The 70,690-nt window shown below is 45.2% G+C and overlaps 1 protein-coding gene and 1 long non-coding RNA gene across 4 annotated transcripts; one reads left to right on the top strand and one right to left on the bottom strand.

Annotated features, from left to right (window-relative positions):
- Positions 1 to 15,024: 15,024 nt before the first annotated feature.
- Positions 15,025 to 49,980, top strand: BMP2 (bone morphogenetic protein 2). 3 transcript variants are annotated; one of them, XR_008430291.1, is made up of 7 exons: positions 15,025 to 15,462; positions 16,222 to 16,580; positions 18,842 to 19,079; positions 22,974 to 23,125; positions 34,008 to 34,055; positions 34,191 to 34,260; positions 49,349 to 49,980. XR_008430291.1 is itself a non-coding variant. In XM_053939690.1 (3 exons), the coding sequence occupies exons 2-3, from the start codon at positions 16,229 to 16,231 to the stop codon at positions 19,684 to 19,686; spliced, it is 1,197 nt and encodes a 398-aa protein (XP_053795665.1). In that variant the 5' UTR covers positions 15,025 to 15,462; positions 16,222 to 16,228; the 3' UTR covers positions 19,687 to 20,866. The 3 variants fall into 3 exon arrangements, 1 of the variants encoding a protein (XP_053795665.1); XR_008430292.1 differs by lacking the exons at positions 34,191 to 34,260; positions 49,349 to 49,980 and adding an exon at positions 34,475 to 34,515; XM_053939690.1 differs by lacking the exons at positions 22,974 to 23,125; positions 34,008 to 34,055; positions 34,191 to 34,260; positions 49,349 to 49,980 and having other exon boundaries at positions 18,842 to 20,866.
- On the bottom strand, positions 20,567 to 21,789 carry LOC128786441 (uncharacterized). The gene is made up of 3 exons (XR_008430293.1): positions 21,677 to 21,789; positions 21,476 to 21,587; positions 20,567 to 20,642 (listed from the first exon to the last, which is right to left on the bottom strand). It is a non-coding gene; the product is annotated as an uncharacterized LOC128786441 (long non-coding RNA).
- Positions 49,981 to 70,690: the final 20,710 nt, after the last annotated feature.

The raw sequence follows: 70,690 nt of genomic DNA, 5'->3' as shown, positions 1-70,690 counted from the left end.
AGCATAGCATGGAGCTCAGGGAACTTCCACTCTTCCCCTGCTGGGGCACAGGGCAAAGGATGCCTACTTTGGAGTCACACACATCATCTGCTGCTTCCAGGTATTGCAGCAACACAGGCAGAGCTCTTTCCAGATCTTTGCTTTGCCTTTGGTGGGGCATAAGTCAATCAGATGCAGAATATTTCAAATGAAACTTTTTCAAGGCTCCTTGAACCATTGTGTCTGATGGAACTTTGTTTCCATGGAGAGCCTTTTGACTAGGAGCAGTTTTCATCATCAAACCTCTGGGGTAGGCCCAAATTTCAGAACAGATGAGCCACAAGCCAGTTATAAACAAAACAGCAAACAAGGTTTTTTTGGCAGACCATTGTATAAAGCCCTGGGTATGGGTCAAAGGCTTTGAAGGTTTGTTTTAAATATAGTTTTGTCAAACATTCCTGTTACAACATATAGACTTCTATCATCTGGACACAAGTTCAGCAGAACAGATTTTAGAGGGACAAAATGTCCTAAACTGACCTAAAATTGTTTTACTCTGCATAAACATGTCATAATTTTTAAAGAACTTAGGCTCTTTTATGGACAGAAACTTGGAATGTCTTCCCTCAGACAATACAAAGATTCCCTTTGTGAGCTCTCATGAGTCAGGAAATATGACATCTTAGACTTATCACTCTTGTGAGACTGAATATTGCAACTTCTATTGCTCAGAAGGTTGTAATTTTGCAGAGGTGTTACCCATTGAGGAAGAAAACCTGAATCACTGTCACCTGGACTTATGTCTAGAGAGATGTCCTGGAGGAGGTCCCTAGGACGAATATTGACAAATGTTTCCCTACTTTGTTTGCCAGAAAGAGGATGGAAAATATCTTGACAAGTGGATATGAAGAGCTTTGCAAAACTGCTCTAAAAATGAGTTGCAAGACCAAGCAACAATCCCTGTATTGAACCCATGACTGTTCAGAGCAGCAGAAGAAACCTTCTTCCATGTCATCCCAATATGAAAGAAGGGGTGCCTGGACAGGTTAAAAAATCAGCTGTTTCCCAGACCTTCCTATAAAACTGATCCTAGAGAGAGGAGAAGAAGTTAGAAAGTAAAATAAAATATATCTAAGAAGCTATTTGGCACACAGCGTAATAGCTTAAGTGAGAGGACAAGAGCCCTCACACCCTTGCAAGTCCTCTGGGAAAAGCTGGAGCAAACAAACTCTGGCTCCTGGCCCAACCTGCTGCAGGTACATTTGACCCTCTTGTCCAAGCTGTATTTCATTAGTGTATCTCAAGGAGGATGGGCTGTTAAATGATTCAAGCTGGATAAGATTTGCTGCAATGGAAAACTTGTGTGCCTCTGTGCCTCTCCAGTTGAAAAACCCTTTGCAAAAATAGATTAGCAAGCCATCATTGTGAGCTGGACTGTTAACCTAAGAGTAGAAAATACAATGGGGTTTGAAACTGCATTTTAATTTGTCATGCTGCTGAATAATTTATCCTACATCTCACCATATATTGAAATTAAAACCTGAAGTATGACATACAGTAAATAATTCAGATTGGCTCTTTCATCGAGTGTGAACCAGGTTATTGATACTTCATTTTAGTGAGATAGACATCCAAGTCAGCTCCTGCTGGGCTCTCTAATTTTGCTTGTGTTGGTACCAGTGAAAAAATTTAGGGCTACAAAGGCAGTCAGAGGGCTGGGCAGAGTTGGGGTTATTCAGCCTGTTGCAGCCTTTCAATACTTAAAGTGGGCTTATAAGAGACATGGGGACAGATTTTTTTAGTGATAAGATAATGGTTTTAAACTAAAGGACAGTAGATTTAGATTAGATATAAGGGAGAAGTTTTTTATGATGAGGGGGTGAAACACTGGCACAGATTGCCCAGAGGGGTGGCAGGTGCTCCATCCCTGGACACATTCAAGGTGAGGTTGATGAGGCTCTGAGCAACCTGATCCAATTGAAAATGTCCCTGCTCATTGCAGGGGGTCTGGACTAAACGACCTTCAAAGGTCCCTTCCAACACAAATTATGCTGTGATTCTGTGAAATCCTCCTTTAGGCAGTCCATGAACTCCCTCTGTACTCTTTCATTTCTCCTAATAAAATGACAGGAAGGAAAACTTCCTGTAGCCTGAGAAGCAAGGACAAATGAGCTGATCTGAGGGTGCACCCTCACAAATACTTTAGGAGCAGCCACATGACCTTGAGGAGCAAGCTGGAGGTATTGATCTAAACCAACTCACCTCCAGCACCCATCTTAGACGTGTGCATTGCAGGGGGCAGCAGAAGCCAGGGCAGCAGCTTTGTGCGGTTGGCAGGTTGGTGGCACGTGCTTGCAAGTTGGCAAACACAAACAGATGGTTACAGCACAACTGTTTACACTATTTGAGATCGAAATCTTAACAGCTAATTAGTATCTCATTAGGGTTCTACTTACATAGCTAATGAAGGTAATTTATGAGGAAAGAAAACATTTGAGACTCCCCAGCACAGTCAATTGACTTGAACTGTGGTGGAGCAGACAGCCAACTGCATTTAGAAGCTCCTTTTTTCCTGGATAAAAGGAACAACAAAAAGACATTAATCCATGGGAAAATGTGACTTAAACCTCCATGTGCCTCAATTCCCACAAAGCAGAAGCAATGAGTTCTCCATTCTGTACCCACTATTTAGGGTACTGACTTCTTCTAAGCAGGCAAAAGCAAAAGGCATGGTTTGTTTTTGTTTGTTTGTTTGTTTGTTTATTTGAATCAATCTCAGAAAAAGAAGAGGGGTCATCAGACATGCTGGATATATGGGCATTGGTCCTGTTTAGCCCGTTTCAGAGGAGGTCTCTGTTTGCTATGGAAGGTAATCAAGGGTTTAGTGCAGAGCAGTTTGAATTTGTCATTCCCAAGTTGAGGGAAATATTTGTTTCTTTAGTGAAAAATTAGTTTCTCTACTTCTTTAAAGAAGTAGAAGTATCCAGAGCAGTGCTTTGGGTGGCTGTGCTTACCTGCCTTGGCATTCCAGTTCTTTCTTTGCAGAACTTTGCAGAACTGCTTATAAAAGACAATCTTTTATAAGTAAGAGAAAGGATACACTTGTTTCTCATCAAAAGCAAATATTGACATTTCCTGCCTGCTAAACCTTTTGTTCTTGAACCATTGTTAAGGAAAAATATTTACAAAGTTAGGAGACAGTTTAAAGCTAGAACCTGCATGGGGATCATGGGAGACTATCTTTGAGGAAAAGATCCTGATGTTTTGTCATGTTCAATCTGGGATGAGTCCCAGTACAGTATCCCAAGATACTGTAACAACTGATTTTAGCAAGGAGTAGGTCTTCAGCTAGGTTAAGTACTCACAGTTTCAGCCGAGCTTTACAAGTTCACTGGATTTAGGCTTCCTATTCCTCTCCAAGACTTCAAATGGGAATACTAAAAAGCTGCAAACCAAAGCTGAGCTAAAGCAAAAACTGTTCTGTGTCACACTGTTCATATTCAGACCCAAAAGAAGCTATACAAAAATGTGAACCTGTAATTATAATCTGATTGTAATTAGGAACAAATTGCACTCTAGAGATTAAATCACTGGTAGAGGCTGTAGAGAACTTTTTTTGTAGACCTTTGGGTGGGCACGGGAGATTATTTAATAATGATTTAATAATAATGAATTATCTAAATTATCTAATAATGAATTATCTAAATATTCCTCACTAATAACTCCTTGATCACTCCTGGTCTTCCTGAGAATCTATGTGGTGAGATTCTGAAATTTGTGCTTTGCTGGTTTTTCCTCCCTTTGTCACTTATGGTGTGGTGGAAGCTCTGGATTCTCATGCTGTTGCTGATCCAATTGGTGCAGATGACATGGGCAGCATTCCCAGGGAGACCGGGTCACCCAGGAAATCAGCTTGGGAAAATCACTCCTCTTTTTTCATACATCCTTGTTGCTCCTTCCCCCATTCCTGTGTGTCTATCTCTCCCACACTAAAAAGAAAAAGAGGATGAAAAAAAGGAAAAAAAGCTTTGAAGGCTTAAATATACTTGAGCTTTTGTTGCCCTTTTTTTTAATATAGAAAAGCTTATGTTCACTCCAAATGGCAATTATTTGAATCTAACTGGAATAATTTTATGTAGCTCCAAACTCATTGCTTGAGCTCAATAATAAATGAACTTAAAAATATTTTTGTTACTAAAAGAATTGTAGTTGTGCAGGCCATATCATCAATCACGATTTCCTTTTGTGGGCCTAATGTGAACCTCATTTGATTTTGAGCAAAAAGTTAGCTGAAACATTAGCTCCTGTAACTTCAGCTATGGCAGGGAAGGGAACGTGGCTCCTATAGACTTTTAAATCCTAGTTTTCAAGGTAAAGATATTAACTGAGATTTACTTGTTAAATTAATTTACATTGCATTTAAAGGAAAGAATATATTTGTAATGTAGGAGTTCCAACCTTGATCAGGACCCCACTGAGCAAAGCGCTGTGCACATGCTCCAAGAAGGTTTTACTTTTCAGACAAACCAACTCTTTGAACCTGTTTGTGGCAGCAGTTTTGGCAGAAGAGATGGAGCAGGGCTGGGAAGGAGGTATCTGCTGGGAGGGATGGTGTCAGTTTGTGCATTGATCAGCTACATTTTTTGGGACTCTGTTCATGGCAGCCAGGCTGGCTTCAGGAAGTTCCTGTGCTGAACAGATGCAGCAAGGAAGGAAGGGTCCTTCATCTCTGGAATAAATTAGCCATGGGAAATGCCAAACCTGAGTCCAAACAAGGGGTTATCAAACTGCAGTATGAATGGGAGAAGTGGCTTTGCTGTGGTTGTGCAGAAACCCTGACACTTCCTGCCCAATTTATGGCTCGATAGTGAAGGAATAAAACATGATTGAGGTTTGACTGAATAATTGTCTCTAGAACAGATTTTAGGACCATATGTTCGTCTGGGTACCTGAATAAAAATATCTTCATATCCATCACTGAGCTTTTTTATAAAAGGAAAACAAAACTGCCCAAAGAGGTATTGGTCACACATCCTCATCTGGTAGCAGCACTTTCTGCCAAACATCCCTGCTCTTCTCCCTCTCCCTGGAGCTGCTTCCGCCTTTCACCTGCCAGCAGAGCAGCACGTACAATTGCTCCCTAACCCAGAGAAAATAGTTAGAGTCAGCTGAAATGTCTGGAGAAGTTTCATCCTAACTTGGAGAGACCTGAGGTAGGGAATGGTTGAGTGTGAGAAGTGGAGGAGGCCCTCAGTGGGGATGTGGGAGGAAAAGGTGATCCCTTTCCTTGCTCCCTGCAACCAAGACAGGGTTTATGGCTGTGGAGTGACACCCTGATGAAGAGAATGCCAGTCAAAGCGGGGTGCCAGTTTGGACCAGCTTGTGGATCAAACACGATGCAGAACTCTGTTGTGGTATTTGCCAGAGGTGTGCTAGTGCAGAGCTCCACTGATCCTGGCAAACCTGTGCACAGTTTATGGCAAACACCCCTCTGTGGGAATGGCTGAGCACTGGGGGTTTGGGAGTCCTCTCACCTCATACCCCCCAGCCCCTCTGGGTCTTCAGGAACCCTCTCACCTCCCCACAGCTCTGGCTCCCTGGGATCCCACCTCAGCCTGCCCCAGAGCTGCTCTCTGGATCACCACAGCTCTGCTTTCAAGTGGTTTCCCCTCTGGGCACTTTAAATGCTCCCTTATCAACAGCTCCTGTGAAGATAAAAGTGAGCTCAGCACTGGGTGAAATCCCCAGCAGCTGACTGAAGTGGTGACAGCCTTAACCCAGGTCCTGCATCCTCTGGGTAGGCAGAGGTGGGCATGGCCTTTGGAATACCTGCACAAGTCCACACTGCAGTGCCTGGGAACACATCCAAAGCCAGTGATCATGGGGCTGTCAGGACACCCCCGGTGTGCCTTTGGGCCAGGCCAGGAAGCTCTCTCCCGGGGTGGTTTCTTACTGTCTAACCTCCCTGGGACCATCCCAAGCAGCACTTTGCATGCAGCCATCCTACTGAGGAAGCCAGCAGTGAAGCAGGCTTTTCTATGCCAGCTGGCCTCCATGCCCAGGAATGTTCCCAGGCACTCTGGATTTACTAGTAGAGATGTAGCCTCAGAGGAAGAGATACAAACAGAACTGTGGGTTTAGTTTGCTCCCATGGAATTTGGCCCTGGGCTTTGGTATAAGAGGGTTTTGCTTGTCTGAAAATGGAGTGGGCTCGCAAGGAACATGGAGCTGTGGGAAGAGAAGGAAGCATGGAACAAGGTACACTTCTGTCAGGGCTCTGAGATGGAGCAGTGATATGACAGATCACTTTGGTATTGCTGCACCTGCATTTCTGTTTAATGCCCTAAGGTGGGTATAATTAGTGTTTTCCACACAAGTGAAGGAAAAGTTGCAGTTTCAGTAACCTGGGAAGAAACTAGAGGCACTCTGTCCCCTGAATCCCCATTTCTGGCTGGAAATCCTTGCCTTCCTTCAGCACAGCAGGGTGGCTGCAACCCTCCAAGCTGCAGGGGCCAAGCTCCAATTGCCCACTGGCTTAGCAAGGGTGAGACAGAGATTCCCTTCAGGGGGTCATACAGTTGGCTTGGAAGGGACCTTAAAGATCATCCAGCTCCAACCCCTGCCATGGACAGGGACATGTCCCACTAAACCAGGCTGATCCAAGCCCCATCCAGCCTGGCCTTGAACACTTCCCCACAGTTAACTTGGGGTTTTCTTTTCCCCCTTAAGATGGGATTTGTTGCTGCAGTTTCTTCCACTTTTAGGATGGGAAATATTAAAATAAGAGAGAAGCTCTAAAGACTCCTCATTCAGGGGAGTTATGTATCCTTTTCTGGTTTTATTACATTGTTTATATAAAAGTATTGGTATTAGAAATGCTTTTATCAGTAGCAGGACTAATTAAGAGGTTGCCAGGAGAAGTTATTCCCCTCTTGAAAAACATTGGAAAATACTATTTTTCTGAATACAATGGTGATAGTCCTGCTAACTTGCTACTCTACTTAAAAATGTTAAAAGTTCAAAAGCTTAAAAATTTAAATGATGTCCATGTGGCAGCTCAGGAGCCTCCTTTCCACATGGGGTTTTGGGAAAACCACAGAGCAAATGGCATTCAGCTGGGATAGCAGTGATTTCATTTAATCTTAACAAGAATAAATCTTTGTTTTATCATATAAGTAGATATTCCTTTGGAGAGTTCATAGAAAAGCTTTTTCATAGTTTTAGACCTGGAAAATTGAGCTTGTTTTATCTGAACATGTTCAATATTGTAAATGAATGAAGGGAAGAAAGGAAAAAATAATATTGACATGTTATTTCAGTGGTGTATTTTTTAAATCTATCACAGTTCCTTAAAATTAATGTCTGACATTTTAGAAGTTGCTTAGGGGAAAAAAAAAGATATACAAAATAGTCTACTTTATTAAGTTTATTTTGTAAGGAAACTGTTTTCCCACCAGCTGCAGAAATGAATGTCACATTCGATTGCACAACCTGGATTTTCTATTTTCCACTGGTATGGAGAGAGCAGCCCTGATTTTCCAAGGATTTATTCACAAACTTGAGTTACAGGTCGTCAGGATTCTTCCTAGGCTGTGTTAGCATCTGAACCAGGACTTATATTTTGTTTAAAATTATTTAAGGTATTAATTTGGAGCTTGTGGTGGTCTTACTTCTTTCCTGATTCAAGTGCTGGCTGCCCTTTCTAACAGAGAGGGGCAGGAGGAACTTTGGGGTCGTTCCTTTTTTGTAACCCATTGGCTGTCAGGGCGTGTGCAGCAGTTTGGGATGTACAAAGGGAAGAAGAAAGCAAGGGAGACAGTCAAAGGTAGTAATTTCAAAAGAAATGACGTTTATTCCATGCTTCCCCAGCTCGTTTGTTTGTTAACTATTTTGATTTATTTGAAAGGGGTTTATTCCACAGCTGACTAAAGGAATGTATACAATATTTAGTACACCCACCTGAAGTGGATGTGAATGTTTACTGAGCCTCTAAACCTGAATACTGGAGAGGAAACAGAAAATGTAAAGAAGGGCAAATATACAGTAACACAACACCAAGGCTGCCTAAGTCCAGGAAGATAAAGCAGAATTGATGGGAATAATGGAATTAGTAATTGGACAATGCTGTACATCATGGATGTTTTATGGCACTGCTTTTCCAGACTAATCCTGAACAGACTGATGGATGTGCTTACTTTAATGAGCATATAAATTGAGAGGAGATAGGCCACTGCAAATATCAGAAAAAAGCAGGAAGCTAAGGTATGGTGAGAGAGGGCAGTTAAAGGTATTAAGGAATATAAAGGTTGGCCCAGGCTTTCCCAAAGTGCTGTGCAGATTGGCTGCACAATGCCCATCCTGCAGTGGGGCCTGGAAAAAAGCAAAGGGAAGAGATGATGGCACAGCAAATGAGGGAATTCAGTGTGTCCCTCTCCTATGGAGACTGATCCAGGTTGGGAACAAATCTGTATGTGGATACCCTGACTGGTACCTTTATTATCCTAAACAAGGCTGTAAAAACCCCTCTCTCTTCTGTGTAGACTCTTACCACATCAGAGGCTTTCCTCTGCAGTTGAATGGGATTATCATATTCCTGCTAGGATTTATGGGTTGCAGTAAGACCTGTGGACAAGGCACTGCAGGAATTTGTCAGGAAACTATTGGGTAATAGGTTTGGTATCAGGCTTTTAAAAAATATCTCCATGAGCTGAGTACTGAACATTTCACTTGAAGTTTAGGGATTTTAACCCAAAGACTGTGTCTAACCTGCTTATGCATTGTTGAAAATCTGAGAGTGACCTTCACAGGTCTTTGGGCTCCTGTGTACCTCTCAGTAAAAATAGCCTTTTTCTGGTCTCTTGCCCCTTCTTTCCTTCTGTAAAATGGAGACAGTGGATATTCCTCCCCTTGGAGAGGAATGTGGAGGCTGACTATGACTCTGGACTCTGACTATGACTCTATAACTTTAAGGTTACAGACATTCTGAGGATAAACAGTACCTTGAAGCAGTTGAATGTGTGCTGCTAATAATTAGTCCCTACAATCTGGAATGTGCTGGTGCAGACAAGAGCCTGGGAACAGTCAAAGGATGCTGTTCTCCTAAGGCCCCTCCCAGCCAGTAGATTCTGTAGCACAAGCAAACAGGCTCCCAAACAGAAGTTCCATGGTGATGTCTGAATGGGCACCTGTGCCCATCGGAGCCCCTCTGGGGTCTGGGAACAAGGGATGGGATTGAAAGCAGCTCGCAAAGGGCTTTGCTGCCAGCGCGAAGCAGGTGCAGCAGCTGATCACTTGTGCCCAGCACATGCCACTGATCAGGCACAAATCTTCACTATTGCTCTCTGGAGTTCTGCCTACTCCTAAGAGGATATTTAAAAACTGGAATGATAATGACTTGAGCAAACATGATTCTACAGCAGAAAATAAAATTGTGAGCATTCACTATCAAAGGCAAAGAAGTGTTAGAGAACAAGAATGCCCAATGATGCAATGTTTTTCGTCCTGCAACTGAGCACAGAAAACCTTTTCATATGCCCTAAATCTGCAGCTACAATAAAGCCTTCATACAGACAATCTGCTTAAACAGAACGTCACGCTTGCCTTTATTTTATTTTAATTGCAAAACATTATCCAGTTTCACTGCTAAAATATGCACTTCTTAAGGCAATATGCGTAACTTTATTTTATCCTCCATTTTGCTTGACGTCATCTCTGCAGTGATGAAATTATAAGCTCTTGAAGTGGACCATCTATGACGCAGCCATTTCCCTTTCTTGTGGGAGAACACCCTCACTTCATTGTCTTCCTAACAAGATTTATATAATTAAAAAATCCCACTTTGCTCCAAATCTTCTGACCAGAAGAGTTGGCATCCCTGTCTCTTCATTGATTAAACATGTAAGCCTGTACCACCAAAGAAGTAGGAACTTTGCCACTGTCTTTGAGGCAAGATTGAGCGCTGGGATCCCAGATATTTGAGATTATTATTGGTATTAACCTAATATTTAACCCCAAGCAATTGCAGTGACTAACTCTTAGTGTCTTTACTTTAAGGTCTTGCAGGAACTTACAAGTGAGGGTCAGCATGATCATCCCATTTCCACGGTGGGAAAACCAAGGCACTGTAGAAAGTAAAAGGACACTCCTATTGCTGGGAAGAGAACTGAGATCTTCTGAATCAGCTGAGGGCCTACTGAATTGCCCTAGTCTGTGACTATGCCCACTGCATTTAATTAAATATGCATCAGTGGTGGCAGTGCCTCAGAATCTGTCCAGTGATGGTTTGGTTGTTCTCCAGACTGTACCAAGGTGTTGTGGCATTTTCACCTCTTCATGATAAAAGCCACAGGTCAAATGCTGGATTTTGAAATCTGGAACTTTGCAGCATCAAAGGAAAAGACATTAAAAAAAAAAAAAAAAAAAAAAGGTTATCATATTAGCCTCCCCTTTTTCTCTTTCACCAGTAATTTTATTACAAATTGTAGAAATTTGTCTTGCAGTTTCAAAGCTGCACAGCTGATTGCTGCAGCCTGTATTTGCAGATGTAACAGAGCTGGGAGCAACTGCTATTCTTCACTAGCAGTGGAGACATACTGGAAATTGAGAAAATCCTGGGTCTGCATTGTATTTCCTGATAAATTCCAATTTCCCTGCCACTATGATGGAAAGCAAGCTGAGATTTGATGAATGAAATTGAGACTCACTGTGAAACAGAGCAACAGCTTTGAAGAGCTGCCAGATTTCAGCAAAGGTGAATAAAAAAGAAATAGACATTTCTGAATAAGCTGCCTTTCCTCTCTTCAAAAACAAATCACTTTCTTGTAAATTATCTTCTCAGGTGAGAATCCATCCTTCACAGAACAGGAGACAGGCTGTGCAGCAGAGCCAGTTGATAGATGTTAAAAGACAAGCCACCAAAAGGCAAACGTGTCTTTGGAAAACAGTATTAAGTAATATTTTAAAGAATGGCCACACATCATATTCACACAAATGCCAACAGGAAGCACAGCTCAGGAAAAGAAAAGCTTTCAGATAATCTCTACCCATTATGATGGCAAAACCTCAACATCACTAACACATCTTAACTCATTTTCGCCCGTCGACCTGCTCACATTTGATGCTGTACCATGTATATGTTTCATACTTCAGCACAGACTTTTATCAAGAGGTTTATTCACTGAAATGTACAAAATCCATAAAATAACTCACTACCATTAATATTTCATATCTGACATACTTATCATATCCAGGGGACAGTGGCCTAAAGTGGGAATTCTCAAAAATGCTCTGCATAGGTCACATGGGGCTGCTGGTGCCAGTAGTAAAATGTTGAGTATCACTGTGCACGGAGTGATGGGAGTGTTTCTGCAGGCTTGTGTCTCTAACTAGACCAGAATTTAGGCCATTTTGTTAAGGATTGCAAGCTGTGGTCACAGACCGCAGGGAGCCTTTCTCATCTAGGTCTTCCAGCTGAAGTCTCCTGCCCACAGCCACCAGCAGTGCTGGTTGCAGTGTAAACAAGTTGGAAAAAAAGACACTACATTGTTGCAGTGTATAAATGTGATTTTGTACCGGACTTGTAAGAAAAAATTCTGAGGGAAGAAAATATTTTCTTCTTTCCTGTCTACCCTGAAAAAAGGACTCTCGCCTTGTTGTAAAACATGTCCTTATTTGGATACTTTTCCACCCCTTTACTAAGAAAACCCAACAACACCTGAAGTTGATAACTATCAGCTGTGTTTGAGTCTAGCAAGGAACACCTGGATCTGAAACATTAGCAGCAGGTGCCACTAATTGAGTCCTTGCTGGCTAAACACCTCCCAAAAAAAAAAAGAAAAAAAAAAAAAAAAAAAAAAAAAAGAGTGCATGTGGTAAAGAAGAAAGAAATGAATTAGTGTAGTTTGGTGGGGGAGAAGTGAAATTTCACAAAGGAGATTAACAAATATGCACAGTCAGCTTTACTAACACAGATCTTTTCAGTGTAAATGGTAGTTTCTCTCTCTGGCAGGGCTTGGGCTGAAGAGCAGGATTGCTCTTGAAATAACTCTGTAAAATGCAATGACACTGTGGGAGCCCACCTGGATGAGGCTGGGTATTTAGCTGATGAACCATTCAACTTCTCATTTTCACAGAGCTTGTAAGGAATTTCAGCTGCAGGAAATGCAGGGGTTGAGCTTTAGTTTCTTTATCTCAAGTGCGCTGCTGCTAGGAGTGGGAAGGGGACAAGGGCTCGTTTGTGGAGCTGAGAGTCTGGGTGGGCACATCCAGGTGTGTTTGCCTCAAATTCATTATACCTAAATACACCTGTCTCTAATTCTCTCTGTAATCATGAAGATGCTTCTCAGCTGGTGAGCTCAGGTGTGCTGATGCTGGGGTGGAGCAGGCCTGAACACAAGGCAGAATTTAGTCGGTTTTTGTGCTGACTATTGTCAGGAGATGCAGACCACAACCAAACCTTCAGGGATAATGCTTTTTAACCTTTTCCTCCATATTCCAGGATACTGCCTCAATGGAGCTGGACCTGCCTTGGTGAGAAATCTTTCTGTGGGGAAGGTGGGGGGCCATGGCTGAGGTTCTGGTGTGGGTGGGTGCCAGTGCACTCAGTGAACATGTTATCAGTGTTTCAGTGTTCCTTTTTGAGGCCTCAAGGAAACAGATGGGAAGGCAGAGTTGCTGCCCCAGCAGCTCCAGATCAAAATAGATTGAGACGTGACAAAGTATAAGGGCAAGGTGTTTTATGGCCAAGAGAAGTGTCTGAGAGCTTATTTATACTTAAAATCAGAGAGGGGCAAGCCTACAAGACCCTATTGATATCAGATCAGAGTGTGCAGGCCTTTAGAGCAACCACAAACACCTTTTCTCCCTTCTAAGGCTCATTATCCTAATATAGGGAGCTCCTGGAGATAACGCTGTGCTGGGCATACAGTAGAGCCTATGCTCCAGGTACAGGGAGAAAGTGTTGAGGCAAGAAATGACTTTTTACTGGCATGACCCACTAAGATTGAACTGGAATGACAATTAGAAGTTGAAGTGCTCATTTAATGTCAGTGATGTGTAAACTATGTTGCCATTGTTATTTTAGTGCTGATTTACATAATTGGCATACCCTGAAGTCATGCTGCATGAACTTTCAGTTCATGCTAAAGACTTGCAGGAAGTCATAAAATTAAACATTATCTGTGCTGGAATGCAAGGGAGAAGAACTCAACTTTTGAGGGATTTCACCTTGCTTGATGTCCCTCTCCCACTGTGTGCACGGCAGCGAATGAAAATTGGGTTAGCGAGTGTTGGGAGCTGTTGGCATGAAGGAGCTTTAGCAGCTCTTTAATTACACTGGTGCAGTTCTGGGGTGGTTTGTTTTGCTGGTATGTACTTCCCTGGGTGAGCTCCTCATCCTGCAGGGATGTTTCACAGGAATGGCTAGAGTTGTTATAGGGAAGCCAAGGGAATAAGGTCCACAGGAGGAATTCCTGTCTCAAATTGGTGTTCTTCCTACACTAAGTTATAAGATGGAGGGAAAAGTCTGCTCCCAAAGGAGGAGCTGGTAGTAGAGCTGTCTCAGTTGTTATTGCTTTAAGTCCTCCTCTGCAGTAATTCAAGGTGTCACAGGCTGGCTGTGTCTTTTGCAAATGAAGTCCCTGAGAGATATTGGGAAGAGGAGGTAGAGCACTTGCCTTGCCGGGAAGGCACCAGGACCCTGGCTAATGATGGTGTGCTGATGGCTTTGGCTTTGATGAGGACCCTAAATTGCTAGGTATCGCATACCTATGTAAGGGCCTGGCCCTACCGCAGAGCCCAACAGACAAACAAGAGATAGGGCAAAGGACACAGCCCTGCTTGCGAGTTATTCGTTGTATCAGGAGATTTGCCAGCGTCAGGAAAGGGATCGAGGGATGCAGCTGGGATTGGGAGCACAATCGCGCTGGGCATGGACTCGCTTTCTCCACCCGTGCCACCGCTGTCCTGATCCATGGGCGATGCCACGAGCTGTTGAGGCTGCATCCCGGGGAGCACCGGCGTGGGCACGGGTGGGCCCCGATCCCGCGGGGAGCGCGGCTCAGCCCCGGGGCAGGTGCGGGGCCGCGGGCGGGCGGTTCGCACCGGGGCTGCCGTTCCGGGCCGGGCGATCCGCCGCCGTTTCACCACTGGAGGGCAGACACATCTTAAAAAAAAACACCCAGCCCAACCCCTCCGCCGCCCGCACGGGGCTGAGCCTACATCGGATGCGCCTGGGCAACGCTGCGGGAGGAGACTTCTCCCGAGTCCGGGCGTTTCTCTTTCGGAGAAGAGAGCGAGGAAACCCCCAGATTTCCAGCTCTCGCCCCAGGCTCGGGCAGCGAGCTCCACACTCTGGTGGGGGAGGGGGCGGGGAGAGAAAAATAAATAAGTACATATACGTATTTTTTAAGTAGTTCTAAAGCACCGGGATTCTCCTGGTACCTTACGTGACCTTCGCACCTTACAGCCCCGGCAGTCCGGGCCACGGCGTTAATCCGATTTGCGGCGGCGTAGAGCTCGGGCTGTACAATGGGTCATTGTTCGATCCGGCCCGGTCCCGCTCCGCCGCTGCCGCCCGGAGCGGGACGCGGGAGGGCCGGGGTTCTTCCCGCATTGGATCAGCCGCCGGTACCACAGTTTAACGGGATAGCCGCCCGCCCCATCCCTCGCCGTGGCGGCACTGCGACCCGGGCGCGGGCGGCAGCCGCGGCGAGGGAGGGAGCGGGCGAGGGAGGAGGGAGGGAAGGAGAGAGGGAGGCGGCGTCTCCTTTAAAAGCCGTGCGGGGCCGCAGCCCGCTCCCACAGGGCTGCTGTGATTGGCGCGGGCCCCCGAGCCTCCGGGGTCGTGACATCGCCGCGCAACAAAAAGCCCCGGCGGCGGCGGCGGGCGGCCACCCCCGGCCATGGTGCGGTGCGGGGCCGGCGGGGAGCCCGGCGCGGTGCCCTAGTGCGGGCGCTCCACGCGGGACGGCGGCGGGCGGCTCCCCACCCCTTTTTTTTTTTTTTTTCTTTCCCCTTTTATTTACCCTCCTCCCTACTTTTTCCTTTCTTTTTTAAGGGAGCGGAGACAAGTCAAGCTTCATCTTGATGTTGCTGCGGGAGTGTCGGTAAATGTCCATCTGTCTGATGAGCGTGATGCAAAAGACATTTTTGAAAAGGAGCCTTTTAACTCCGTAGACACGTAGGGACCCATTCACGGGCAGGCACACACACGCGAGGAGGAGGAGGAAGAAGAAGAAGCAACTTCACGATCGCTGCTTTTAAAAGGGAGAAGCTTTTTCCCTGGCTGGGACTTGCCTTCTACCTCCTCAACCGGCTGCTAAAAGTATGTTTCCGAGGCGGACTGCACTTCAGGGAACTTCTATTTTCTGCTCGGCAGCTGTAGAGGAGCAGCAGCGAAGTTTGGAGTAACACCAAGTGATGCGGGAAAAACACCCCGAGAGCAGAACACCCTCCTGCAGACACAACCCCTGCTGCTGCACACAGGTATAGCAGACCCGCTGAAAACCTTCTCCGCAGGATGACTCCGTGGGCGACGGCGGAGGTGCTAGCGCACTGGAAGAGAGAGGGGGGACGGGACACTAATCATAACTATTATTACTATTATAATAATCCAGCCCAAAGTTTCACGGGGGAGAATGTCATCCTGTGGGTTTGGCTAAGGACGTAGCAGGATATGTACTTTCCTCCTTCCCCTTCTTCCACTCCGCTTAGGGAAAACAGCTCTCCTTTTCCCTCTGCTGAGGGAAGCCGCTGCCCCGCTGCGGGGGAAGCGGACCCGGCCCTGAGCCCCTGGGGCTCGGCTCAGAGGGGTGTGTGGGGTGAAGCCCGGGGGTCGGGACGGGAGCGCAGGGGGGAGCTGGCTTTGCTGGGCAGCCGCCCCTTCCCTTTGCGGTGGCGGCGGGAGGCCCGGCCCGGCGCACACCTGCGCCCTGGCCCCGGCGGTGCCCTCGGCCGCGTCCCCTCCTCCCCTTCACCTCCGCGCTCTTTTGTTGCGGAGCGCCCCGCTCCGCTCCCCCGTCCCGCCTCGCTCCCTTTGATCTCCTGCCACGGGGATTTCGGTGCCGCTGCGCACCTGAAGCGGCCCCTCGGGGGGCTCCGCCGGCCGGTCCGCGGCGGGGGCTCCGCCGGCCATGGCCCGGCGCCGGGGTGGGTCCCACCTGTGGACTGTCCCCGCCCGTACCCCTCCCTTCCCCGGCGCGGTGTCCGCGCTGACTGGCTCCCATCGCCTCCTCCTCCGCGCAGGTTGATCATGGTTGCCGTGACCCGCTCGCTCCTGGCGCTGCTGCTCTGCCAGGCGCTGCTGGGCGGCGCGGCCGGGCTCATGCCGGAGGTGGGTCGGCGGCGCTTCAGCGAGCCGGGCCGCGCCGCCTCGGCCGCGCAGCGCCCCGAGGACCTGCTCAGCGAGTTCGAGCTGCGCCTGCTCCACATGTTCGGGCTGAAGCGTCGGCCCAGCCCCGGCAAGGATGTCGTCATCCCGCCCTACATGCTGGACCTCTACCGCCTGCACGCGGGGCAGCAGCTGGGGCAGCCGGCGGCGCTGGGCTTCCCGCTGGAGCGGGCGGCCAGCCGCGCCAACACCGTCCGCAGCTTCCACCACGAAGGTACGGGCGGGCAGGGGCTCCGCGGGCTGCGGGAGCGGACGGGAGGGCAGGGCCGGAGGAGGAGCGGGGGGCGGATTCCTCCCGCCGGTACCGCGGGGTTCGCACAGTGCATCTCCCGGCCGGGTGCGCTGCCCGACGGGCTCTGCTGCGGAGCTCTTGCTCTGCCAACTCCCTTCTCCCCACTCTCCGTCCGTCGGGGCGCTCCCGGGACTTTTCCCGCTAAACCAGCGCGACTCCGCGTTAAGTGTTCACGCAGGTCACTACTCTCCTGCGAGGCTAGAAAGCAGGGAAGGCTCCCTAATGCGCGGCTGAGCCCGGCCGCTGCGGAGGTTTCTAATCCCTGTCTAATCCCCGTGAGAGATCAGTGAAACAGTCAGTCGCGACATCCTCGGGGGCTGCCGTCGAGGAGCGCTACAGCCAGACCCTCCCGGGCTCGTAGTGCCCAGGCTAACCAAAGCCCCGTGGCCGCGCTTGGCTCTCACCTGCGAGGCCTCCAGCAGCGCCTCTGCGGCACCTCCCCGCCTGCAGTCCCCCGAGGCAGCGATTCTCTGGGACAGACCCTCGCTCAGCAGTCGGGGGCGTTTCCCGGCTCCCGCGGCCGAAGCAGCGGCTGTGGCATTACCCGGGCCCGCGGAGTCGGTGGAGCGCGTGTCGCTCACGTGCTTTTCTGGGAAGCGTTTCCCCAGGTTGTAGTTGCTCCTGGCTGCGGCTCTTCGGTGCTGCCATGCAGTGGCTCCGCTGGAAAAGTAATGAAAACGCATTTCCCCCCTGCTTTTAGAGCGAAACTGTGTCAAGAAAATATATAAATTCGTTTTTAAGTTTCTAAAAGGAGGCAGCCTCTGAGAAGTGGATGTGCTGTTTAGTGGAAAGCCTTATGGTGAGGAAGATGAATGGTGAAATCTAACCTCTCCTTATCCACCTTTTCCTACATGGGAAATAAAAACCTGGCAGTTTAATGGGGAAAAGCCAGCGCGTAGGTCATTCATGTTAAACCCAAGGATTGTGGGCAAGGGGCTGAGTGAGAGAGGACTTGAAAGGGCAAAGTTGATAAGGTTTAGGCAAATGTAAAAATCTGCAGTTTGAAGTAGTCATACGATTACAGCAAAAGCTGATTTTGTTAGAAAATTAGTGTTATAATTCTTTAAAAATTTGGAAGAAAATCAGTGTGACTCCCATTTTTTTCACTGAGTTCTCACTGCTTTCATGATTTCTGGAGAGCAGGAGCTTGTCTTGTGACCATTCAAAAATATCTGCATATTAGCAAATACTGGTCTGGTCCTGAAGTACCATAAGGCTGAGATTTGCCTTACGCAAAAATTTGTACTGGATTCAAAGGTGAATGGTTACAAGACTAAGAATTGCTAATAGCAGTTATGACTCACCTTTAGAAAGTGATTTTTTTCTTTCCCCCCTTCATTATGTTTAGCAGTGAAGTTAAAAACCATGGGAGAGTTTTATTTTGGGAAATACTTATAACTTCTTAATGTCTGTAGTAACAATGTACTTAGCAACCCTAGGTATATTGTACTCCTTCTGAAGCGCCATTCTGTTGTTACTCAAAGGTGGGAATGGCCTGGAGATTACTGACTCCTTGAATGTTTGGTTTTGGTGGTTTTATAAACTTCTTGTTTGGAGGTGACTTTGTTTCATTATCTTTTTTCCATCCACCCTTATTTCAGCAGTTGAATCTTCCTGCTGCTCTTTATGGCCCTTTTGGGTAAATACTCTGGGGTGTGCTTCATAAAGTATCGTTATGGATGCTGAGTTTCCTGTCTCTAATTAAACACACAAAAATCCATACATTAAGGTTTTTAGGTCACCTAAATTGCAGAGTAATGTTTTTCAGAATGGAGTTTAAGGTATTCTTAGAAAAAATCAGTAATGCAACAGTTACCCAAAGTCCTCCACAAGTTTTAATAATTCCCCAGTGCTTGAGTTTTTTATTCATATCCTTGAAGTCCATATTAATGCTGTATAGTTCTTGCTTCTAATGATTACTCCCTGGAAGGCAAAGGCCACAAGGATCCAATCCAAATGTGTAACAATGAATGAAGCATTTTTAACTTCATGCTATACGTGCTTGCACAAACAAATTAACAAGGGACATAGTATTTTCTGCCTAAAAGTCTTTCAGGTCTTGTATGTCACATGTGGTAGCCGTCATTTGAAAGCTGCAGTCTTAAGGGGTTTGATTGTTTGTCTCAGTTTCTGATTTTTTTCCTTTCTTCTCTTTTTTAATTTTCCCTTTTTAATCGAATTAGAAGTTTTGGAAGAACTGCCAGAAACAAGTGGGAAAACAGCACGGCGTTTCTTCTTTAATTTAACTTCCATCCCTCATGAGGAGTCTATCACCTCAGCTGAACTCCAGATTTTTCGGAAACAGGTGCACGGAGCCTTTGAGAACAACAGCAGCTACCATCACCGTATTAATATTTATGAAATTATAAAGCCAGCCACAGCCACCTCTAAGGACCCTGTCACAAGACTTTTGGACACCAGGTTGGTGCATCATAATGCAAGTAAATGGGAAAGTTTTGATGTAACACCAGCTGTTTTGAGGTGGATTGCACATGGACAACCTAATCATGGGTTTGTGGTAGAGGTGGTTCACTTGGACAAAGAGAACAGTGCCTCCAAGAGGCATGTTAGGATTAGCAGGTCTTTACATCAGGATGAAGATAGCTGGTCTCAGCTCAGGCCATTGTTAGTGACGTTTGGGCATGATGGCAAGGGACACCCGCTCCATAAAAGAGAAAAGCGTCAAGCGAAACACAAACAGCGTAAACGCCACAAATACAGTTGCAAAAGGCATCCATTATATGTGGACTTCAATGATGTGGGGTGGAATGACTGGATTGTTGCCCCGCCGGGGTATAGTGCCTTTTACTGCCATGGGGAATGTCCTTTTCCACTGGCAGATCATCTAAACTCAACAAACCATGCCATTGTTCAGACTTTGGTCAATTCAGTGAATTCCAAAATCCCTAAGGCTTGCTGTGTGCCGACAGAACTGAGTGCTATTTCCATGCTCTACCTTGATGAAAATGAAAAAGTTGTATTAAAGAACTATCAAGATATGGTTGTGGAGGGTTGTGGGTGCCGCTAACACAGCAAATATATTAGACAAATGCAAAAAAAAAAAAAAAAGCTGACACTTTAATATTTCCCAATGAAGACTTTATTTATGTAATGAAATGGAAAGAAAAAAAAAAACACAACTATTTTGAAAATATATTTATGTCTACGAAAAAGTTGGGAAAACAAATATTTTAATCAGAGAAATATTCCTTTAAAGATTTTAAATGTATTTTAGTTGTACATTTTATATGGGTTTAACCCCAGCACATGAAGTATAATGGTCAGATTCTTATTTTGTATTTATTTACTATTATAACCACTTTTTAGAAGAATAGCTAATTTGTATTTATATGTAATCAAAAAAGAAAAAAATATAGGGTTTGTACATAATTTTCCAAATTTGTAGCTGTTTCAATTGTGTGTATTTAAATTGAAAATAATACATGGAAGGTTACTATGGCAAAGTGCATAGCACATTTGCTTTCTGCTGTGCTACTGTTAAGGTCACAAGTTCAAGTCCAGAAAAAAGTGGATAATCCACTCTGCTGACTTTCAAGATTATATTGTACAATTCTCAGGAATGCTGCAGGGTGGGCTGTCCAATCCATGAGAACTGGCATCCTCTTTAGGTGGAACATTTGGCTAAGAACCAGACGTTGCTGATCTAGTATAAATACTGCTATTCCCAACTAATTTGCAATGTGAATATAAGGGCCAATAGAAATCCTATGGGAGTTGGGGGTGGGGGAAGACTGAATCCTTTCTAGACCTACAGAAAAGTGAATGTTTGATGTTTCCTTTAAAAGTCCTTCCTTTAAAAGTCCTGGCCAAATATAAAATAATAAAAACTAAAATGTCATCTTTTTTTTTTTTTTTTGTGATTATCTATGCTAAAGAGGAATACTTACCTAATTTGTACTGGCCCTTGTCTTTAACAGTTGGAAAAGCCTTGCATACTTCCTCACCTCAGATGAGAGCTCACTTCTGTGGAGTGTTACAGTGAAATTAATCTGCAATTTTTGCCCTACATGCAGTAAGCTGTTGTCATATGCAGCCTCCTCTCTAACCTCAGCTGATGGTTTTGCTGTTTGGCAAATTAGCCTCTCTTCCTTTCCAGGGTTTTGTGTTGAAAACTTTTTTTTTTTTCCCAAATGTTTAAATCTATTTCAGATAATAAACCATAGAATTCTGATATTTCTTTCTGAGGAGTCCAGTCTGTAAGAAAAAATGGTTCACTTGTGCAGTCATCACAGCTTGTGCTTGCATCATCTCACTGGTTTTTAAACCCTTCATGTAAGGGGCAAATTGTGATTTGCAGTAGGCAAACAGAGCATTAAAGCTGATACTGATTGTGCCTGTTGTGCGTTCCACACCTGGTGTGGCAGGCAGAGCCTGGGGGTGTTGTGTGAAAGTTGTGCTGAAAAAGGAGAGCAGGAAAGGAGCTTAAATGGGCTTCTTGGTCATCCCCTCAAGCTCTGTTGTGGGTCCAGTTCTGGATTTGGTGAACTGTGGCTACACTTCCTGAAACCATGTGTGCAATGGGCCCTGTCAGGACCTCTCTTAGTCAGCTGTGGGAATCTCTGATTTGGGCCTTCTGATGTTTTGTTAATGAACCCCTCTTTTTTTTTTGTCCTGGCCCTCCCCAAACTCCTCCTTTTTTACCAGAATCGTCTGGGTTGCAGCAATGATACTAACAAGATGGGTCGATCAGAGGCTAACTTAATGATGTCTTACAGGTTCTCTTGTAGAGCAGTCCTTTACTGCTGTTCATCACAAAGAGCAGAGGGTACAGAGGATAGGAGAGAAAAACTAATTACCTGTTGACTGCTTCCATTTTTTTTCTTGTGAGCTTAAAAATCTCTTGTGCCTTAAGGCTCTGTGGTGAGATAAAACTGATGTATTTCTTTGTACCAGCAATGTTTTTAACAGCTGTTAGAGAACAATCCACAACTCTGCAGTTAGGCTCTGCTTAATTTTGAGAGGTAGCTATGTTAATCATGCTGATACTACATAACAACCTGTGGGCTGGCTGAGTGGACAATCTCCAGGTGCTTTTTCAAAACATTGGTGCTGTTTTTGTGGCTGATGTTTTTAGGGATGAAGCATCATGTGTGCAGGAGTTTGGTTTGCCTTTTGCTTCTTGCCAGCTCTCCTGGTGCTGGATGAGTTTGTGGCGGTTGCTTTGGCAAGGTTGTCAGGGCTGCAGTGGAGGTTCAGCAACGATTTAGTGTTTGTGATGTGTGGTTGTGTAGTCAAGTCAGAGCTGTGTTACTGTACTGTAAAACCTAAGCTTGAGGAAGTTGACAAGTGCTGAAAATTTAATGACGAGCATGAAAGGCGTGATCCCAACCCTGTGAAAATGTAAAGAATCCACAGCACTTCTAACCAGACTCTCAGGTCTGGTGCTGTAAAGCTGAAGTCTCACAAAACTTTCACGTGTGATGAGACTAAGGGAGGCTCTTTACAGAGTAGCGACTGCTTTACTTCTCCTGTAAGGCATGAGAACTCATTGATGCTAATTTTGTTGCCAAAAAATTGGCTACAGCACTTGTCTATGCATGAGCAGGAGCTGGCTCATGGCATAGTGCTGCAGTCCTTGCACAGGCAAACCTCCTTGTGCTTGACAAGGAATTGCATCCTTAGTGAAATATACTGAGGGGCCAATGTATCATTGCAAACTTAAGACCCACTCTTGTAAGCATTTCTGTAACTGCTTAGTGTTAGCCACAGAATCATCAGTTCCATACTGTTTTTGAGGAGGAAATATGCAGGTATCAAGCTCAGCACGTCAATAAATTTCTGCAGAACTGGTTTGGTAATGTACCTTTAAAACCTTAACCTCACTCTCTAGGTTGGAGGCATGAGAGTGCTGCACTAAAGACTTTGTTTAGGACTTAAAGTAAAATAAACAGAACAAACTTGCACAGATGAGTAGTAGGAAGTTCTCCTAGAGATCAGTTGGGTTCCTGAATTCTTCTAGGTAGGGTTGATGATCAGATAGCCTTTCTGAAAGATTTGGGCTTTCTGGCATCTTTTGAAAGTCTGGTAATGACTGCTAAATAATGCTAAATACTAAAGGTATGCTGTTAGCACAGCACACTAGTACTTACTTCAGTTCTTTAGTACTTATTACTATTATAGTGCTCTACAAGGAGAAAAGAGCATTTTTCCTCTTAATAGGAGAAAAAGCAAAATATTTCGAAGGCATAACTGCCTTTGTTACCCTATAGCTCCTAAACATTTTGCTTCTAGGCACTTATATGATCTATATAGGCAGAGATTGTGATAGATAATGTCACCCTTTGTGCATTTCAGATAAGCATCTCTCTAAACACAAATGTGATCAGCATGTCTCCTTGTCCTTTTGAGACTCAGTAGCAGCTTTGTCGAGTGGCTTGATAATTTTTGCGCAAAATTCAGTTGGACTTCTGAGGTCAGCAGCATGTAGAGGAGGATCTTCAGTTGAGGTAAGCTCTCCCGAGAGCATTGGCCATTGCCAGCAAGCAGGGGCTGCTCTGCTGGTCTCCTTTGGGCTCACCACAGCCAGGCGTGGACCCCTTCCCTGCCCATCCAGGGACTGGGTGGCCACATCCCTGCTCCCCTGCCAGGCAGGTGAGGCTCACACCCCACCCGTGGGGCTCAGTGAGGAACATGATTTGTTGTACTCTCAGCTGTGGAGGAGGAGCGCATCCACACTGTGTTTGTATGAGACCCACTTTGCTGTACTATTAGAAGAGGATAATTATTGAGCTATTTCATTGAATGGTTATTCCTCAGTTGTTGATTTCTGGGGGGGGTTTATTGATTTCAGGAGGCAGCTAATTGCCATATGGCAGCTTGATGTTAATGTTTTATGAAGATCAGGAAGCAAAAGTTTATGAAACAAAAGCTTTTGTATAGTAACTGCAGAGTTTCAAGAACTGTTTTATACTTCCTGACAGTGCAGGTCTGGCTTAATGGTTTGTTTTTATTGCTTAAGAGTGTAAACCTTTCTTTAGCTGATGTGTGGAAATTATATCCTCATCCCACATTACGCATTTCTCATTGCTCATTACTCATTCCTGCTTTCATTGCTGCCATCTGTAATCAGAGCTTTGCTGTTTCAACTGCATGCAAAATGCTCCTATCCTTTGCACAGTAAGATACTTTTCCTTAGCATTTGCCCACCCTTTCAAAAAAGAAAAAGGGGAGGGGGGGTGAAGGGGGAAAAAAAGGGGGGGTGGAAAAACCTACTCTGTCTATATTGTTTTTCTCTGTTTTGGGTGGAGTCTGTGTTAGACTCTGGTTGCTAGATGGTTTCTGTAGTAACAAGCAGAGTAAAATCCAAGCCTGAAAAGGCACTTTTAAAGGTGCCATATCTTGCCTGAAGTATTATTTATCTAATTATGGATATGGAATGTTTCATTTCTCCTTTATATCAAGGCAAGCCCTTTTGGGAGGGCAGACTGCGGCTATGAGAACTCGATATGTGATCTTAAAACGGGAGAACCACAAATCTTGTTCCCAGTTGACTTTAGCTGCTGAAAATAATAACAAAAAAGCCAAAGGCGTTAAATGCATTTTTAAAGATTGCTATAGGCACAGAGCACTTTGTTTTTTAGTTACATAGGAAGGGAACAAGAAGCTGGGTTCAGAAGGGCACTTGGATTGTACGTGTTAGTGAAGTAAGGAGGGTGTTGGATACAAGCAACAGTGGTTTGTTTTGTTAGACTACTGTGTACAAGGAGAAAAATCCCAGCTCCTTCAGAATATGACTTTGCTGTACTCCAGGGTTTTTTTATTTCTCCAAAGAGGTTTTGTAGGTGTGTGAGAAAGCAGGCACACACATAGTTACTGCTTTTGCCTTGCTTAGGCACAAGAAGAATTCTAAAAGTATTTTAAGATTACTACTTTCCTGTCTCTCTACTAGTAATCCTTCATTACTTGTATTCCTGAGACCCTTGCCTGCAACAAACAGTAATGGCTTCCTAAGGTGGACTATTCTTTTTTTTCTTTGGAATCTTGTAACCTGTCAGTGCCGTCCATGAGCCCTGTGAAATGGTAACTTAGAAAAGCAGCTACACTGGGTTTGCACTGGTTCTGTGTCCTTTGCAGAGAGGACTTTGTCCCAGCCTTCAGCAGGAATCTTAGTTTAGGACCGGTCTGAAGGTGTGCCCCCACTGGGCACAGCAGGGACTGGGGCTGGTACTTGCCAGAAAGATGAGGGCTAGAGCTCATTTCCATCTGTGTTTCCACAGTGCTGTGAAGGCACTTAGCTGGAATACCTGCCTGGCCTTTTGTTTCCCACCCCAGAGGAACAGAGGCTGAGAGCTCTTGTGCCTCTCCAGGGGCAGGGAATTTGCAGTGGGCAGCCTTGGCTCAGGAGAGGTGGGTTTGCTCTACATGGTTCGTTCTTGCAGGGCCTTCTGCAAAATATGCTTGGCTGCCTCCACAGAAATTAGTCCAGAGCCACTGGGTGAGGTCTGCAGTGGCAGGGAGAAGATCAGTAGGGTTAGTTTGAACAAAGGCAGGGATTTTCATCAGGGAGGTAGGGAAGTGTTAAAAGCTTTGAAGGGGACTTCAGGTAGAGAGAGCAGAGCAGCAAACTGATAATGTTATGAAAGTTCAGGTTCCCACAACAGCTGGACTGAGGAAGATTTACAATTTAATGAGGCTGATAATCCCATTAGAGATTAAATTAAGAAGGTTTTTCTGGGAGATCACCAAGAAAATTGTGGGTATTGTACTGTAGCTTGGCTCATAATGCCAAGGCTGACATGTACTTCTTGAACTGCAGGACACTGTTTCATTCAGTGTGTCTCATTAAAACAAAGCCTTCAACTCCATCAGTGTTTCACTACAAACAGAAGCAAATTATTGTTATTATTTTTTATTGCCATTACTACTGCTATTATTACTATCATCATCATCTTCCTGGAAACAATATCCAGATTAAAAGATGGAAATATCAACCAGATCTGCAAATCAGCACAGCTCTACTGAGTTGGTTCTCAGACAATCCAGTTGTTTTTATTAGAGCAAATGCTCAGGAGGCAGGGTGACCACATATAAAAAATAATGTATTTAAGGTAACAATTGACATAACTCCTTTAGCTTGGAACTTGCACAAACCACTTTTTATGGCATCCTGCACACCCTAGTGATGGGAAAGTGTTGTATGGAATAATGACTCTGTAACCACAGACTTCAAAAGTATAGAATGTCTGCGGCTGATGGAAATAGCTGTTTCCACATCAATAATCTACTCCCAGGCATATTGAAGCTTAATTGCAAGGCCAGTGGTGATGGGAGGAGGAAGGGTGAACGGCTATCTGCCCATGGCTGCCTCTGCTTTACAGCCACAAACAAGGATTTAATTCATGATAAACTTGAATTTTGCATTGTTTCTCAGGATTTATTGATAACTTCATATGGGACTTCACAGATCAATGGAGTTATTGACTCCTTAGGAGTTAGGAAGAGAGACAGGGTTTGTATTATTTCTTATAAGCATCACTCTGGCTTATTGTGTTAAATGATTCTATTTTAAGAGTAGTTCTAACACAGCTTTTCTTCCAACTTGTATTTTCTGTCTTCCTTTGAATGAAAAATCCTTTTACTTAAAAGCAATCTCTCACTTTGAGTCCAGATTTTTTTGGTCCATTTTCATGAAGAATTCTGATTTTCTAGTTGACATCATAATGGTAGAACGGAGGCAGTTTTGATGTCACAGTCTGTTGCTATTGGACCAAGTCCTGATGCACATGAAATATTTTTTCCTAGCCCTGGCATTGTAAATGAAAGGTGGGCCTAATAGCTTTAAGTCAAAAAATGAGTGGTTTTGTTCTGCAAAACACTGGTATTACTGTTACTCTTTTATTCCCATTGTTCAAATCACAAATATGTTGTCATTTCAGTGTCCAGCAGGATTACTTTAAATCTTCCCTTGCTGGAATCTCATGAGGACACCATGGAGCCTGAGATTCTTAAAAAGCTAATTTCCCCACACTGTCTGGGGAGAGGCCTCAGAATGGTACCTTGAGACTCAAAGATCAGAAGGGAATGGTATTGAAATTCTCCTTTGCTTAACCACTAGTACTTTTAAAGTCTATCAACATTTTTAGCTGTTTAGGATTAGCAGTAACCCAAGTTCTCTAGATGTTATTACTGAGGGGAGGATCAAAGACTAATTGATTCAGATTTCCTGGTCCAGTGATTTTTTTTTCCTTTTGTGTTATTTTTTTGTTTTAGAAATAGTTAATGGTTAACTGCTCCTTGACGTGTTGGGCAAAGAAGTCTTCCAGGTTTGTAGATGAAAAGATTTTCATCTTTGAAAATATAACCCAAATGTACCCTAGAGGGCAGAGTCATTTAGAGAGAGCTCCTGCACACCTGCTGGGTTACTGGTGCATGCCCACTGCCAGCTCCTTGGAGAGAGGGACCAAGCTCTGGGAAAATGGTGCTGGGTGGAGCCTTCTGCCTTTTGGGAGCAACGAAAATGGAGAAAATGGCCTGTGACTCTCCTGTGTGCAGCTTCTGAGAAAAATACCTCAACCAACAAAAATACTTTTTTTTATTTTTAATTGAGTATTTTGCAAAGAGCTCTCTATAACCCAGCAGGCCATGCTGCTGGCAGATGGCTGTTGCATCTTGGGCCTGCTGGAGGGTCTGAGCCTTTTTTTGAGGGTTGCATTTAATTTTCAGATAGAAGCAGCTTAATTTTTGTTTCATAGCAAATAAAATAATCACAGTGTTGCCCTTTTCAAGAGCTGTCTCTTCTTGGGCCCTGAGCCACTCAGGGGGTACTGCCTGCTTTTCCATCTAAGTGGTGAGCAAAGTTCGTTGTCAGGCCTTTCTCTGTGAGCCTGAGTGTCTGGGGAGAATCTGGGAAGGTCTTTGCAGCTCCTCTCAATGGGAGTACTTCCTTCAGGGTTTCAGGCTCCATTCCTCTCTTCTTTACCTCATGCATCTCAGGGGAAGGGGAGGGGAAAAAAAGAAGGTCAAGTACTGGGAGACTTTGAAGAGTGTGTCTTTACCAAGCTTTGGTTTTTCTCTCTTCCTGGAACTCTTATTACATGATCCTGGTTTTCTGAGCCAATTGTTAGCCCAAGGCCAAATCCTTAACCTTGGGTTAGATAACAAAAGCACAGCTGAGGTGATCTTGACTCCTTTAAAAAGGCTGTCTGCTCTTTGATGCACTCAGAATGAGACGCATAATTCATTTTAGCTCCTAAGGTTGTTCTTAGCATGGGAAATGAGCAACCTCTGTGATAGAAAGTCAGCATGTTAGGGATGTGTGTGTGTGTGTGTACGTGTTTTATGTTGATCTCTGTCTTCCACTGCATTCCACATCCTGGAGGGTGTTGGTGTGTCTAGGGAGAAGTCCAGACCAAATCCTATCTGGAAAGTTTTGCTTTGTGTCTGCATCTGTTCCTACCAAGGCTGAGGACTTTGTGCCAATGATAGAAATCAGCCTTTGGAAAATGTAGCTTTCTGACTTGCAGCTCTAAATGTAATTGAAGTGTATGCTCAGGAGAAATTGGGATCAAGGTTTTTAATGGATGTCAAAACTGGTTTGTGAAGTACAGCCCTCACCAAGGACCTCAGAGGCAAGAGTATGGTGTCATTCAGTTCAATGTCTGGCAGTGCTGTGCAGAAACTCTCCTTTACAGTGTGGAGCTCTCTCCAACAGGTCCTTCATGAGTTTTTCCTTTGGGATAAGACTCCTCTACTTACCCTGTTTTGCTGAAGTCTCTGTGCTGCTGTTTGGGGATTTATTTTGTGCTGTACTCTGATGGCAAGAAACAGCATCACTGGTGCTGTAGTGTCAAGTGGGCTAGGTCACAAAAAGAAGTGGAATTTAGAGGTAGGCTGACAGCAGTGGGGAAGGGCTTTTGTGAGTAAAACTTAACAGGAAATGCTGCTAGTGAAATACAACATCAGGAAAAAGAGGAGCAGTAGGGCCTCCAGACTAAGGGTAGGAGAGACAGCAAAATACTCAGCTGTGGAGCTGGAGTTGGAAAAGTCCCTTGCTGTCCCTGTGTGCTAATTCTCAAATAGCTCTTCCTGCCTCCTAAGTGTTTTGTAATGATATGTACCTTAAAGAATTTGGAGATGCCTAAATGCACTGCTGTTTATCCTGTAGGGTAGAGATAGATAGCACCATTATATGGCATAATGACAGGTTTCATCCCTTGGTAACCAGTTTGCATGAGGACCAGGTCTGGCCAGTATTAAATTGGAAAGCAAAGATGGCTTTGTGATTAAGGTGCTGGAGTGGGACGCTGGAAATCTGGGTTCAAGTTGTGGGTCAGCCATAAACTGCCTGTGTGACCTTGAGCAGTATAATTATTCCGAGACTTCAAAGGTATCTAAACAATTTGGACACCCATTTTCCAGTCATTTTAATTAACTGGGATGCTTTGAAATGCTCAGCTTTAATCTCTCTGTGCCTAGGATTCTCATTTGGAAAGCCAGGATAATAATATTTCCCTGCTCATGAGGAGGATGTGTGCATTAGGGACTGGGAAGTGTGCAGCTGCTCTGGAGCTTGCAGGCCTGGTGAGAGGGGAAACATGTTGAGGGGTTTAAATCCAGATGTGGATGCTTTGTGCAGGACAAACAGCCCATTCTACATGGGCTGGAACTGGGGAACAGTTCCTTACTGTGATACATTACCTTCGTTTTGGTTCATGGGAGATAAATACCACTGCAACCAAAATATTCACTGAGAGCCACAGCTCATTTCTTCAGGATTTCATTCTGCTCGATAACAACATCTTGCTGTTTCTTTAGTATCCTTTTGTTCTTTAATACTGAACATTAAACTTTTACAAGACAAAATGAGTAGTTATTAACATTTCCACTTCTGGACCCCATAACAAGCTGTGCTCCCCCTTTAACGTCACCTACGGTTCTGTCCCTTTGCCCACTGTTATGTGACTGTGTACTAAAAAGCCTGCAGTGCACACAGGCAGAGGAAAGGGTTAAAATAGCCAAGGGAGTCTTTAATTCCTTCATTTTCTGACTTTCGTGGGTTTAATACACAATCTTAGCATTCCATTAGTAAGTGGTTGCATTTTTTTCTCTTTAACCAAAGAGATTAAAGGTTCCTTCAGATTTTGCATTTTTTCACTACTCTTTAGTCATGTCAGTTTTGAGAGCTAGGCAGGCAGAAGGTGAAAATCTGTCCTGTCAGTGGCCATTGCTGCTGCTCCCAGAGCTCACTGATGGATGTCTAGGAGTCCATAGGGGACTGCTGATCCCTAAAGAATGGTTACCTGGGTAGGGAAATATTTCCAAGCCCCTGGATCTTGGGTTCCTCACTGACCATTACCCACTGAGTAAAGGGCTTTGTAAACTGCTTGCAAAACCCTGAAGTGTTATGTCTCTCAGAACATCTGATCCTGCTCATTAGGAAATGAATCAATATGTCAGTGGTAAATAGATGTTGAAATAAGTTTTCATGTTTAAATATGAAGGAAAGAGGTGGCTGATGCTCTAAACAGCTTCCCCCAAATCAGCTGCATGGGTGACTTTAGTATGAATCAAATCAGAGTCCTTTTCACTCCTCTGTCCATTGGCCCTTTATCACTGCTCTGTGGGCAAGAAAATCTGACACTCCCACTTTGTGTTAGAGCTGTGCTAGGCTGGCAAGGGAGCAACTTGTCATTTATCATAACTAACCCTTAAATCTGCCTGTCAGGATATGTTTTTCTCCTTGAAATTTGGGGTGCAAAGTAACCATGAACCAGAGTTTCTTTAATGTGCTTGTGGGGTAGGTGAGTAACTATTGCTCAGTTTTATTCTAAATTCTGTGTTCTGAGCATCCTGGACATTGAATGGCAAATTTTGCTCTAAAACTTCACTGAAAGAAGGTAGTGAAAATTCTGGTTGTAATTGCCATTGAAAACTGACAACCAAGAGTTGTAAAGGATTTGGGGTGGTAACTGCTATTTCCAAAGATTTTCCTGTTACTTGGATTTAGTTTTTTACTGAAAGTGAGCTGGTGAGAAATACTGTCAAATTATTACTTCATATATGTGCAAGCAAATATCACCTCTAAATATTTTGCAGAATAACAACTGCTTTAGATTTGTCAACTAAATATTTTCAGATAGCCTCACCTCCTAGAACATGGTTATTTATCTCTGTTTGGTAGATGCACAGTTTAGAAACAAAAGCAAACAAAACAGGAAAAGATTAGGCCCAGATACGTACCAAAAGTTAAAATTACCTTAGGTAAAGAAAACTGTTTTTGTATTTTCCAGGGAAAAATAATGCAATGAATTGACTGAAAAAGAGAAAGAACGAAATATGGCAATGACTTTTCTTGTAGTGGCCTGATTCAGCAAAACTTTCATGTTCTTATTCCCTATTTTGTACTCTTGGCCCATGAAAAACTTTTGGACAAAACTTAATTTAGTGCATTGTTACAAACTCTGATATCTGCCTGATTTTATCAAAGTTCATGAACCTTTGGAGTGGTGACCCCCCTCATGCCTCTAGGGTTCTGGAGAGGGATTTATGGTTTCATGTGCAAAACAGTGTGAAACTTGGCACTTTCACATGGCCTGAACTCCAGGAGCTCTAAGTGAGCTCAAACCAGCTCAGGAGGCATAGTAAAGCTTTACTGAAACTCCCTAGAACTTGGACCAAATTCCATTTTACAAAATCTGGTTCTTAATGTTCTGTCATTGCCTTATCACTGACATGGTGGAAATCCATCCTGCGTGGCTGGTGTGAAATAAATTCAGGAGCATTTTTCAGGTGCTCCAATGAGGATGGTGACAGTGGTGGTGTTGGAGCAGGAGTGCTCAGAACCGAAGTCACTGACCCAGAGATGTGAATGGCTCAAGAGTTGGTGTATGGATAGGCCAAGTCCTGAGCTCCTTCCTGCTGAGGAGCCAGGCCAGGCCAGTCATTAGGGCTGTCTGGCAGGGTGAGTGAGTCACAGTCAAATCACACACTCCTTTACATCACCTGCCTTTTTCAGGGCCTGTGCAAACTGCATGCTCCAGCTCATGCTGTAGGCCAGGTTTGCCTCATATTTATTCTCCTTTCACTGAGGCTGGATGATTATGAGGGGGAATTCACCTAAAGGTCAAAAAACCTATTTGTCCCCTGATTTATAAACCACAAAGGTGCAGCCAGTATCCAGGTTCATTAAAACACAGCATCAGGCTCCTAAAGTTATGCATCTGCAGTTTGGCAGATCCTGTCATTTGTAAAAGAATTGAAGTCCCTGTCAGTCACTGGAACTGACTGAAGCTGGGGATTGAGCCCACAAGGTACAGAAATATTTCTTCTTTTACTCATTTCCTGGCCTTGCCCTCTGGACTGTCTGGCTTTGGAGCTTTCATTACTCAGGTAGGTCATGTAATGCCTCTTCTTACCAGGTCCTGAAATGAGCCAGTGTTGCTCACCTGAATTGGCTGTCAGTGAACACTTCTGTGTTGCATTACTGGTATTTCTGCACTGTTTAAAGTACTCCAGGGATTCTCCACTGGTGGATTTGTCAAAATGGACCTTTTTCAAAGCGGCTGTGATTGTTGCATTTAAATGGTGTGGATTCCAGCTGTGATCCTACAGTGTGCTCTGATGACAGGCACTTTGGCTGTGAAGTCCCAATAGGAATATTCTGCTATTAACTCATGCACAAGGCTGGTTATCAAGAAGTGGGTTTGTTTTTCTGACCCTTTCAGAATATGAAACTCCCCACACCCACTGCAAGGGGCAGTGTGGTGGGGATAAGGAATTTGGGAGATGTATTGACATCAGGGACAACATTTTAATGCTGGTGTTGGACAAAGCTGACTGGTAGAAGCTGGACCTGCTGCTCCTGAGTAAGGAAGAACTGTTTTGGTAATACTTGGCTGCAGTGTCATGAGATGGCTGGTAAAGAACCTGAGGGAAGTGAGAAAAGCAAGTAATATAATAATGACTCAAAATTTCAAGCATGTGGACTTTGGCTTGTTCAAGGAACTGGTAAGTAGTATCTCCTGGGAGTCTGCCCTGGAGGGCAGAGAGACCCATAGAAGTTACTTGATCTTCAAGGACAGCCTCCTCAAAGCAGCAGAACAGTCCATCCTGATGTTCAGGATGCTGAGCAGGTATAGCAGGAGGCCAGCGTGACTGAATGGGGAACTCCTGACTGATTTCAAATGCAAAAAGGAACAGTATGGAGGCAAAAGCAGAGACAAGCAACCAAAGGAGAACACAGAAATATTGCCTGGACATGTAGGAACAGAGTTGGGAAAGTTGAAGCTCAGCTGGAGCTGGAACTGATGAGGCTTTTGGATTGTAAGCAAGTTATTTCTACATGCAACACAAGGGAGACCAAGGAAGATGTGGGCCCTCTGCTGAATGAGGCAGCTGATGAAAATAATGGGAAAACGTTCAAGTGTTCAATGTTTTGTCTTGGTTTTCATGGGCAAGACCTACTTTCAGTTCTCTACACATAGTGGCAGAGCTCGAGGGAGGAGGTGGTACATGCATTAAGGAATTAAAGATCTCGTAGGTAAATGAGGCACTACAAGCTCATGGGGTCAGTCAGGGTGATCAGAGGCTGCTGAGGGGCTGAGACTGTTCAACATCTTTTTTGGTGGGCCCTGATAAGACACAGAGCATCCTTAGGGAGTCTGCAGGGGACATGAGGATAGGACAAGTGATTGGTGAGCTGACCAGGGGAACCATCAGAGGAGTGAGGTGGGAAATGAATGCCAGGTCCTGCACCTGGCACAGAAACACATTATGCAGGTGTTGGGGTAACATTTCTTCACCTGGGGAGCTGGAAGACTTGCTGGACCCCACACCAATGTGTTATTGACTTGGCTCCTGCAGGAATAAAAGCCAGTTCTTGCTGTATTGCCTGGCCTGGCCTGGCCATTCCCCTCTGCTCTAGCTCATTAGGATGCCACTGGAGCACTGCATCCAGTTTGGGACTCTGCTAGAAGTACAGGCAAGCTGGGGAGATCTCAGGGAGCTGTGTTGGGTCAGCAGCTGGGCTGGTGACAGCAGGAGAGGTGGGAGAACCTGACTGATTTAGCACTCTGCCATGACCCAAGGGCTGTAGAGGAGATGAAGCCAGGCTCTTCTCAGGTGTGCACAGCAGGAGGAGAGGAGGCCACTGCCGTGGATTAGAGCAAAAAGAAATCTGACTGAATAGGAGCACTTCACAGCACTAATATTTTAGCATTTGAACCATGAGAAATTGTAAAATTTCCACTTTAGAAAGTGGGAAATTTGGAGAACTTGGCTAGTAAAGGTCCTGAACAACCTGATCGAACCTGAAGTTGGACTGGCTCTGTGAGCAGGAGGCTGAGAGAGAAGAGCTTCAGAGGCTCATTAGTATTTCTGATTTTCTGACAGAGAGAAAAAACACTGAGCAAGAGCGATAGATGAAGCAATGTGAATACGGTGAGTTCTTGTTTCTGTGTACACCATGTTACTTCTATTTTGTGCTCTATTTAACAAGCAGAGAAAGAGAAAACATTGTTTTGTTCTTTTCCTTTTTTTTCCTTCTCCCCCAAATCATCAAAAATGTATGGGCAGATGTGCTAAAGTATGCAGATCTGGGTGTCACATACTTGTTGAAGATACTGTCTAATATCAATGAAATAATGTAAGTTATAACTGATCATTTATTTTTGGCAGCTGTTTTTTCTCATAAATAGCAGTTTTGAATGAATCCTAGCAATGGGTTTAAAAGGATCTCTCTGTGTACACAAGAAACCTTAAAGCTAGATTCAACCTGAACTTTCACACCAAAAATTATTCAGTGCAAAATAGGGAATAATTTCAGTAGAAAAATAAAATATTTAATACTTTTTCCCCAGAATTGTAGCATGGACAGGAAGATAATACAAGGACATCTCTGACCAGTTAAAATCTTTTAGAAAGCAAAGTATTTGGCAGCCACTGGCACCTGCTGAAAATACAAGCCCATGCTGGAATATCAGACTTCTGCTGAAATATGTACTGAGTGTATTTTTGTGTTTTAAATATGACTTCCCATCCTGGTATTTGCAGGTGCATTGTACTAAAGCGAACACAATCATTTTGTTAATTGCAGTTCAAGCTCATTAGGGAACTATAAAGGCAGAAGAATGAATGTAACCGTGCATTAAATGGTAAATGATTTTGGGGTGGGAAGCAGTCAGGTGTGTTGCCCTAGGCTACGATTTTCCCCAAATTAACATACATAGCAAAGAAAGAATGAGGCGGGTGGGAAGAAAGAAAGGCCACAGGTCACCAAAGCAAACCTCCCAAGCTCCAGTGGCACTGGAGGGAAGTGTCAGCTGCACAAGTGCTCAGTCTGCCTGGGACTGGCTCACACCAGTACAGGTTTGGTACTGGCTTTTGGTTCATCCCAACCAAAACTGGTGAAATCCAAACGGCCTTGTGAATGTGAAACTGAGCTCTGGAAGGTCACAGCACAGTCTGTGAGACCTCTGGGATGGGCAGCGTTCGTGGCTTGTACTGCAAGCCCATTTTGAAGCAGTGTGTGCTTGAGCAAACAGCCAAACATTTCCCTCAGAGTTTGTGGAAGGTTTGTAAACTCGAAAATGTGTTTATTGCAAAGCTTGGTTGCTTCCATCTCCCTGCTGGACTCTCGAGCCAGCAGGGATCTGTGGAATTCCAGACGCTTGGACAAGCACGTTCCTGCTGCCTCAGAATAATAATTACTGAGTGAAATTAAAACCTTGGCCAGCACTTGAGATCTGAGTAGCAACCCTGAGTGTCTCAGGGGTTGGGTCTCCAGATAGACATGGCTCCAAGAGTAGCTCCTTTGGCTGGCCATGATTTGGATCTTCTGGAAAATCAGCTCATTTCTGTTGCCTCTTGTTTTCTGCTTTACCTTTGCTTTAAGTGGAAATAGTTGTTTTGAGCAAGGAGGAAGGTGCTGGGAGAACTGAATGCAGAACTGAGTGAGAATTTTCCCCTGGAATGATTTCAACTGATACTGATAGGGGTTGTTTTATGCAGTAACCCCTATTTTTTTTCTTTGCTTGTGTCTGTTTCCCAAAAAAGTTTCCATTTTACGCTGCTCTAGAGCTCTGTTTAAGCAGTCTCCCAAGGCAGAAGTTTTGTGACTTTCAGAATATATCTGTAATAGTTGAATGGCAATTGAGGTGCAAATGACCTGGGTTTTTTTCTTAAAGCTTTCAGAGTAAGAGCTGTTTTCTGTCTAGTCCTAAAAAATTCCTTTGATAGAAAAGAGAGAGAGAAATACCATGATTTATTAATGCTTCTGTCTGGTAAAACAATATACTCCTTAGCCAGTGTTTAATCATATTGGGTTCAATTTCTTTGTTCTTTAGTTGTTTCCCAAAGAGAAAACAGACTTCTGTGGACAGTCTTTGCTCCAAGCTTAAACGTAGCTATGAAAAGCAATTAGTCCAAATTAGCAAAAGTGCGTATAATAGTCACTAATTTTATAATTATTCACAAAAATAATTGCACTCTAAAGCCCCAAAAGTGTACATAATAGACAGGAGGATAAGTATTTTTTTTTCTTCTCCCTCTCATGTAGCTGGTGCTGTGTAGGGTTAGGGGAGAGCTTCTGGAATGGACTTGGTTGAATCTTTTCCAGCAAATGCTCTGTTCTTTGAAGTCCCAGCTTTGGCAGCTGCAGCCAACTTGACTGTCCAACATGAGACCAGTAAAACCAGATTTTGCTGGTAGACTTGGTCTCCATGTGGCTTCCTTTTGAAGAACCAAATATGGACAGTTCATTTGCTTTTGGAGGCACATTGTATGTAACGAGATGGATATTTGTTCCTAACAACTTAAACACAGAGGTGTGTTCTCCTGTCTGCTGGGTCTATTCCCAGTTAATTCACTTGCAGCTTTTCTTAGCACATTTTTTATTTGCCTATTATGTGTAGTAGGTCTGCAAAGACAATGTAGGCAACTTTGTGAGTGTAAAATGAAAGTTCTCAGCTTGAGATAGACAGATGATGAACTGCTCAGCCCAGTGAGGGAAAAGTAAGAATAAAAAACATTCTTGCCTGACAGCTGATCAAAAGTCATAATATTTAAAAATCAACCATGTCCATGGCTAGACTGGTACAAAAGTCACCTTTATTAGTGGCATATAGGCAAATATAGTAGAAATACTTTGTAAATACTATAGGAAGGAATTTCAGCCACAGTGGAGTTTTCTGTTATTATGATAGGTGGATCTGAAATCTAAAACTTCCCAGGCATTTGCTGTAAATCAGGACAAACTCTTCACAATGTAGGAGTTTCCGTGGCAGAACTTCTGTGTGTGTGTGTGTGTGTGTATGGTATGTGGCTGAAGTGGGACTGACACCAGCTTTTTGGGAAAAGGAAAAAAAAAAAAGTTTTTCTTGCCTTGAAAACAGCAAGATATCTGCCAGTTTGAGCAGCTCTAGCACCACCGTGCTGTTGAGATTTGGCAGCAGAGTGACTTTCACTTTGCTTTGCTGCCAAACCCGGCCACTTAATGAACATTTCAAACCTCTCCCCTTGCACGTGCTCGGCTGATGTTTGAGGGGAAGCCCTGGAAAGCCTGGGCTTTGCAAAGCCGGCTGGGGCTTCTCCCTGCTCTGGGGTGGCTGCTGCGCCGCAGTCCCCAGCCAGGATGGGTCTGTCCCTCGGGGAGATGGAGGGCGACACGAGGGAGGAATTGCTCTGTAATTGCAGTTGTATTTCCAGGAGGGGGGTAACCTCGGGAATGCCTGCACGGCTGGGGAGGATCTCTCTGTGCTCGCAGAGCTGCTCTGCCCCTCCATGCATAGGTACAAACGGAATAGAGCACGAGACTTCTGTGTTTTGGAGAGGTGGTATAGAAAAACTTGGGTTCAGCATGTTTCCTTCCAGAATCCTGACGTGGAGCTGGCATTCTTCCCTTCCAAAGGCCCCAGACAAAGCTTCTCAGCTCCCTCTTGGCTGCACAGCAAAAGGTGCCGTGCTGTTCCTTCACACAGGTCAGGTCCTATGTTTGCTCGTACTACTGGAGTCTCTTCAGCAACTCCAAAGGTCCCAGCCCTGATGGAATTTGCTTCCAGCTGTTCAGTGTATTTTTGTAGCTTTATTTTGATTTTTTTTTTTTTTTAAGTCAAGGACATCACACACATGTGTGCAAACTGTATTTAAAAATGTTTAGGATATACCAAAATTATCTTGCAACTTTAATTCTCTTCCCAGCTCTACTCCCATTTTCTGTGCTATGATACAGCCTTTAATTAGACCACTACAATTACAGACCTGCTTGGGGAATGAATCAGGGTTGTGTGGTAAAAGACACCATTGTCCAAGGATCTCTACCCCATTTCTGGCAGGAGTGGAAAGATGAATGGTGAGGTGGGGGTTTGTGGAAAGAGGAAAAAGTATTAAAGGCTGTTCAGATATTCACAAGGGAATTAGCACTTTCAGTGCTTCTGCCAGAGTGATTCCAGGCAAGTTGCTTAAACCAAACTCTTCATGGGTGGTCACTAATTTAAGTGATCCTCCTATTCTGGATATCTGACTTGAGACTCAAGGTACCGACCTGAAAATCTGGGCAGTTGCAGGAGACGCTCAGGAGAGCTGCAGTGTAGAAAATACCATTGTAGAGCTCTGAAAAATGAAAAATCTTTGGCATGCCTGTTTGCACTGTCTCCATAGCCATGGATGCTTCAGCTCCCCTTTTCCTTCCTTGCTTCCCACCCTGTGAAACTGGGAAAAGCTCATTCTTTCTCCATGCTATGAAACAGCAAAGATAAATTCATATCTGTGCCATGTACAGAGAGCTGTGACACACCAAGGCACTGCTGCTCTGCCTCTGGGTTGAGTCCTGGGTGCCCGAGGGGGTCTGAGAGCACACGGGTGCTCTGGGGCTCATCACACCAGGACCAAATGGCTTTGGGGGGTCAGAGCAGCCTCTTTCTCTCCCCTGCTGGGAAAACTGGACTGGGCTGTGCCATCATGCACATGCATGAGGAGAGGGAAAATGGCTCCATTTACCGTAATTCTGCCTTTTCCTCACTTTTGAGTGCTTGGCTTTGCAGGAACATTAAGTCGTCTTTATCTGTCTGAGCAGCAAACATCCACACACACCCCCCAGCAAAAAAAATACTTTCCTAATGGTCCTTCCAGGCAGAAGAGCTGCCTTACTGGTTTGTTATTAGGAAGAAAACTTGCAGGCACAAATGTTGATTTTCTGCTGCACAGGCGTTTATGGCTGGTTAAAAGGTTTCTGAAAATAAGTTTGATTTAAATAAAACAAACTCTCTCCACTTGAATTTTTCATGTGCGAACGCTTCAAAGAGCGCTTCTATAGACGTCATTACAGCACATGCCATTGCGTGCCAAATTAGAAGTTTCAGGGTATTTGAAATTAGGCATCTGTTATCTCTTGCCTGGGGTTTACTTAAGGAAAACAAGAATTCAGAACATGAATGCGCGCAATCTTTACAAAAATACCAATGTTTACAGTCTGACCTTTACTTTCTAGTGTTTAACTAAGGGCTAAGTATTTGGACTTATGCTTTGGCTTATAAATGTTTATCGTCTAGTAGGGATGACACCAGAGTTCTTGCAAAAATAAGATTTCCTTGGAATAATGTGACTGAAATAAGTTCCACAGTAAGGGGAAGAAAGGGAAATGGTTGGGATTTTCTGGGCAGGTGTCCTTGCCCTGCCAGCAGCCCTCCTTTTCTGGGGGTGGCAGCACAGTTCCGCACTCCCTGGCCCCGTGCTGTTCCTGTCTCCAGGTAAAATCCAGGACCCTGGGGGAGGCCCCAAAAACCATCCTGCAAACGTGGTGGCAGCGCTGGGCAGGGGAAGAGCTGCAGTGATGTGAGCCAAGGGGCAAGTTCATCCCACAGTATGAGCCTTGTGAAAGGTGTCTTGCAATAGTGTGGCTGTTCCTGCAGCTGTGCAGGAAAACCTGCTGGGTTTTGTCCTGGTTTTCTACAGAATTATATAGAAGGCTGTAACAGGTGGAATTTCTGATTAATGTTTTTAAAAAGCTGAAAGAAGGAAAGGGAATGGGGTCAGATATGGTGTAGGAAGGGCCACAAGGAGCTATCATGTAGCTCCAAGTTTTCACTTTTTCTCCCTTACCACACAGTATCCTGCTTTTCCAGGTTCCTGAGCACCTGAAGCTGTTGCCATTCTCTGTAGGGGATGCTGGGGCTGCGCCTTGGCTAGAAGGTGGTACTTTTCACTTTGCCTTTTCCATAGATGCAGGAAGTCATTAGGAATTCATTTCAGGAAAGGTGGCTCAAGGAGCCATTCCTGTGTCTCTTTTTCTCTGCTGTTGTAAATGTGCAGGGATGATGTTTGGATTCCTCTGCTGTCTGTGTGGACAGCTCTGGCTAAGTCTTTCATAGGTTTCTTTTATCGATTCTGTTTATTGGTGAGCTTATTGCTTGATTTCTCTCCCTTCTTGTACCATTTTTTCACTTGGCTAAAGAACAAACTCCTCTTCCTTCTCTCTTTGCATGTATTATTCATTTTCTTTTCCCCCAAATTTGCAAGTGAATCAAATGTTAAGCGGGTTGACAAGCTTTCTGACAACGTTTCCAGCATTAGATATGACTCATTAACCCTGCCTTGAGGAGATGTAGAAGTCCAATGAAACCTATTCAAGATCTTGTTTTGGAAGGTGTGCAGGAATGGGGAACAAGAGGTCTTTTACCATATCATACCTTCCTTTCCTCTCCAGGAACAGGGCTGCTAAGTTTTGTTTCCTGCCTGCCTTTGAAGATATTTTTTAGTCTATTAAGTAGTGGAGATATTCTGATGTTGATGGTTTTGCAGGCCTGGTGGTAAGGAAGATAGTCCCACCTCTGCCCTGTCCTCCTCCCTGTGTAACCTTGCCCTGTAGGGTAAGAACAACGTGTGTGAAACACAAGCTTTTGAATCCACAGGTCATTTTTTACCTCTAGAATAGACAGAGGTGCAAACACAATTTGTGGGGCTGCCCATTTATCCAATTTTCTGATACAGACAAAGCTGCTCATTAGCTCACATGAACTTGAGAGCAGCAAAAAAAAAAAAAATCCTCTAAGTTATCACATTAGACTCTCATCTCAGTTACAAGAGCCTGAGTGACTCCAGTGGTTTTGGGAAGGCTATTCCTAATGGCTAATGGGTCACTTTGAGCAGGATGTAGCCCACCTTGATTTATAAGTATTTAATCCTGGTTCATGTATTAGCAGATAACGGCAATGCTAATTTGGTCTGAGCACTAGAGGTGACCTATGGATGTGCCAGCTGGAGTCATCTGGCCACAGGAAAAGCAGAGATTCTCAGATTTAAGACAGGCTTGCAGTCTGTTAGACTGGACATACATGTTTATTTAAATTATTTACTCTTAGTTAGCAAGGAACATTTCTTTCCTCCCCTCAGTTTGGAACAATTTGTCTCCCAGATTGGGTGGCCAGAATTTGGATTCAGATTTTGCTGAGAAAGCTGCTTGACATGATCCACCTTTCTCTGTGTCTGCTATTTCGGGGTCCTTCAGCTATTTTCCCTCTGCTTTCAGCATTGTGGTTTCTAAATACTTCTTCCTTTCAATGGCCAGTGGCAGATGAATTCCTTTTTCTCTCCTATGAACTAAGAGATGGAGCAAAGGGAAAGTGCAGCCACTGGAATACCAGTGTTTCCATCAAAGTTATGTATCCTCTGTTAGGACAGCTTCCAAGTCCAATGAGCATTTATGTGGAGCAGTTGAATTTAATAGCTCAGCATCTGAATAGTGCCATTATATTTTTTTCATGCAACTTTCCACTTTACCCACTTTTCCAACCAGGCCATTGTGCAGTGTTATCTCTGAGACCACTGTTAGATAACACTGGACAATCAGTGGTACAGAACAGACATATCCACTCCTCTATCAGTATAGTTGTGACAAAGGAGCTTGTCCTAATGGGGTGACTGGTAGGAAGCTGGCTGCTTTCCTCAATCTGCAAATGCTGGTTTGATGTTGTCAGCTGCATGTTTTGGTTCAGATTTTGGTATGTGCACGCCGATTTCACTGCTGTTCTCATGTGCCTCCTGTGTGTCTCTCAGGTTTGTAGGGATTGCCTGGTGACCTGGACAGCAGCCTCTCACCATGCTGTAGTAAAACAAAAAGAAATAAAAGGAAGGAGAAAATCCTCCTTACCCACTAAAACACTGTGAAACACACACACAAACCCCCCAGCTCCATTAGAACATTTGGGTTGATTGCCAGTGGAGGGTGCAATGCAGAGCAAACATTTCCTCTCAGCTTTCTAAGCTGTGTGCTGGGCAAAGCAAACATCACAAGGGCAGACAGCAGGCCCTGCCAGGCAAGGTCAGGGCTGTGTGACTGGTGCCAAGCTGTGGTTTGAAAATCCCACCAGTGACAGGAACAGCACACAATTTTACTGAAAAGTGGCTTTTCTGGGCTTTTATCATACTTGCATTGTATTGGCATCTCTGCAGTGAGAGAGGATCAGATCTCTTAAAGGAGGGACCTGCCCTGTGTTTTTTGTCCTTTTATGACCTTTTCTTAGGTTTTGGGTGAAAGACAACCCGTGTGATACCTATTTCCAGATGTGATTGGGGAACAAGCTTCATCAAACACACGAATATCCCCAAGCTTTCAGTTTTCAACCTGAGCTTTAAACCGAATTATGAGCAATTTTAAAATGTCACTACCAACACAGACAAAATCATATTTAAACCTGAGGGTCTGCTGTTAAGTTTTACCTTCAAAACTTTTGTAAAGAGTCCATGCCTAACATCACTTTGGTCACCTGGCCCCGGCATCCACCACGCCCCTCTTTTTTCACATTTTTGGTTTGTTGTTGAACTCTCCTTGTTTTGTAACAGGATTGTAAGAGTGTGAAGCCCGTAGCTCCACTGGCAGGTGAGTGCTGCTATCTCCGCTGCTCTGCCGGGGTGCCAGACTTTTCCTGGAAGCAGGGAAATGCTGTCTCAGCCGGTGGAGAGGCTGCACTGTCTCTCAGCACCTTTCCTGTTGCTGGGGATTGGAAAAGCTGCTTGCTCTGGGAGCAGATGGCCATCTCTCCACCCATCCTCTCAGGCATGGGGAGGCAGCCAAAACCCAGCTTAAAAGAGCAAAGCGTAACCTGTTCAAAGGAGAAAAGAAAGGAACGTTTTTTTCAAACAGCTTAATGAAGCACTTGTTAAGGACTGCCAGGGACAGATTTCCATTTTACACAGGATATTCATTAGGAAAGTAAACACCCTCCAGCACCATTTGTAGGAACAAAGCAGCTTGCATTTTCTAACGAGGTGTTAATTTAATGGAGGGGACTGGCAGAGGAGCAGGAGGCAGCTACGAGCGACGGACACCTTTTCCTGGGAGGAGGGGGCAGCTGTGCCGTTCTGCTTTGTGGGGTGGTGGAGGAAGGTGGGGGCCGAGCCCCACAGCCGGGCAGGGCCGGCCCTGGGCGGGGAGCTGGGAGCGTGCGGAGCTCAAAGTGGGGCTCTCCAGACCCACGAGTCTCAGCTGAACAAGCCGCTCCCCTCAAGGCGATGGTTTCAGGGTAACCTTGTGGGCACTTTTTTCCCAGGCACAAAGATTGATGGGATGGATCTGTAGGGGCAACTCCCCTTTGCTGCTCCCGGGCAGGAGCCCAGAAACCCATTTGAGTGGTGGCCATGCTCCTGCTCTGGACCCTGCTCCAGGGCCTGGAGTCTTCAGACTTTTCAAGTCTGCTCTCAGGGTCCCTGATGCTTACTGTGACGCCAGGGCAGGGTAAAGTAGCAGGTCCTCAAGTGTCAAAAGAGCCAGATATTTGTTTCACAAGGAAAAAAAAATCCCGTGGAAGGGTTTCACATTTTTTTTTCCCTTAAAATGAAATGAAAAAAATTCTAACTAATTTCCTTTCTGTGGGAAATTGTCCTTCTGAAGCTGATCCCACACACAGACACTCGTGAAATGTCACAGCTTATTGCAAAATAGAAGCATGGCAGATTAGCCACCTCTGCTCTGGTTATGATATCCATGGATTTGTGACTCACTGGCCAGACAGAGCTGGTGCAGGGCTATGGTGTGTTCAGCAGTGGGTCACCCTGAGTGAGGCACATCTCTGGGGTCACTCAGAGGAAAGGGAAGGAGGTGGAGTGTTCCAGCTGGCTTTTCTGGAGAGGTGGGAAGCACTTGGAACACTTCACCCTGCTGCACTGGGGGATGGAGGTAATATGTGTGCTCCCAGCATGAGCCAGGTGTCACCGAGGGAGGGCTGGGAGGCGAGGGCGAGTTTTTCTGCATCTCATGCCAGGACTTTAGCCTCAAGCTTATCCCTTATTTTCATACATGTGTGTAATTCTCACTGGGGAATTTCTGCCAGAGCATCCAACCAGCAGAGTCACTCCCTGTGGGGACAGGGCCAAGGCAACCTGCCCTCCCAGCTCTGGGAGAATGGGAATGCCTGTGGAGCTTGGTTGGGGATGAGGTTTAGGAGTTGGAGGGGAAAGCACATGACATGAGGCTAAATCTCATTTAAGACCCTATCCTGGTTTTTTGAGCAGAGCACACAGCACATGGGAGAGGAGAACAGAAATAAGGCCACAGGAGAAATTCTGCCTGTGAACCCATACAGTCATTGAGAACACTAGCACAAATGAGGTCATTTCTCATGTTTATATTTCTGCATGCATTGTACAATTCCTGTTCGTTCCTTCTCCTCATGCCACTGAGATGTGAGGAGAATTTCCTGCGCACACACGGCATTGTTGTTGTAGGGCTTTTGTGAGCATAAACCACTTCAAGTGGTGAGGAGGAACAATACTCTGTTCTGGCAACAAAAGCACAAAGTTAGGAGAACTCCCACTCCCTCAAATAATTTTCCTTCTGGCTGCTTGATTAATATTTTATTTGAGGATTAGGAGAAGCGGCTGCATTTAGCAGCGGCTGACTTGCTCTGGCTCTCTCAGGATGCTGAGGTTGCTCCCAGCCTGGCAGAGCTGGGGCAGCTGGGGAGGGGCTTGGGGAGAGCCCACGTGGAGCCCTCCTTTCCCAATGCATTGTAGGTTTTCTGTCAGACCTAAAAGCAAAAAGCACATTGGGAGGGGGAGTGTTCACTTTGCAGTCTCTCACCTTGAGGTGTGCTTTACTCGCCACAGTGGGACAAGTTGGAAATAAGTGGAAATAAGTGTCTCCTTAGGCTTTGGGATGCTGTGAAATAGGAATATGGGTATTCCTTTGCCTAGTGAATAAAAAATGCTGGTTTACACTGGGAGTGAAGGCTGGTGGGACATGTTCAATCCCAGGGTCCTTGTCAGTGGGCCAGGTTTGGAGTGATGCAAAATGAGTCAATATTCCACCAGAGTCCAATTAAAAGCAGGCATGCAAATGAAGATCATCTGCCCACCCCTTCATCCTGCCCCCCACCTCTGCCTCAGCTCTGATATGGTGGCTTAGGGCAGCAGAGCTTTCCTGAAGTCGGCCAACAAAGCCATTCCAGAGCTGTCTCCTAAGCCCTAGGCTTGAGGGGAGCTGTGGAAATGCAGGGCTGAGGCTCGGGGAGAGAGAACCATCCCTGAGAGCAGCCCCGAGGCTGCTGCAATGAGCACAGCTTTCCTTGCCCTCCACTCCCTTGCAGCACATCCAGAACCCAACTTTGCTGTTGTCCCACCTGAGCAGGGCAACTGCCACCAGCCAGGGGACAGGCATGGGGCAGTGCCATAGTCCAGCAGCCAGACCTGAGAGAAGTTGTGGTGCCCCAGACACTGCAATAGCATCCCTCTTCCAAAATCACACTAGGAAGAGGCTTCAGAGTGCAAAAAACAACAGAGAAAGGAAAAAAAAAACCTGAATAAAAAGCCAAGCCTCGTGTAAACCCCAGGGCTGGAGGAATAAAAGTGCCAGAAAACATTTATATTGGGCTCCCTTGATATCAACACAGATTAAATGGATCCCCATACTTCCCTCCAAACCGCAGCCTCTAAAGTGGATTCCAAATCCCATCCCCACTTTAATTTAAGGGCCTCCCAATTAGACCATTGGATGCCTTTCAAAGCTTTGTATAAACTGGAGAGGATGCATCCAGCAGCAAAGGCTTGTCTCCTCTGGGGGCAGCCACCGACCGGAGCGTGCTGCCCAGGCTGCCCCGGCTCTGGCAGGGAAATCCGGGGGCCAAACGTGGTGTCCTTGTGGCCCATGGAGGCCAGCTCCACCCTGCTGCCTCAGGACAGGTTTCTGCTCCACTCATTTGGTGTTAGAAATTCCTCAGTGCTGCTGCCAGGGGCTGGAAGTGGCAGGGCTGGGGGAGCGAGATGTTCTCTGGTGCACTGACTGAAGTGGGAAAATCTCAGGAGATGGAAAAAAAAATCCTTTTGGGTTGATTTGAAATGTTTTTGCTGTTCTTCCTCTTTCCTCATCCCCCAAACCAGCAAAAAAAACCAAAAAAAACCAAAACCAAAACAAAAAAACAAAACAAAACAAAACAAAAACCAAAAAAACCCAAAAAACCACACACACACAAAAAAAAAAAAAAACAAAAAAACAAAAAAAAAAACAACAACAACAAAAAAATACCAACCAAACAAAAAAACTCATTACAGAACATGGCACAAATTCAAATAGTTTTGGTCATGCTGTATTTTTCACAATTGATTTTAAAGACTTGTTGTTGTTGCCCAGAACAAGGATCCTCCTATATTTTCATAAGAAATAATACAGTCCTAGGTGGTGGAATCTTTCAGTGGGAGAAGGAAGAACCAGAGTTTTTTTCATTCCTGTATGAACCCCAAATGTTTCCTACCACCCCACTTGCATCCCTTCTCCCACCTGCCTCTGCTCCAGAGGCTGCTCACTCTCCTGGAGCTTATGGGTGATGGCTGTCTCCAGGACTGAGCTGTCCCATGTGTGGAGGGGAGACCGGGAGATGTCCCAGGGAGTGTGGGGGAAGAGAGCTGTGGGCACAGCCACGTTCCTGCAAGTGCTGGACAGGGACCAGTGAATGACTTGTTGTTCTAGGGGTCCCACAGGATGGCTGGAAAAGGCCTCCTTAAGGTGGCAAGTGACATTGGGTGGCTGCCATGCTCTTGCATTTCTCCTGTTGCTCCCCAGTTCTGTCATTTCCCACCTGCATTCTCCATCCTGTGCAGCTGCTGGATGTCAGATCTGAACAGATTCTGGGTCCTGTCCCAGTCTGCTTGGAGATCAGGAGCTTCCACTCAGAGTACCTTGGATTTCCAAAGAAATGAACCAAGCCCTCCAGAGCTAGATAATTTTATTAAGCTGCATATTGATGGAAATGTGATTGTTGTCCTAACTTTAAATATCTGCCACCAGGCTGTTGAGCCCAAACTCAATCTTACTGGGCCAGCTCATTGCACTGGCACTAACTGGCTTCAATGAGTGGATTAATTTAATAATCAATGATTAAATGAGCAAAGGGTAGGGAAGTCATTCACTTGGGCTTTTCCACATCAGTTTAGGTCTGGACTTCTGAGGAGCTGGAGCTGCAGGGAGTCATGAGCCTTGGTCTGTCACTCAGCAGGTTCTTCACTTTTTGGACCAGCCTATGGGTGCCAAATAAAGGATTTGATATTTTTTTCATCTCTATAAAGTCAGTTTTCATCAAATGCCCTATTTGGCATAGTTCAAATTAGAGGCATAGTTCAAATTAGTTCAGATTTGGCAGAGGAGTGGAGCACTTACAGGATGGCCAATTTGCTGCTGCCACTAATGCCAACTGCTTCAAACTACTGAGCCTTGAGTGAGGCATGTAGGGCCCGACGGAACTTTAAGTTCTTTTTTTCATATGCACAGGAATGTCCCATTTTTATCAGTCTTCCCTTGAAACATGAGAATTCTTCTTAAAAAAAAAAAAAAAACCCAACAGGCAGGGAAAAAATAATTGCAAAACCAAAGGATAAGTTTGTGTCTCTTTTAATGTAAAAACCACAATGTCACCATTAAACTGTCAATTTATCCTCTGTTTAATTTCTATATAAAATTTAAAACTTTCTGCAGACAGACAATAAACCTGAAGGTGATAGGACCTGTTTCTGTTTCCATTGAAGTTGGTGGCAAACCTCCCATTTATTTTGGTGTGTAGGATCAAACTCCCAGCACATAAATAATCTGGCACTGAAGGTGCTCTATGATTCTTCTGTCCATGTCTCTCCCTTCCTCTCTGAAAACTTCTGAGGCTGGGTCCAACACTGATCTCATGCACAGGCTGGGAGCATCTTTATTTCTTTATTTCCTTTTTTTTTTTTTTTTTTTCCCTCCCCCTTCTCTTCTTTGTGATCTCTCCCTTTGAAATGGAAGCAGATTCCCTGCAGGGTGCTTTGTGATCATTTGCTGGGTGTAGTCGCATGCTTTCACTTCTTGCTGTAGGTGAAATGGCTCATGTGCAAGGATATTAACTCTCTGCTAGGCAGGAGCAATGTGCTGCATTCCTTCTGTTTTCTTGGATGCTTAACAGAGGAGGCAGCTTCCCCCCAGCCTCATAAAGCCTCGGTGTGTGCCTGGAGTCGTGCAAGATGTGTGAGAGGAGATGTTTTAGGGAAAGCCAGGTCTTGGACAGACCCATGTGTACAGTTAGCCTGGGATAGCTGTGCTAAATAGAAGATGTCACCTCTTCCTGTAAATTCATGCCCAATCTGATGCTTGTTGTCATCTATGATCTACTGCTGTAGGAGAAAATGTCATTTCCTGTTAGTTTCACTGGAATGAAGCCCTTGGAGCAGGAAGGTGAGGAGGGAAATTACAGTGATGGGATAAGTGTTGGGAGAAAAAAAAAAAAAAAAAAAAAAAAAAAAAAAAAAAAAAAAGTCTGTTTTAACAGGAGAGGTCTGGTTAGGCCCAGCCCAGAGAAGTATGTAAGAATGTGCTTGTGATATGCTTCCAACTGAATTTTTAAGCCTATACTTAACTATAAGCATGAGTATCTCATTGCTTAAGGTTAAGCATGTGCTGAAATACTCATCTGGAGGTAAGCCCTGGCTGGCAGGGCTGGAAGAAACAGAGATCACATAATCAACCTCCAAAGCAAGAGCCTAATCCTACCCAGTTAGCTATTCTGGGGGAGTTTCCAGGAAGGCAAAGAGGTTGCAGGAGGTGGATCTGCATCTCTGATCTTACAAATTTCCTGGCAGGTGCAAAAGCGACTGCTCTGAACAATACCGGAGGTGTTTGCAGGATTGGCCTAAGGCTTTGTCTGCAGTAGCAGATGAGGTTAGCAGGCTATTTAAAACAAACAGCCCCACCTTCCTCCAAAAATTTCATGAAGATTTCAGCCCCTGTGGTTGTGGTGTGATTTTAAAAAAGATTTAAGCTCTGAAACTGTTCCTATAGCTCTAGAAAAAATCAGTCTTTCCTCTTTTGCTTCAATCAGTTTTGTAAACTCATATCCTGAAGTCACATCTGTATTACAGAGCCAGGCTGGACATCTCTTCTTACACCCTTGCATCTTGGATTTTCTTATTATTTTTTAAGAAAACCCTGGGTGATGCTAAGCAATTCTTCTTTAAATGATGTTTACTTATTAAGTGGGAATTTTAACAGGAAATTTTCCAAATCACTGTGCTTAAAGAATGTGTGTGTGTTTGTGTAATGGGGTAAGCTATGCTCTTTACTCCTGACAAAATATATGTGCACACACATGCACGAAATAACAAGGAAGAAAGGGAAAGGAAAAGCATTTGCTTCGGGATACAGAATGCAAAACTGGTTTTATTTTACGCCCTTGGAGAACGTTACAACATCAATTAATGTTGTGCCATCTCTTACCCTCTGTGAAATACAGGATGGTGTTTATAGCAAGCAGAGAGAGAGGCAAACACCAAAGGAGAGAACACAAGACCAGGGTGGGTGCACTGCTGCAGGGGCTAAGGTGGCCACGCTCTGCTGGGGGCTCAGGGCGGGGCTTTGGGCACTCCAGGCTCCAACAAACTGGGCTGAAGGTCCTGTTTTCATTGCTTCTGGCAAAGACACTGTTGATAAAGCCCCTGGATTTCTTCTATCTAGTGGAGATGTGAAGGAGGTGATTGAAGTGTTTCCAGGTGTTCCTGGCTCCAGAGAACTCTCAGGAGGGTTTCTGGTGTGCTGGTGGTTTGTGCTCTGCACTCAGGGTCTGTCAGCAGCCCCTGGTCTGTCCTGCAGCACCACAACCCTGGGACAGCTGGGACAGCCTGGCCACCCCTCAGGGACAGCAGGAGCACTCCCATCATCTGAGTCTTTGCTGCCAAAGTGCCTGGTGGCTCTAGGAACGCCCTCTGCAGTCACTGCTTCAGCCTCTGGTTTAGCTGGCTTGCACTGCAGAAAAGGTCTGGTTCTCAAATCCCAGCAACGTGTTTGGAGGCCAGGCTGGGTTTGCTCCAGGATGAAACAATCAGGTGGAATAACATGGATGATCATCATATAGCATGGGTACACTGGTAAGGCACTGGGTGGTGGGTGGCTCCTAGACAGGGTTCCAGCAAAGACCTCGCCCTTGGATTTTCACGGAGCTGATGATCCACAGAAAAAGGTAACAACGCGCTGGAAACAATAGAAGTTGTCTGCAAGTATGTTCAGGAAGGCCTGGGGCTTTCAGATGCAAATACAGAAATATATTTAACATCTTGACTTCTATTCTTTTGTCATAATACAAAGTGGAAAGACAATGTTTAGTAAATGTTTACATCTTACAAAGGGGAGTTTTGCAAATTGCATTGTAGCTCTTTGGGAGGAACCAGGAAAGAGGGCAGGATGTTAACAACATAAAAAAGAATGGCAATAAAACCCACCCCTAATATTAATTGTCTAAGAGGAAATGCATCTATCTCTCATCAGGACATTGCAGACTCTGTTTTGCATTGCTGGAAGCCCGAGAACACTAATCGTTTTTTGGCATGGAGAAGCAAGTTCTTGCATACTTGAAACATAACTCATTTAAAGTTGTTTTGATGGATGCTTCAAGCAGCATGGAGAACCCCCAGGTCCCTTCGGCTCGCGAGCAGCAGAGCTCAGATGTAGATCTGGCTCAGCTCCCTGGCATGGGAACTGGAGGGGACTGCTCTGATTAAACACCTCCATTCTGTTTTGGTCCTGAGGTTGGCGGTGTTATGCAATGAAAATCTCCCAACAGTTTTCCCAGTGAATTAGTAACACACCTGAAAGGATTCTGGAAGGATTGTTTGCAGCAGCAGGATGGCACGGAGCCACACAGCCATTCTGCAACGAGGTGCCAAGGGCTCACATGCCCCGAGGGCCTGGGCCCCGGGTGGGGCAGAGGTCGACCCAGAGCTGGCAGGTTAAATGAGCAGGGATGCCTGAATGCTGCAAGGCAAGCTTGGGAGGGAGGAAGAGCCCAGGGAGCTGCAGCCTCATTCTCTTCCTCCTGGAAGGAGCAGCTGAGGGTCACCAAGCACTGGGGTCAGTGCAGCAATGCCACAGGACATGGGTGATGGGGGAAAGCAAGGGCTGACCTGTAAGTATGGGCCCCCAAACTCTGTGTGTGTATTTGTGCACAGGTCTGGGTATGGAGAGAGGTGGAACAACAGGTTGGTGGCTGCAGTGAAATCCTTCATCACTGGCCAATGCCAGACAGGGTGTAAAAACCTCAGCTGTTGATGTTGTTTACTCAGATGTGAGTCTTTGCCCCATGTTTCAGTTCCTCCCACACTGCTGTCCAAAGATGAGTTGGAAGATGAAGATTAGCACCATCACACAAATTCCTATGGAAAGTGAATTGTGCCCAGTCCCCAGCCCATTTCTCATGGTGCCCAGAATGCAAAACCCTGAAGCAAAGTGGTCCCCATGGGCAGTTTCTCCAAGTGCTGAAAACTGTTGTACTTATGTTGAATTATATTCATTCCATTCTGAATCAAGTCCTATGAAGCTGCAGTGAATGACATTTCGTTTGTTGGCAGGAAAAGGAATAGGGTTATGAAATGTGACTGTCAAGGATTCCTGCATGTAACTCAGGTGTAGCTTTATATGGGAAGGATGCAAAGATTTCTGCATGAAGACTGGAAATCCACTTGTGGAGATACAGAGGAGCTGATGCCAAACACTTCAGGTGTGTTTCTTTCACACAGGCTATGTAAATGCCTATGCACCTCCCTCCTTCCAGGTGAACCAGAGACCTGCTCCTCTGTACTGTTATTTTCACAGCATATTCACTCCTGTTCCACATGTACCATCCCTAGGTAACTGGACAGAAGCACATTCCAGTAGTTTAATAACACCTAATGTTTTTTAGCCCAGTTTTCCTTTCCTTTCCTTTCCTTTCCTTTTCCTTTCCTTTTCCTTTTCCTTTTCCTTTCCTTTCCTTTCCTTTCCTTTCCTTTCCTTTCCTTTCCTTTCCTTTCCTTTCCTTTCCTTTCCTTTCCTTTCCTTTCCTTTCCTTTCCTTTCCTTTCCTTTCCTTTCCTTTCCTTTCCTTTCCTTTCCTTTCCTTTCCTTTCCTTTCCTTTCCTTTCCTTTCCTTTCCTTTCCTTTCCTTTCCTTTCCTTTTCCTTTCCTTTCCTTTCCTTTCCTTTCCTTTCCTTTCCTTTCCTTTCCTTTCCTTTCCTTTTTCCTTTCCTTTCCTTTCCCTTTCCTTTCCTTTCCTTTTCCTTTCCTTTCCTCTCCTCTCCTCTCCTCTCCTCTCCTCTCTCCTCTCCTCTCCTCTCCTCTCCTCTCCTCTCCTCTCCTCTCCTCTCCTCTCCTCTCCTCTCCTCTCCTCTCCTCTCCTCTCCTCTCCTCTCCTCTCCTCTCCTCTCCTCTCCTCTCCTCTCCTCTCCTCTCCTCTCCTCTCCTCTCCTCTCCTCTCCTCTCCTCTCCTCTCCTCTCCTCTCCTCTCCTCTCCTCTCCTCTCCTCTCCTCTCCTCTCCTCTCCTCTCCTCTCCTCTCCTCTCCTCTCCTCTCCTCTCCTCTCCTCTCCTCTCCTCTCCTCTCCTCTCCTCTCCTCTCCTCTCCTCTCCTCTCCTCTCCTCTCCTCTCCTCTCCTCTCCTCTCCTCTCCTCTCCTCTCCTCTCCTCTCCTCTCCTCTCCTCTCTCCTCTCCTCTCCTCTCCTCTCCTCTCCTCTCCTCTCCTCTCCTCTCCTCTCCTCTCCTCTCCTCTCCTCTCCTCTCCTCTCCTCTCCTCTCCTTCTCCTCTCCTTCTCCTCTCCTCTCCTCTCCTCTCCTTCTCCTCTCCTTCTCCTCTCCTCTCCTCTCCTCTCCTCTCCTCTCCTCTCCTTCTCCTTTCCTCTCCTTCTCCTTCCCTTCTCCTTCCCTTCTCCTTCCCTTCTCCTTCCCTTCTCCTTTCCTCCCCTTCCCCTTCCCCTTCCCCTTCCCCTTCCCCTTTCACCTCCGAGCATCCATTCTCCCTATCGGTTCATGGCTGCCCGACTCTGCCATTCCTGGGGCTGCACATCCCTCCTGACAGCCGGCAGGGCAACTGCGGGAGCCTTTTCCTGCTCCACCCTCGCAGGAGGTTTTGGAGTCCTGCAGGGAGCTGCAGACTCTCTGCTGGCTGACTTGTAAGGGCAAGAGAACTGCTCCAAACTCCACCTGGTAGTGAGGAAGGTGCAGGGTCTGCTTGACCAAGAGGCTTTGCAGAAGATAGTTCTGGAGGGAAGGAAACCTCGGAGCAGTCAGGGCTGTGCAGAGGGCTTGGGCTGAAAGCCCCAGACCCTGCCAGTAATTAATGTAATTAATAAAAGAAACAAAAAAAAATCTAATTGTCTGGGGTGAATATTGGCTAAGATGCTCATAATTATATAAAACCTCCTCTAGGATCTTCTGTGAACACAAATGAGCTCAGAGAGAATCTCCCATAGCAATGCTGTGTCCTAACAAAGTGGGAATGATCTGCAGGACCTTTAGCTTTTTACATCCAGGAGATTTTGTTTTCTTAAGGATCCTTTTCACTGATACTGACCACGAGTGGTCTTAGACTCGCTGTTGGGCTGTGATGATGCAGCAGCTGGGATAAATAAAAGAAAGAGGACATTTAGGGTATCTGACTTCCAGTGTGATTAGTACTGGGAATTTTTTATTTGTTTTTATTGCATCAGGACAAAATTTGCACAATCTCCCAAACTGGCTTAAAGGCTTAACGTAGCATTTTTAAAAGCAAATGAATGTTTAGGCTTTGGCCTCCATCTCATTTTCTGTAGGAGAATATCAAGTCAAACGTTCAGAAGCATCACAGTTCTTTAGCCAAACTCCTTGTGGGTACTTGGTAGGTTTCCCTTCCCTGTTTCTAATTTGGTTTATACCCTAAAGCCAACTGGTTTTTACTTTTCGTTCTGTGGGTGGGAAAGCTTGTGAGGAGGTATTAACAGCTATGCATCCCAGGCAAGCAATTTCTTCTCTGAACTTTCCTGGATGCATGGAGGAAATTCTTCTCCAAATCCAAAGCATGTTTTCAGGCCTTTGTTGTTGTTTTGTCAGGCAGATCTGCATCAGGAAACCTAAGCACCTGGAGAAGGTTCAAGTGCAGACTGAGCTTCAGGTCTCAGCTTGGACTCTACAGATATTAATAACAACTACAAATCTTTCATCAGCAGAGCTCTCCTGTGTGTTCGTAATGCCTGAAATATTGTTTATTGCTTAGGGTCTGGTGTTCTGGCTGTTCGTTTCTGTGGCACACGTACAGAATAAGTGATTCCTGCCACTTCAGCAGCTTCCCCCTCTGGCTTGTCTCTGGTTCCCAGCTGGGGTTGGTGCCCTGGACGCTGCAGCCACCAGCCTGGGTCAGCTCTGTCTGTCAGGTGTGGCCTCCAAACCCCTTGTGGGGTGGCATCAGCTGGGAGCTGCTCCTGCCAGTAACAGGCACGTGAGACACAAAATGAGATGGTCACTGGCAAGCTGCAGGGTCCTGGGGGAAGCCACGCTCTGCTGAGGGCTCCTGACCTCCTCCAAGTCATCCCACTTTCCTGCCCATAATAACTGGCTGCTCACAGGCCCTTGCTGTGAGCCACCTCTTCACACTGGATCCAAGAGGGAGAGCTACACTTCAAAGCCCTTCTGTCTCCTTCTTTGCTGTTGACTGTGTTTTGGAAAAGGTTTTTGTTTCTCCTGCAGCTGTTAGAGGGGAGCCAGTCCCTAGGCTCTGAGCCTCTCTTCTTACTCCTTTACTTACCAGGAGTGACAGCCACCTCCCAAGGAACATCTTTCCAGAAACAGAGCACAGCGGAGTCTCTGTGTGACCTTGGAGGAAAGGCTGACTGTCAAAAAGAGAGGCAAGAAGTGTGAGGATTTCATTTTCTCTTGAGGTGGAAAGGCACTGAGGAATTTCCTGTGTCAAGGTTTACCCAACCTTCCTTTCCCTAAGCCAGCTGGTTTCTGTCACCCTCAGAAGCCCCCCAGAGATGTCCCCTGAGAGCTTAATGGGCTTCACTGGCCACAGGTTTGGGGCAGTGTAGTAATTCTTGGAGCAATTCCCTGGCTGGGGGGAAATGTGTGCTCCGAACACAGCAGAGACCACATAAAATAGATCATTGTTCTTTAATCAAATTGTACTTTGTGCTAATACCACAGTTTCTTCCTCCAAGAAAAGATTGGTGATCAAAACTTTAACTACATTTCCAAAATAAGTTTGTTAAAATGCTGCCTCCAGTGTGTATGCGGGAAAGCCCACACCAATATTCATTTAAAGTTCAATTCAGTGCTGAGGGTTTAGGTCTAATAATGAATTTACCAAGGTACTAGTTAGGCTTTGATGCTAATTATTTTAAGTATCACAGGTTCTGATTCATAAGACAGTAATCACAGGTTGTTATTACTAACATTATTAGGTTAAGTTAAAAATTAGCTTCTAGGCTTTGAGCCTCATGTACTAATGCACTCTGAAATGAAACACCTGTGTGATGCCTTAACAAACAATTGAGGGAAATTAGGCTCTTTAATTAAATGAGCTGCAGCCATGTCTGTTGTTACACTGATGAAAAATGGTATTTGCACCTTTAGACAGTGATTTTCCATTGCTGAAATGGGACATTGGTTGGAAAAAATGATCACAGGTTTTGTAGAAGAGCTGTGACTTTGCTTTGAGGTACTGGGGTCAGTGCCCCACATGCTTCCAGGAATATGTTGAACCAAAAGTAATTTTGTTGGCTGGACTCCGCAGCATGTAGAGGCTTTGTGTCTTTAGGAAAACACACGTACAGAAATCCAGTTTTCTGACATAGCTTTGATGGCAGGAGATGGTACAGCAGATTCTTTTCTTTCTGAGACTTTCCTGTTTGGGTGCCTCTGCCACATCCAGCAGCAGCCCGGCGTTCAGTGAGGGATGAAGCAGTTCCAGCAGGATTGGCTTTTACCCCTGACAGAGTTGTGGCAGCTGGGATGGATCCCCTCACCCCTGGTGCTCGGGACCCCCCATCTCCTCTGCCAACTCAGGGCAGGTGATGGCCCTGCTGGTGTCTCTCCAGGGCTCCCAAGACCCAGAGACAGTACAGAAAGATGGCTCCAAGAGGTACTTCCCTCTGGCTTTCTGCTCCACCAGTGTTTTGCCATCAACAATCCCTTTCCAGTGCACTGAAAGATGCTCATTTTAATAATGTTTTAAATGGGAAGGTTATTTCCATATGGACTATTCTACTTCCTTTAGCTTAGGTTATCTATGGTACAGAAACTTGTTTCATTGGGAAGGGCCCAATATTTGCATTTCAATGGGACCCTCTAGGTATAAAATCCATTGAAAAGTATCTGCAGGCCTGTTTGTGTGGGATTTTGGTCCCTTTGCATCTCACAAGGAATTGACAGATATTTAATTCACAGAGGGAAGGAAGAAGGATAATGTCCTCATCTCCAAGCATAAAGTTTCTTAACAAGGAACTAAGGAAAGCATAGATAATTCAATTTGCCTGAGAGCATAGCCCAAAATAGGGCACAGATTCCTGCCTCTAATCCTTCCCTGCAGCCATAGGATCATCTTCCTCCTCTTGATCCGGCAGAAAACCCAGGAGCTGCTTGTGCTGTTGTGCAGGAAGGCAGGACAGGGCACTGCACCACAGGGATGGATTAGGATTATGAGAGGCAGCACCTGGAGTGTGGGGGTCCAGGGAAAAGCAAATGCAGCAGTCACCAAACCAGTCTAGCTGCCACAGCCCAAGGGAACATGCTCCTCCCAGGCAGCATCAGCCCGCGGGGACTTCAACACAGAGCAAGACAGGCCAGCAGGGCTCCAATTCACCTCTTGCCCTTCACGCTGAGGTTTGGGTTTTCCTGCTTGTTCTTGCTGGGGCTGGGGGTCTTTTCTTCTGCTTTTTAGACACATTAGGCCCTCCTGCCAGACAAAACTAAGCCTGGTTCTGCAGCATGTATTTTGGTACATGTCTATTACATCCATTTTTCTCCTTCACCTGTCCAAAATAGGGCAGGTGTTGGCTTTCTTTTTTTTGGAATGAGCCTAAGAAAAATACATGAAAATGGAATCTCCTCCTTCCGAAAATTGTGTCCAACTGAAAAGCTATCTGCATCTCCAATATGCACTCAAATTTACAAAACCAGTCTGGATTGTTCCGATAAATCTCTCAAAGAGGACTAGGACAAAAAAGGGGTACTATTCCAATGAAATTGTCATGGGGAAATGCCCAAGAACACCTAGAGAATATGGAAACTCAGGAGCTAAAGACTCCCTGTTGCATTTTCTGTCTTGAAATACTGGCAGATCCGGGTTTATTGAGTTCTGAAAAGAAAGACAATGAGTGGATGACTCAGTTGAGTCTCAAAGCACTTCAATCTGCTGAGCATGCCACCTCTTTTTGGTTTTCTTTTTCTGGAGATGGAGGGAGGGAGATGGAGGAAGAGTTGGGGAACTTGGCACTGGGAAATGGCTCTTGGACTCTCATTACAATGTTGTTTGTTTTTTTTTTTTTTTTTGCTGCCGGGTGATTAGTTGGTTGCCAGCGGTGTATCTGGCTATAAACAGAATTCACTGCATCACCCAGGAATTGTGGGTGGTGGGAAGTTCTGCCCATGGGGCTCTGGATTGTGTTGGTGCTGGAGGATAGGGTGTTCCTGTGAAGAGAGCCCTCGACTTAGGAATGTGCTCCTCACAAAGGTATGCCAAAGCCCTGGGGCTCCCTGTATCAAGGGTGTGATGTAAGATACAGCTCTTTGTTGAGAGCTTTTCTCCTGACATCCTTGGAAGCAAGGCAGATGTGTGGATATCTCCCAGCAGTTACTCCTGGAAGGAGACATTACTGGATATCCTAAGGGGTAAACAGTGCTCAGAGCTGAGTTCAGAAGTGCTGTCTCTGTTCTCTCCATCTCTGAATGTGCTGCTAACTATTTTTAGGGCAAAGCACTCATGTCCTATAAGCAGTGGCCAGTTTCCCGTATGGATCCCAGACCTGCAGAGGTGTCCTTTCTGAAATCCAGAGGCATGAGGAATCTGCCAAGACTTAGAGTTTCACTCCAGACCCAAAGCTCAGATCACACTCGATGAAGGAGCTGCCACAGAGAGATGGGAATGGATGGCTTGGAAGAGCACGAGGCAAGCAATGGGGCTGATGCTGGGCTCTGTGCACAGCCCTGCTCCAAAGGCCAGCTCCTGGCCCTTCAGCTCCTTGTAGCCAGAAGAGAAGACAGCGAATCAAGGGGATGGCCTCTCCTGAGGATGGCAAGCAGCTGTGACCTGCCAGGACAAGGTGAGCACACCCTGCAGCTCCCTGTGCTCAACTTGCCTTTCCTGGTGTCCCTCACCTTGCTCTGCACAGGTATCTTCTGTTACTTGGCAGTCAGGCATGGAGGTGCTTTCTTCTGTAGCTTCTTTGGGCTGTCTGTGAGCTCCCTGTCTGTGATGAGGGAGATACCAAAGCCACCAGCCAAAGTTGTGCACAACTCCATGATTCCCTGCCCTCCCTCCTTTGGCTCATTTGCATTGCAGGGCAACTGCTGCTTATCCATCTGTGAATTGTATTTTCCATCCTGCAATTTTCATTCAAGCTTAGGATGAAAGCAGCTGCTGTTGTGTAGGTAATAATAAGGGTCTTCAAATATTTATTCCTAGCCTTTTAAGAGTCTTTCTCATCATTCAGGCTGAAATTTTTACTCTGAAGTAGTCTAATTTCTGACAGGTTGTTTGAAGGATAAGGTCTTTAGTCCTAGATGGAACTGAGGGAGGTGAAGAGAAGGGATAGAGACAGATAGACAGACAGATGGATTCTTCCTTATCCCTATATTTCAGTGCACCAGCCTAGTGTCTGACATTCCTGCTAATGTGGGAATCCAAGGTCCAAGCAATGACTCTGCTTGGCTGAGATCAGTTGGTTGCCCTTGGGTTTCCACCTCTTCCAGGCAAATGCCCTGTTTTGAGGGAACAGAAGCTCCTTGCAGCCTCCAAAATTCACAGCACAACTAACGTTGAATGCTCAGAAATCCTCCTAGCTGTAGTTTCCTAGCTAATGCTATTTATTTCAACTTTCCCCTTCTGCTTTAATTGAGAGAGGATCAAAGCACTGGGAGGAGAGAGCTGTCATTACACAGGCTAGGAATTCTGTATTCCCACCTCAGATTTCGATTCAATTTGGGGATCGTGTGGAATTCCTCTGAGGCCACGTGGGTTTGGATGTCAAATCCAGAAAATCATTTCCTTGTTTCATGTGATGTGGGTGTGTCACAATCCCTTTGGCCTTGCCCCTCCATTACCTGACCAGGCTGTGCTGCACCTCAGCTGCACTTCCACTGGACTTGAGCTCAACCTCAGTTCTTGTAAGGAACACAAAGTCCAGCCAATGCTTCTGCCTTTCAGGTTCCACCAAGAGCACTTCCAGTAGCTCTGCTAGCAAATATTAAAACCTACTCACTGCCAATAAAGCATTAAGGGTCTGTGCTTCAAGGGTACCTTTGATGTAATGGTCTCAAAGCAAATGGAAACACTGAATGCATGGAGTAATAAATCCTAACTTCACTGTGCCATAATGGATGATGCCCTATCCTGAGGGCCCAGAGCCTGGCAGTGATGGAGGTGTAAGAGATCCAAATTAAAACTGGTGTTATGGCATCTTCAGCAAACCACCTTTGTTGCTCTGGTGAGTCCAAGTCAAACACTTCATTTGAGAGTTCCTATACAGAAAAGAGACCCCAAGCAAACTTTTCCTGAAATTTGTCCCAGAACAAAGTCAGCTCCCCTTGCAGGCTGTGAGCAGTAGCCTCCATGCAGTAGGCTCCATGGAGTTCCATGCTCCATTTGTCAGTGCTGCAAACCTGACATAAATCAGAAGGTGTTTGCAGCACTCAGCTGGAATAGGGATGAAGAAAAGGGCTTTACTCACTTTATTTTGGCAGGAGCTCATGGTTTATCAGGCCATATACAGCTCCTGCACAGACGTCCCTCTATGGGAAGCTGTGGCTGCTCCCACCAGCAGGCAGAGGTGGAAATCCAGCTTGGAGGCACCCTAGTGCTGGGGGGCTTTGCCCACAGGTCTCTGGGAGAAGAAAGGTTACAGACAACTTCAGTTCTGGGGTCTCCACACTGCAATGGGTTTTGGCTGTGGGGGCACTTCAGCCATTTCTGATTAGGTTGAGTGCTCTTGTTCTGTCCTGTGTCCCTGAGTGTTTGCATGCACAGGGACAGATGGCTGGAGAAGAAGGGTGAGAGGCAGGCCGTAGACATGTAAGGTCAGCACCTGATTTTTGGTGCACTACATGTAAACTCAGCAGGATTATGCAAGAAAAGCCTTCCCTCCCATGTCATGCTTTGTCCTGAGCACTGGTGGCAGTGGGACTTACACCTTAGAGCATATTTGGAAGTATTTAAATGCACAGGAAGGGGAAAATGGCTTCTCTCCAACCACCCCAGGTGAGAGATATTTTCTGCAAATTGCCATAAGATGTGATACTTCCTTAAGGCTCACAGCTCCTTGAACATTTGTCTCTTTCTAAGGGATGGATTTCCCTCCATGTTGACAGAGTTTCTTGCAGTGCAAGTGATGGAAAATGTAGGCAGTTCAATGGGAACCGTCCCTAAAACTGAGCAGATTCTCCCATTTGTCCAGTTGGGCAAACATCTGCACATGACCAGAGGCTTCTGAGTTAATCTCTCTCTCTTGCAGTTCTGGGTTATCCTTTCATGTGAGTCATAGTTTGTATCTATACAAAGAGAAGCTTTAAACTGCCCCAAGTGAAGTATTTTTCCAGTACTTTAGCACTAATTAATCATTAAAGTGCCAAGATCAAAGGGTGGGGAACTACAATGTTGCTATGTTCTTATGATCACATTGTGGCCAGTTCCTCATAAATCCTGGTATTTTGTGAGTTTTAAATCAAATCTCCCATGGAGAATGATTTGGCAACAAGATGGTGGGCTGCTTTTCTTTGCACCTTTCAGAAGCGAGAGAAGCTTTGACTCCATGAGGAATGCAGGGTCAGTCCCACAACAAAAATACCAACCATTATTTTGGACATCTTGGCACCCAAACAAGCCAGTGATTTAGGCACAGATATTAAAACTCAATCTTACAGAGTGAGAGTCCCTGTCCTGAAGATCTGGTAGCTCAGTCAGAGAAACAGTGAAATGGTGGGAGCCTGGAGCCTATCCCAGGGCTAACTTAAGGCAGTTAAGGGTGTAAACCTCACTGTGAGCCAGCAAGACTTACTATTGAAGTGCTTAAGTTACTTCTGAAAGTGAAGCTTTTAAAATAATGCTGCTGCTTTTGAAAAAAACTTAGCCTAAGGCCATGACTTCAGCGAAGCATGAACCGCAGTGCTCAGTGGCTGTGGCTGCTGTCTCCTCACCGGGACAGGCAGCCCTGGCACTTGGGCATGCTCTAACTGCAGGCAGAGGTGTGAGCATGGCAGAGGCTGTGCCTCGTCTTGCTCTGATCTCTGCACCTTGCGAGGGTGGGCATGGGGTCCTGCCTCCTGCAGTAGCCACAGGGCTCACTTTCTCTCTTTGGTGGGGTAAACTGCTGTGAAATCTGCAGCACCCAAATGCTTGGGATCTGGGGAAAAGTAGCTTTCGTGCCCATGCCTTATTAAAGATTGAGAGAGGAGCACAGGGAGTGCAGACAGGTCCTGCTCCCATGCCCACCCATGCATGGGAGTGCCCGAGTCCAGCTCCTCTGGAGGAGAGGCCTGGGGTTGTTTTGCTTCTGTGGGGACTGAGCAGACCAAAGGGCTTGGTGTTTTGTGTCTGGAGCAGGAGAGACTGGGGAACAGTAAAGCAGAGGTGAGGCTGGGATTGAAGGAGGGGCAGGGAAAGATAAGCAAAAGCCAGCAGCACAAGTAACAAAGCATCTGTAATATTAACGGCCACTAATGGCTGTCCTAGAAGGAGACAATGGAATGGAGCAATACCATTTCCGAAATGTCTTTTTTTCCATAATATGGGATGTTTACAAAGGCCACTATTCCTCCTGCAAAAGAAAAATAATTCCTTTTTGCTCCCTTTCATTCTTTCTCTTGTGGGATGCCTGGGACTTGACAGCGTGGGCACTTGTCCAAAATTTGTTCTGACCTAGATTTAAATCTCTGCTTTTTTCCCCTTACCTTCCGCTTAGCTGGCTACTACCTCTAGAAGACACACATATAATCTATAAAACATTTGTGTTTCCCAATCATTTCTATTTTCAGGAGATACTCAAGACTGCAACAAAAAGTTTTAAATTTCAGGCACCATAAATGTTTTGAGCTGCCAGGGCCACCTTAATAAGTATAGTTGTCAAGGGATGTGCAGAGCTTTATTTTGTAACCCCCTGGTTGTGACAGATCAAAAGCAAAGCCAAAAGGAGGGAACAAACTTACACCCTGAGAACACTGGTACTTATCAGTGATGCAGGGCAGGTTGCTGGAAGAACAAAGGTGCAAAGTCAGACGTGGAGGGTCCTGATAACCTGAGCAGTTTATTGAAAATAAAATTTTGGTGGGACGAGTGTTTGTCTGGTGGGAAGCTGGAAACACTGCTTTTCATAGGGAAAGGCAGTGCAGGCCATTCCCTGCTGAAAGTTAGAACCACCTGGTTGTCACATCTTGGTGCTGCCAAGGAGCACAGCCTTCCCCAGCAAGGAGAGGAAGGCTGAAGGAGAGCTGAGCTTTCCCAAGGGATGGAGCTCTGCCCTGCTTGCTCACCTGGCCCTTCTGCAGCCAGGCAGGCCCACAGGGACAGGTGTTGGGGAGGATTTCCCAGTGTGCTGCTCATGGCAGCACTGGTCAAGCACAGAGCAACCTCAGCACTTGGGCAGGCCTCAGCAGCAGCACTCGGGGGGTTTGTCCCTCTGCCTCTCCTCCAAACCCAGGTGTGTGCACATCCTGCATTCTGTGGTGACTCCTTGAAGAGGGGGAGGTGATGGTGCAGCCCCACCGCCCCTCTCCTTTAGGTGTGCACCACCCAGTGCAATTCATCCGCTAATCCTGGTTGATGAACCAGAAAGAATGTTTCAAGAATGTTTCATCCCTCGGTAATTTTGTTAACTTCTCCTGGCAACAAAAACAAGGGCAGGTAATGAAGTTGTTTGAAAGAGTGTGAAACCTAGAAAGCCTTTGGGAAGAGTTTGGAAGCAGATGCAGGACCTCTCCACATGGCTCCTCACTTCACCTGGGATGTGGAAAAAAACCCAAACAACCTTGTGGGATACTAATTCAGTCCTTGGTTTCTTTCTTGTATCAATTCTGCTAACTGTGCCTTAAATTTGGGCCAGATGCACGCTGGTTTTATGATGTGGTACTGTGGGGAAGTCTGGGCTGGATCTAACAGAGGCTTTGCTAACGGGGCTGTTCATTCAGGGTGCTTGGGATGTTCCAGCTATTCCCAGTGGAATGCCTTCAGCAGGAATGAATGGTTGGGGGTACCAGGTGGGTGAGGTGACTGGGGCTCTGTCAGCATGGTGAGAGGAGCAGAACACTTTCTGACACCCTGGGTTTTGCAGGGCGCCTTCCCTTGTTTGGGCAGAAAGTGCCAGGTTTTGTTCAAGCTCATTCCTGAGTCAGCTGTGTGCTGCTACAGGACCACATTCATTCATACACTGCCAGGGCACATGCTGCTCCTTGTCCAAATGGACAAAATAGGCCAAGAGGGATCATGCTCATCCCGGGGTCTCATCCCCCCGCAGCAGGGCTCGGAAGCAGCACAGCTCACGAGTCCAGTTTAGCGCCCAGCACCATCTCACATTCAAAACCTAATCACAAGACTGTCCTGCTCCTTTCTGATCATGTCACATCCCAAAAGCTTTATGGAGGATCAACCAAATCTCCTGTGTTTTCATTTGCTAAGCTCAGTCAAGTGATGCAAAGCCCAGAGTGCTTTTTCTGCCAATGTGAATTTGCAGTTATTAAATTGCATTCTTGTGAGGGTTAATTTTCATGGACAGATATGAATAATTATCTGTTAATATGCTTAAGAATCATAAGGAATATTTGGTAGTCTCTACAGCTACTTAGCTAACTGAAATTGACATAATTCTTTTGAATTTAGGCTCTATAATTCAGTGTTGTCTCTTATTTTGTTCTCTCCTAATAATCTGATCCCTATCTTCACATCTTTTCTCCTCTTTACCCACCTTTTTTTTCTCAGCTCAAATTGTTTTGTCATCACCTGTTCTTAAATCTGCCAGATGATACAGAGATTGAGAATATTGAGATGACTAAAAACAAGGACCCTGTGCAAGTGTTTGTAGTTATAATTTAAATACAAAATTAAAAAATACCCTCCTAAGGCAGTGAGTTCCTCACAGTATAAAACTTCCTACCCTTGTTGCTACTGTGCAAGAATTTGGGGCTGTGAGTGAGCAAAGCCACCTCAACACCAGCCTGTTGCACCACATGTGCTTTGTGTAATAAATAAATGCATCTTATTATATATTTATTATATTTATTATATATTTAAAAGGCAAATTATTGGGGTTTGTACAGGACTAAATGACTGAATTCTACAGCTAGTGCACTGCAGGGTTGCAAATTGGGATGCAACAGTTTATATACTGTGGACAAACCATTCCAGTGGAACACAGAGTTTGCTCATTTTTTCAGTGCTTTTGATAAATGCAAATAACTTGAAAAGTTCTCAATACAACACAGAACCACAGCAACTTCACTAAATTTACTAAAAATTAAGGGAAACACAGTCAAATATCCTCGAAGAGTAGCATAAACCCAGTAACTTGTGACTCAGGACTGAATTAAATTCCCAGTGAGACACAAGATCTCTTTAGTAGACAAATCTATTTCTAGCGAGGAGTCATCCAGGGAAAAAGTTCTTTTACAGCAGAAACACTTTAAAATACAATTTACTCCCTATTTTTATCTGTCTTGAGGCCCTGTTAGCTGAGCAGCTGTGGTGCTGATGAACTCAAATTTATGCTCTCACAGGGGCATCAGCCATCGCTGTGTTCATGTGCCTGAGGTGGTACCAGGCAAGACCATCACCCACAGCTCATTTCTTCTTCCCAATTGCTTGGTCCTTGAATCCCTCAAGGAGGCCACCAGTAACTCACCCTCAAGAGGCTGACACCCCTACTTCCCTTTGGGATGTGATCATTCCAGCAGGGTCTCACTTGAAGCCCTGCCCACACAGACCTCTGTGCTGTGGCAGATGGGAGATGCTTCCCAGCTGCTTTCCAAAGGCTGGCACAGGAAAACATGGAGAGGGTGTATTATCATTTCCCTGGTCATTGCAGGTGCAAAGAATTCAGTAACAATATTTGTTCTGGAGCCAAATTGCTCTCAGACTGCCTCTGATGTTTATTCAGTTGAGGAGAATTACCCAGCTCTTGGGCTGTGCAAGTCACTGGGTAAGAATTCCCAGACAGGGTATTTTTCTTTCTTTTATTTTATTCCCTTTTGAAACATGTGTCTAGACAAGTGATAGGCAAATGTCAATGGTTTGGTTTCACAGTTGAATCATACCTGAATAGTTCCTCCCTCTGGAGGAAAATCCATCCCCCTGAATGCACTCGACCTGCCCCAGTTCCTGGAAATTGGGCTGAGAGCCTCAGGAGAACAGCCTGTCTTGGGAGCTTTTCATCTCCTGATGTTGGGGAGTTCAAAGACCTTGAAGACAGAGAGCCTTTGCAAATACTTTGCTCTTTGGATTCCAGATTCTGTTGCAAACCAAGAAACAGCCAGTAAGTACAAAATGGTAAAAAACTTTAAATACATATATATATTACTGGCTAACCTTCCAAACCTTAACAAAACAGAAAGCTGTTCTTAGTTCCAATTAAAAACGCAGCTTGATAACAGAAGAAGTGTTTGAATCCGCTTTTAAGCTCATTTAGACCTGGAGCTTACTGCCAGTAGCAGGCTGCCCTGGTGCCTGTGGCACAGAGCACTGCAGATATTGCATATTCCCATGGAATGGGCTATGCAGGACATTTTACTGGAAAAGCTCATGGTCATGGTCAGAGGCTCTTTGCTGAGCTGGACAGATGCAGTTTGACAAATCCATTTGATTCCAGTAGGATTTCACATGGGTTACATCTGTGGCTGGGCTGATAGCAGCATTTACAGTACTGGATCAATAAAATCCTGCTCTAAAATAATGACAAAGCCAGGGCTATTTACTAGAAACTGTTAATTAAGTATAAGTGAAGGCAGTCAGGAGTCTGTTAGATTGTCTGTCCATCCATTTGGTTACTTATTTGTCCAACCAGTGCTGCAGCTGCTCCTACCTCTGGGCAATGGACAACTAAGTATTTTGGTAAAGTCTGTCTCATTTATACTACGTCATAATTTCAAAAATTATTTTGGATGTGGGTTTTACTTTAGTAAGTTCTCCTAGGAACATGCTCCACCTCAGCTGGGGCACTTCTCTCAGGTTTTGTTCTGCTGTGGAGGGGGGGGTGGGAGAGGTCTGGTTCCATAGGCAGAGCTTTGGTGTGGCTCTGTCTCTCCACCACACACTGGCTCAGTGCTGACACACAGCAAATACCTGAGCTGAGCCAAAGCACCTAACTCAGTGTGGGAGCAGAGGCTCACTGCCATAAATCAGGTAGGAAAAGGGAAAACCACTGATTTCTGCCAGCCAGCACTTCATTCTTGTTCTTATTCTCCAGTTAGCAATCTATAAAAAAACTATTGCAAGACTTGACTCTTCTTTCCAGAGCCAGCAACATCCTCTGTGCCAGGTGGAACAATAATTCAAAATAGGGCAGACCTAGGAGAGAGTTAGATGGGGATAGGAAGCAAATTCCAGAATTCCAGCTCCACTGCACCTGGTTCCTTACTGCTAAAGGCTGAGTAAGGAGAAACTCAATATTGCTGCTCTGCAGCAACACTGGAAGATTGTAATTTCCATTCCATTCAAATTTTAACATGAAAAAAAGTATTTATGTGGCTTGATAAGTTCCACGCGTCCTTCCCACCTGTTTCCATTTTAATGCAAAAATAGAAACCCTTTAGTTCATATCTTGTTTCCAAGTTGGCAGAAGTCCCTGAGTCGCTCAGCAGTGCTATAACTTAGAGTGTGATGTAGCTCTGTGTCTCTGTCTAAAGAATGAAAGAAGAACTCTTTAGGCAGAGGGGTGCAGTGGTGCAAGACTAGTAATAGATGCCATAGATGGGCTTAGGCTGGAACGAGAGTCAGGTTCCCAGCTACTGTTTGGAAAGGACATCAGAAAATCTGTTTTTCAGGGAAAAAAGGATTATATAAAAATTATGTTTCTGCCTAAGAAATGAATGCTTAGCCCAAAAGAATGCAGGTAACCACAAAGACCCTCCCAAAAAACCTGTCCTTAGTTAAGCTTTACTGATCCAAGGGAAGCCACTGAGCCGCTCCAGCCTGAGGAGCTGCTTCATGTACAGCTTGTCAACATGGAGAAAAGTTCTTTTTTAAACTGTGGGGGATGTCAAGAATAAAAGACTTTAGTGAATAATCCTGAATAAGGAGTAAGCATTTAAACAAAGAGGCACTGTGGAATTTACAGACAAATGCATGAATTGGTCTGTTGTAAAATGGATGGCATTTTACTCAACGGTGCAGTAGACACTTCCAGCCTTTCAAATTTCCACCAGGTGTTAGAGGCTAAGTGCTAAAGAAGATAAAACAGAGAGATGCTAATCAGTGATGGGATTAGATCTGTCCTGAGAGTTTTGATAGGTTCAGGCTGGACATCAGGAGGAATTTCTTCCATGGCAAGGTTGGTAAACATTGCAGTGGGCTGCCCAGGGAGGTGGTGGAGTCAGAGTCCTTGGAATTGTTCAAGAAATGACTGAATGTGGCACTCAGTGCCACTGTCTGGTTGACAGGGTGGTGATCAAGGTTGACTCAATGATCTAAGAGGTCTTTTTGAACCTCAGTGGTTCTGTGATAGGATGTGTGATAATTGATGCATTATCCCATATCCAGCATACCTGGACTGGCTTCAGTGCTGAGATCACTGTCCTGCAGCTGGTGAAAGGCACAGCAGGAGAATGGGGAAATTCAGCTCGACAGTCTGGAAGTCCCTGCACCTCCATCACTTCCCACCCAGCCATATTAGACCTCCCTTTCTGTGCCCAGAAATAACAGCTCCAGCATGGCAGGGTGCTGATGTCACATGTGCAGTTCCTACTGCACTGCAGGAACACTGATTGCTTTTATGCTTTGGAGTCAATGAGAAGAAAAAACAAAAGTAAAAAAGAACTCATTCTGCCTCACCTCTTTGGCAGAAGAGCAATAATTTCAGTTCACACCCCCCACCAGTGCTCTGCCGGGTTACAGCAGTGGTGTTGCCTGCAATGAAACACCACAGCTGTGCTCTGCTCCGCCTGAGACAGGAATGAAATGTTCTCTCCTCCTTTTCTGTTTGCAATACAGGCAACAGGATTTTGGATTACATAAACTGAGTGGTTAACATCCAAATTATTTGTCCAGACGTAGTGCAGCAGGGCAAAGAATCCCACCCAAAAACCTGTGGTGTTACTTCAAATATGTATCTGAGTATTTCCATGCTTGCAGCTCTCCTGTGTAGGTGATTCCCACTGATTACATAACCATATGTTTTATTTTGCTCTTAAAAAAAATCCAAGAGATTCAACACATTTTTGTGACATGTTAGATCAGTTAAAATAACACATATAATAACACTGCCCTGTTTGAATTTAATGCCACCATTCTGTGATTCAGGATTAGGTCCCAGTGAGGAAAAGTGGAAGTGTATGGAAGTGGTTGGGACTGTAAATGCAGTCCCTCTACACTGGGGACACACTGATCTCATTTAGTACAGAAATAATATTTTTCCATGACCTGGATGTACACAGATGGTCCAGTCCTGCACAGTACAGGAAAAGCTCCCGCTGAACTAAGAAGAGGAAAATCAGGTTGAGGATTTGGGATTGCAATTAAGGTCACTACAGCAGGATCAGTGTGGTTGGAAATATGCAGATATTGCATTTTTTCTTTGGAAAAAGTTGTGGTCCAAACATGGTGCTCAGCTCTGAAGAGTCACAGCAAGAACTGTACAATTCCTGCAGTAAATCTTGGCTCCCCTTTCACTGAGGCTCTCTGCAAGCACCAGGGTGATGTTTGTGATATAATTCTGCAGTGGATTATCTGCATGTCCAGCAAACAGGTTCTCCCGGTGCAAAGTGGTGCATGGAGCAACACCCAGAGAGTTAACACTCAGAAACTCCTGATAACTCCATGTGGCACCACAACAGAGCCAGGGCAGAGTCACAGCACTCAGGGATGCTTTCCAGACACAGGTCTTTCAAGGATGAGGCACAAGATGAGTCTCAGGTGAAGTTTATCACAAGTTTGGCCCTTCCTGCCAAACCCTGGGGCAGCAGACTGACGGGGAAGTGAAAATGACATGGGCTAACAGAGCAGAGGTGACATTTAGTGACACAAGGAAATGGCTTGGCAATGCTAACTGCCCTGTGGGGCTTCACACTGCCATGAGGGCTAAGCCCCAGGAGAACTGGATCTGTACCATGGTATGGCAAAGGGAAAAATCTCTTCAGCCAGAGTGTGTAAGCAGGGCAGTTTCAGGAGAACTCGCTTCCAGTGTAGCTGAGAATTCCATGACAGGAGGGCAGCTGAGAGCAGCAATGGGCATCTTCCAGGCACACCAAGGCAAGCCCACCTCTCAGCTCTCCTGCAATAGGGAATTCAGGACAGATTCTGTGGGTTTGACTGGTGAACTTCAGGAATTCAGTACCAAAGGTGTGCATTTCACCTGTAAACAGAAGTGGTTCTGTATCTGGCAACAAAAAGCACTGTTGTAGCTGAGTCTTTCTTACCAGCCTGTGTTCCATGGTCTACACAAGCTACAGGGACAGACTGTGAGTTATTAAAAACAATAAGCCGACAAATTACATATCCCTGCCTGGGGAATGAAATACTTGACACACCAGATGGGCCTTCTTATCACTGATTTCTCCTGCTTACCCACTCAATATTGATAACATGCTCAGAGGAGTTCATGGAGATGTGCCAATAAACACAAATGCCTAAAAACTGTCTGCAACAAGGCTTCATGATAGAAGATGACAAAAGAAAGTTTTTTCCTGCAGCTATAAGGAGTTAAAAACTTTATTTTGGAGGATGGGTATAAATCTCTGAACCTTCACAGTCACTGAAGGTCACTGGTGGGTCCCCTCAAGGCCTTGGCTGGTGTTTGCCACACATCTCTGTGTGAGAGAGGCTTCATGCATTACTTAGAACTGAGTTGTTGCTGAAATACTAATTTGATAGTGTTCATACAGATTCATAAATAATAAATAGTCTGGTAAAAAGGATGAACAGAGAGAAGAGAAATTTTGCAGATGATGCAAATGTGGCCACAAAGCACAACTGAAAGGGTTCATGATGTCAAGTGGCTGGGCAGTGAAATGGCTGATGCAGGGCAGTGTCAACAAAGGCAGAGCACGTGCAGAACACTCACCCTCACTGTACTTCCACACAGATGAGCCCTAAAAATAACATTGAGCAAAGAGAGCTGGGAGGCCTTTGCAAATATAATTTAAAGTCCATCAGAAGAGACAACAATCATGTTAGGAATGAGCTGGCAAAGAGGCAGGAACAAATCAGAAAACATCATTACAGCACTTCTCAGTGAAACTGCACTTCCATGGTAGAATTTTCTGGCCATGAAACTCCAGAAGAGTTGGGCTGAATTGGAAAGCCCAGGAAGGAAAGCATTCAGGATGAGGAGAGATGGGCACAGTTTCCACAAAGATGTAAAAATAAGCAGATGAAGAGCCTTCAGGGTGGAAAGGGGTGACAGAAGCAGGAGGTTCAGTAAAGCTCTGTCAGATCATGACTGATACAGAAA

Source organism: Vidua chalybeata, chromosome 3 (genome assembly GCF_026979565.1).
Source record: "Vidua chalybeata isolate OUT-0048 chromosome 3, bVidCha1 merged haplotype, whole genome shotgun sequence".
NCBI classification, from domain to species: domain Eukaryota; kingdom Metazoa; phylum Chordata; class Aves; order Passeriformes; family Viduidae; genus Vidua; species Vidua chalybeata.
The sequence above is the reverse complement of the archived record's forward strand: the minus strand, read 5'-3'. Positions and strand labels throughout refer to the sequence as shown.

What these genes read in the sequence shown, in the direction of transcription:
- BMP2 (XM_053939690.1), top strand. Translation starts at nt 16,229, where the DNA reads ATGGTTGCCGTGACCCGCTCGCTCCTGGCGCTGCTGCTCTGCCAGGCG. An exon ending in CCGCAGCTTCCACCACGAAG is followed by an intron (nt 16,581 to 18,841) that starts GTACGGGCGGGC and finishes TAATCGAATTAG; the next exon opens with AAGTTTTGGAAGAACTGCCA.